This window comes from Phalangium opilio, unplaced genomic scaffold, assembly GCF_054372755.1.
Source record: "Phalangium opilio isolate 3A_F unplaced genomic scaffold, DU_Popi_V2 ptg001170l_1, whole genome shotgun sequence".
Taxonomy (NCBI): Eukaryota; Metazoa; Arthropoda; class Arachnida; order Opiliones; family Phalangiidae; genus Phalangium; species Phalangium opilio.
Genome location: NW_028324255.1, coordinates 4832296 through 4904384, shown reverse-complemented (window position 1 = coordinate 4904384; position 72089 = coordinate 4832296). Strand labels below are relative to the sequence as shown.

The 72089-nt window shown below is 40.2% G+C and overlaps 2 long non-coding RNA genes across 2 annotated transcripts; one reads left to right on the top strand and one right to left on the bottom strand.

Moving 5' to 3' along the window:
- Positions 1-21818: 21818 nt before the first annotated feature.
- Positions 21819-26568, bottom strand: LOC149584388 (uncharacterized). The gene is made up of 5 exons (XR_016380239.1): positions 26083-26568; positions 25838-26014; positions 25668-25762; positions 25423-25607; positions 21819-22814 (listed from the first exon to the last, which is right to left on the bottom strand). It is a non-coding gene; the product is annotated as an uncharacterized LOC149584388 (long non-coding RNA).
- On the top strand, positions 24549-25067 carry LOC149584389 (uncharacterized). The gene is made up of 2 exons (XR_016380240.1): positions 24549-24723; positions 24917-25067. It is a non-coding gene; the product is annotated as an uncharacterized LOC149584389 (long non-coding RNA).
- Positions 26569-72089: the final 45521 nt, after the last annotated feature.

Genomic DNA, 72089 nt, shown 5'->3' with positions numbered 1-72089 from the left:
GAGCCTGCAAAGTATAGTCTAATGCATTTCCTATGGAGGGGGTTTGTTTCGTTACGTTTTGCTTAAGTACTCTACCCCTGTTTGTCGTAGCTCAATGTTTTTAGTATGGTTAGATGGATGACAATTTGGACTATAACATTTCTTAAGGACATCCCCGTATCTCTAGTAGACACAGAGTTATGGGCCTGCAAAATATAGTCTAATGCATTTCCTATGGACGGGTTGTTTGTTTACGTTTAGCTTAATTACTCGGCCCCTGTTTGTCGTAGCTCATTATTTTTAGTATGGTTAGACGGGGGACAAATTGGACTATAACATACTCATAGGACATCCCCGTATCTCCAGTAGAAACAGAGTTACGAGCCTGCAAAGTATAGTCTAATGCATTTCCTATGGAGGGGGTTTGTTTCGTTACGTTTTGCTTAAGTACTCGGCCCCTGTTTGTCGTAGCCCAAAGTTTTTAGTATGGTTAGATGAAGGACAATCTGGACTATAACATATCCTAAGGACATCCCCGTATCTCTAGTAGACACAGAGTTATGAGCCTGCAAAATATAGTCTAATGCATTTCCTATGGACGGGTTGTTTGTTTACGTTTAGCTTAATTACTCGGCCCCTGTTTGTCGTAGCTCATTATTTTTAGTATGGTTAGATGGTGGACAAATTGGACTATAACATACTCATAGGACATCCCCGTATCTCCAGTAGAAACAGAGTTACGAGCCTGCAAAGTATAGTCTAATGCATTTCCTATGGAGGGGGTTTGTTTCGTTACGTTTTGCTTAAGTACTCGGCCCCTGTTTGTCGTAGCCCAAAGTTTTTAGTATGGTTAGATGAAGGACAATTTGGACTATAACATATCCTAAGGACATCCCCGTATCTCTAGTAGACACAGAGTTATGGGCCTGCAAAGCATAGTCTAATGCATTTCCTTTGGACGGGTTGTTTGTTTACGTTTAGCTTAATTACTCGGCCCCTGTTTGTCGTAGCTCAATGTTTTTAGTATGGTTAGATGGGGGACAAATTGGAATTTAACATACTCAAAGGACATCGCCTTATCTACAGTAGAAACAGAGTTACGAGCCTGCAAAGTATAGTCTAATGCATTTTCTATGGAGGGGTTTGTTTGTTCACGTATTGCTTAATTACTTGACCCTGTTCTTTCGATTAAAAATAATAACATATCTTTAGTGTAGCGGTTATCGCATCCGCCTCACTCCCGGAAGGCCACAGGTTCGAAACTGCGAAGTTTTTTCTTTTGCTTGGAACATGCAAAGACCTTTATAATTATCCGAACATTTGTGTCAAGGTCACATTATTTACATCCCCGTATCTCTGGTAGAACCAGAGTTACGAGCCTGCAAAGTTTATTTTCAAAAATCAAAAGTAACCTTCTAACAATAAGTGAGACAAAAAATAAGTTGACGACGATATTGAGGTAGCCTCAAGTTTAAAATATCCTTGTATGGGGAGCAAAGAGTACTATAACTTATCCAAAGGAGATCCCAGTATCTCTTGTAGAACAAGAGTTATGAGCCTCCAAAGTTTAGTGCAAAAATCATAAGTAACATAATAAAAATAAGTGAGACGATACCAAAGTTGACGAACATTTTGCTTAATATCTCGGCCCTTGTTTGTCGTAGCTCAATGTTTTTAGTATGGTTAGATGAGGGACAATTTGGACTATAACATTTCCTAAGGACATCCCCGTATCTCTAGTTGACACAGAGTTATGGGCCTGCAAAATATAGTCTAATGCATTTCCTATGGACGGGTTGTTTGTTTACGTTTAGCTTAATTACTCGGCCCCTGTTTGTCGTAGCTCATTATTTTTAGTATGGTTAGATGGGAGACAAATTGGACTATAACATACTCATAGGACATCCCCGTATCTCCAGTAGAAACAGAGTTACGAGCCTGCAAAGTATAGTCTAATGCATTTCCTATGGAGGGGGTTTGATTCGTTACGTTTTGCTTAAAAACTCGGCCCCTGTTTGTCGTAGCCCAAAGTTTTTAGTATGGTTAGATGAAGGACAATCTGGACTATAACATATCCTAAGGACATCCCCGTATCTCTAGTAGACACAGAGTTATGAGCCTGCAAAATATAGTCTAATGCATTTCCTATGGACGGGTTGTTTGTTTACGTTTAGCTTAATTACTCGGCCCCTGTTTGTCGTAGCTCATTATTTTTAGTATGGTTAGATGGTGGACAAATTGGACTATAACATACTCATAGGACATCCCCGTATCTCCAGTAGAAACAGAGTTACGAGCCTGCAAAGTATAGTCTAATGCATTTCCTATGGAGGGGGTTTGTTTCGTTACGTTTTGCTTAAGTACTCGGCCCCTGTTTGTCGTAGCCCAAAGTTTTTAGTATGGTTAGATGAAGGACAATTTGGACTATAACATATCCTAAGGACATCCCCGTATCTCTAGTAGACACAGAGTTATGGGCCTGCAAAGCATAGTCTAATGCATTTCCTTTGGACGGGTTGTTTGTTTACGTTTAGCTTAATTACTCGGCCCCTGTTTGTCGTAGCTCATTATTTTTAGTATGGTTAGATGGTGGACAAATTGGACTATAACATACTCATAGGACATCCCCGTATCTCCAGTAGAAACAGAGTTACGAGCCTGCAAAGTATAGTCTAATGCATTTCCTATGGAGGGGGTTTGTTTCGTTACGTTTTGCTTAAGTACTCGGCCCCTGTTTGTCGTAGCCCAAAGTTTTTAGTATGGTTAGATGAAGGACAATTTGGACTATAACATATCCTAAGGACATCCCCGTATCTCTAGTAGACACAGAGTTATGGGCCTGCAAAGCATAGTCTAATGCATTTCCTTTGGACGGGTTGTTTGTTTACGTTTAGCTTAATTACTCGGCCCCTGTTTGTCGTAGCTCAATGTTTTTAGTATGGTTAGATGGGGGACAAATTGGAATTTAACATACTCAAAGGACATCGCCTTATCTACAGTAGAAACAGAGTTACGAGCCTGCAAAGTATAGTCTAATGCATTTTCTATGGAGGGGTTTGTTTGTTCACGTATTGCTTAATTACTTGACCCTGTTCTTTCGATTAAAAATAATAACATATCTTTAGTGTAGCGGTTATCGCATCCGCCTCACTCCCGGAAGGCCACAGGTTCGAAACTGCGAAGTTTTTTCTTTTGCTTGGAACATGCAAAGACCTTTATAATTATCCGAACATTTGTGTCAAGGTCACATTATTTACATCCCCGTATCTCTGGTAGAACCAGAGTTACGAGCCTGCAAAGTTTATTTTCAAAAATCAAAAGTAACCTTCTAACAATAAGTGAGACAAAAAATAAGTTGACGACGATATTGAGGTAGCCTCAAGTTTAAAATATCCTTGTATGGGGAGCAAAGAGTACTATAACTTATCCAAAGGAGATCCCAGTATCTCTTGTAGAACAAGAGTTATGAGCCTCCAAAGTTTAGTGCAAAAATCATAAGTAACATAATAAAAATAAGTGAGACGATACCAAAGTTGACGAACATTTTGCTTAATATCTCGGCCCTTGTTTGTCGTAGCTCAATGTTTTTAGTATGGTTAGATGAGGGACAATTTGGACTATAACATTTCCTAAGGACATCCCCGTATCTCTAGTAGACACAGAGTTATGGGCCTGCAAAATATAGTCTAATGCATTTCCTATGGACGGGTTGTTTGTTTACGTTTAGCTTAATTACTCGGCCCCTGTTTGTCGTAGCTCATTATTTTTAGTATGGTTAGATGGGAGACAAATTGGACTATAACATACTCATAGGACATCCCCGTATCTCCAGTAGAAACAGAGTTACGAGCCTGCAAAGTATAGTCTAATGCATTTCCTATGGAGGGGGTTTGTTTCGTTACGTTTTGCTTAAGTACTCGGCCCCTGTTTGTCGTAGCCCAAAGTTTTTAGTATGGTTAGATGAAGGACAATCTGGACTATAACATATCCTAAGGACATCCCCGTATCTCTAGTAGACACAGAGTTATGAGCCTGCAAAATATAGTCTAATGCATTTCCTATGGACGGGTTGTTTGTTTACGTTTAGCTTAATTACTCGGCCCCTGTTTGTCGTAGCTCATTATTTTTAGTATGGTTAGATGGTGGACAAATTGGACTATAACATACTCATAGGACATCCCCGTATCTCCAGTAGAAACAGAGTTACGAGCCTGCAAAGTATAGTCTAATGCATTTCCTATGGAGGGGGTTTGTTTCGTTACGTTTTGCTTAAGTACTCGGCCCCTGTTTGTCGTAGCCCAAAGTTTTTGGTATGGTTAGATGAAGGACAATTTGGACTATAACATATCCTAAGGACATCCCCGTATCTCTAGTAGACACAGAGTTATGGGCCTGCAAAGCATAGTCTAATGCATTTCCTTTGGACGGGTTGTTTGTTTACGTTTAGCTTAATTACTCGGCCCCTGTTTGTCGTAGCTCAATGTTTTTAGTATGGTTAGATGGGGGACAAATTGGAATTTAACATACTCACAGGACATCGCCTTATCTACAGTAGAAACAGAGTTACGAGCCTGCAAAGTATAGTCTAATGCATTTTCTATGGAGGGGTTTGTTTGTTCACGTATTGCTTAATTACTTGACCCTGTTCTTTCGATTAAAAATAATAACATATCTTTAGTGTAGCGGTTATCGCATCCGCCTCACTCCCGGAAGGCCACAGGTTCGAAACTGCGAAGTTTTTTCTTTTGCTTGGAACATGCAAAGACCTTTATAATTATCCGAACATTTGTGTCAAGGTCACATTATTTACATCCCCGTATCTTGTAGAACCAGAGTTACGAGCCTGCAAAGTTTATTTTCAAAAATCAAAAATAACCTTCTAACAATAAGTGAGACAAAAAATAAGTTGACGACGATATTGAGGTAGCCTCAAGTTTAAAATATCCTTGTATGGGGAGCAAAGAGTACTATAACTTATCCAAAGGAGATCCCAGTATCTCTTGTAGAACAAGAGTTATGAGCCTCCAAAGTTTAGTGCAAAAATCATAAGTAACATAATAAAAATAAGTGAGACGATACCAAAGTTGACGAACATTTTGCTTAATATCTCGGCCCTTGTTTGTCGTAGCTCAATGTTTTTAGTATGGTTAGATGAGGGACAATTTGGACTATAACATTTCCTAAGGACATCCCCGTATCTCTAGTAGACACAGAGTTATGGGCCTGCAAAATATAGTCTAATGCATTTCCTATGGACGGGTTGTTTGTTTACGTTTAGCTTAATTACTCGGCCCCTGTTTGTCGTAGCTCATTATTTTTAGTATGGTTAGATGGGGGACAAATTGGACTATAACATACTCATAGGACATCCCCGTATCTCCAGTAGAAACAGAGTTACGAGCCTGCAAAGTATAGTCTAATGCATTTTCTATGGAGGGGTTTGTTTGTTCACGTATTGCTTAATTACTTGACCCTCTTCTTTCGATTAAAAATAATAACATATCTTTAGTGTAGCGGTTATCGCATCCGCCTCACTCCCGCAAGGCCACAGGTTCGAAACCGCGAAGTTTTTTCTTTTGCTTGGAACATGCAAAGACCTTTATAATTATCCGAACATTTGTGTCAAGGTCACATTATTTACATCCCCGTATCTCTGGTAGAACCAGAGTTACGAGCCTGCAAAGTTTATTTTCAAAAATCAAAAGTAACCTTCTAACAATAAGTGAGACAAAAAATAAGTTGACGACGATATTGAGGTAGCCTCAAGTTTAAAGTATCCTTGTATGGGGAGCGAGTTATGAGCCTCCAAAGTTTAGTGCAAAAATCATAAGTAACATAATAAAAATAAGTGAGACGATACCAAAGTTGACGAACATTTTGCTTAATATCTCGGCCCTTGTTTGTCGTAGCTCAATGTTTTTAGTATGGTTAGATGGGGTACAATATGGACTATAACATTTCCTAAGGACATCCCCGTATCTCTAGTAGACACAGAGTTATGGGCCTGCAAAATATAGTCTAATGCATTTCCTATGGACGGGTTGTTTGTTTACGTTTAGCTTAATTACTCGGCCCCTGTTTGTCGTAGCTCATTATTTTTAGTATGGTTAGATGGGGGACAAATTGGACTATAACATTCTCATAGGACATCCCCGTTTCTCCAGTAGAAACAGAGTTACGAGCCTGCAAAGTATAGTCTAATGCATTTCCTATGGAGGGGGTTTGTTTCGTTACGTTTTGCTTAAGTACTCGGCCCCTGTTTGTCGTAGCCCAAAGTTTTTAGTATGGTTAGATGAAGGACAATTTGGACTATAACATATCCTAAGGACATCCCCGTATCTCTAGTAGACACAGAGTTATGGGCCTGCAAAGCATAGTCTAATGCATTTCCTTTGGACGGGTTGTTTGTTTACGTTTAGCTTAATTACTCGGCCCCTGTTTGTCGTAGCTCAATGTTTTTAGTATGGTTAGATGGGGGACAAATTGGAATATAACATACTCAAAGGACATCGCCTTATCTACAGTAGAAACAGAGTTACGAGCCTGCAAAGTATAGTCTAATGCATTTTCTATGGAGGGGTTTGTTTGTTCACGTATTGCTTAATTACTTGACCCTGTTCTTTCGATTAAAAATAATAACATATCTTTAGTGTAGCGGTTATCGCATCCGCCTCACTCCCGGAAGGCCACAGGTTCGAAACTGCGAAGTTTTTTCTTTTGCTTGGAACATGCAAAGACCTTTATAATTATCCGAACATTTGTGTCAAGGTCACATTATTTACATCCCCGTATCTCTGGTAGAACCAGAGTTACGAGCCTGCAAAGTTTATTTTCAAAAATCAAAAGTAACCTTCTAACAATAAGTGAGACAAAAAATAAGTTGACGACGATATTGAGGTAGCCTCAAGTTTAAAATATCCTTGTATGGGGAGCAAAGAGTACTATAACTTATCCAAAGGAGATCCCAGTATCTCTTGTAGAACAAGAGTTATGAGCCTCCAAAGTTTAGTGCAAAAATCATAAGTAACATAATAAAAATAAGTGAGACGATACCAAAGTTGACGAACATTTTGCTTAATATCTCGGCCCTTGTTTGTCGTAGCTCAATGTTTTTAGTATGGTTAGATGGGGGACAATATGGACTATAACATTTCCTAAGGACATCCCCGTATCTCTAGTAGACACAGAGTTATGGGCCTGCAAAATATAGTCTAATGCATTTCCTATGGACGGGTTGTTTGTTTACGTTTAGCTTAATTACTCGGCCCCTGTTTGTCGTAGCTCATTATTTTTAGTATGGTTAGATGGGGGACAAATTGGACTATAACATTCTCATAGGACATCCCCGTATCTCCAGTAGAAACAGAGTTACGAGCCTGCAAAGTATAGTCTAATGCATTTCCTATGGAGGGGGTTTGTTTCGTTACGTTTTGCTTAAGAACTCGGCCCCTGTTTGTCGTAGCTTAATGTTTTTAGTATGGTTAGATGGGGGACAATTTGTACTATAACATTTCCTAAGGACATCCCCGTATCTCTAGTAGACACAGAGTTATGGGCCTGCAAAATATAGTCTAATGCATTTCCTATGGACGGGTTGTTTGTTTACGTTTAGCTTAATTACTCGGCCCCTGTTTGTCGTAGCTCATTATTTTTAGTATGGTTAGATGGGGGACAAATTGGACTATAACATACTCATAGGACATCCCCGTATCTCCAGTAGAAACAGAGTTACGAGCCTGCAAAGTATAGTCTAATGCATTTCCTATGGAGGGGGTTTGTTTCGTTACGTTTTGCTTAAGTACTCGGCCCCTGTTTGTCGTAGCCCAAAGTTTTTAGTATGGTTAGATGAAGGACAATTTGGACTATAACTTATCCTAAGGACATCCCCGTATCTCTAGTAGACACAGAGTTATGGGCCTGCAAAGCATAGTCTAATGCATTTCCTTTGGACGGGTTGTTTGTTTACGTTTAGCTTAATTACTCGGCCCCTGTTTGTCGTAGCTCAATGTTTTTAGTATGGTTAGATGGGGGACAAATTGGAATATAACATACTCAAAGGACATCGCCTTATCTACAGTAGAAACAGAGTTACGAGCCTGCAAAGTATAGTCTAATGCATTTTCTATGGAGGGGTTTGTTTGTTCACGTATTGCTTAATTACTTGACCCTGTTCTTTCGATTAAAAATAATAACATATCTTTAGTATAGCGGTTATCGCATCCGCCTCACTCCCGGAAGGCCACAGGTTCGAAACCGCGAAGTTTTTTTTTTTGCTTGGAACATGCAAAGACCTTTATAATTATCCGAACATTTGTGTCAAGGTCACATTATTTACATCCCCGTATCTCTGGTAGAACCAGAGTTACGAGAATGCAAAGTTTATTTTCAAAAATCAAAAGTAACCTTCTAACAATAAGTGAGACAAAAAATAAGTTGACGACGATATTGAGGTAGCCTCAAGTTTAAAATATCCTTGTATTGGGAGCAAAGAGTACTATAACTTATCCAAAGGAGATCCCAGTATCTCTTGTAGAACAAGAGTTATGAGCCTCCAAAGTTTAGTGCAAAAATCATAAGTAACATAATAAAAATAAGTGAGACGATACCAAAGTTGACGAACATTTTGCTTAATATCTCGGCCCTTGTTTGTCGTAGCTCAATGTTTTTAGTATGGTTAGATGAGGGACAATTTGGACTATAACATTTCCTAAGGACATCCCCGTATCTCTAGTAGACACAGAGTTATGGGCCTGCAAAATATAGTCTAATGCATTTCCTATGGACGGGTTGTTTGTTTACGTTTAGCTTAATTACTCGGCCCCTGTTTGTCGTAGCTCATTATTTTTAGTATGGTTAGATGGGGGACAAATTGGACTATAACATACTCATAGGACATCCCCGTATCTCCAGTAGAAACAGAGTTACGAGCCTGCAAAGTATAGTCTAATGCATTTCCTATGGAGGGGGTTTGTTTCGTTACGTTTTGCTTAAGTACTCGGCCCCTGTTTGTCGTAGCCCAAAGTTTTTAGTATGGTTAGATGAAGGACAATCTGGACTATAACATATCCTAAGGACATCCCCGTATCTCTAGTAGACACAGAGTTATGAGCCTGCAAAATATAGTCTAATGCATTTCCTATGGACGGGTTGTTTGTTTACGTTTAGCTTAATTACTCGGCCCCTGTTTGTCGTAGCTCATTATTTTTAGTATGGTTAGATGGGGGACAAATTGGACTATAACATTCTCATAGGACATCCCCGTATCTCCAGTAGAAACAGAGTTACGAGCCTGCAAAGTATAGTCTAATGCATTTCCTATGGAGGGGGTTTGTTTCGTTACGTTTTGCTTAAGTACTCGGCCCCTGTTTGTCGTAGCCCAAAGTTTTTAGTATGGTTAGATGAAGGACAATTTGGACTATAACATATCCTAAGGACATCCCCGTATCTCTAGTAGACACAGAGTTATGGGCCTGCAAAATATAGTCTAATGCATTTCCTATGGACGGGTTGTTTGTTTACGTTTAGCTTAATTACTCGGCCCCTGTTTGTCGTAGCTCATTATTTTTAGTATGGTTAGATGGTGGACAAATTGGACTATAACATACTCATAGGACATCCCCGTATCTCCAGTAGAAACAGAGTTACGAGCCTGCAAAGTATAGTCTAATGCATTTCCTATGGAGGGGGTTTGTTTCGTTACGTTTTGCTTAAGTACTCGGCCCCTGTTTGTCGTAGCCCAAAGTTTTTAGTATGGTTAGATGAAGGACAATTTGGACTATAACATATCTTAAGGACATCCCCGTATCTCTAGTAGACACAGAGTTATGGGCCTGCAAAGCATAGTCTAATGCATTTCCTTTGGACGGGTTGTTTGTTTACGTTTAGCTTAATTACTCGGCCCCTGTTTGTCGTAGCTCAATGTTTTTAGTATGGTTAGATGGGGGACAAATTGGAATATAACATACTCAAAGGACATCGCCTTATCTACAGTAGAAACAGAGTTACGAGCCTGCAAAGTATAGTCTAATGCATTTTCTATGGAGGGGTTTGTTTGTTCACGTATTGCTTAATTACTTGACCCTGTTCTTTCGATTAGAAATAATAACATATCTTTAGTATAGCGGTTATCGCATCCGCCTCACTCCCGGAAGGCCACAGGTTCGAAACCGCGAAGTTTTTTTTTTGCTTGGAACATGCAAAGACCTTTATAATTATCCGAACATTTGTGTCAAGGTCACATTATTTACATCCCCGTATCTCTGGTAGAACCAGAGTTACGAGCCTGCAAAGTTTATTTTCAAAAATCAAAAGTAACCTTCTAACAATAAGTGAGACAAAAAATAAGTTGACGACGATATTGAGGTAGCCTCAAGTTTAAAGTATCCTTGTATGGGGAGCGAGTTATGAGCCTCCAAAGTTTAGTGCAAAAATCATAAGTAACATAATAAAAATAAGTGAGACGATACCAAAGTTGACGAACATTTTGCTTAATATCTCGGCCCTTGTTTGTCGTAGCTCAATGTTTTTAGTATGGTTAGATGGGGTACAATATGGACTATAACATTTCCTAAGGACATCCCCGTATCTCTAGTAGACACAGAGTTATGGGCCTGCAAAATATAGTCTAATGCATTTCCTATGGACGGGTTGTTTGTTTACGTTTAGCTTAATTACTCGGCCCCTGTTTGTCGTAGCTCATTATTTTTAGTATGGTTAGATGGGGGACAAATTGGACTATAACATTCTCATAGGACATCCCCGTATCTCCAGTAGAAACAGAGTTACGAGCCTGCAAAGTATAGTCTAATGCATTTCCTATGGAGGGGGTTTGTTTCGTTACGTTTTGCTTAAGTACTCGGCCCCTGTTTGTCGTAGCCCGAAGTTTTTAGTATGGTTAGATGAAGGACAATTTGGACTATAACATATCCTAAGGACATCCCCGTATCTCTAGTAGACACAGAGTTATGGGCCTGCAAAATATAGTCTAATGCATTTCCTATGGACGGGTTGTTTGTTTACGTTTAGCTTAATTACTCGGCCCCTGTTTGTCGTAGCTCATTATTTTTAGTATGGTTAGATGGGGGACAAATTGGACTATAACATTCTCATAGGACATCCCCGTATCTCCAGTAGAAACAGAGTTACGAGCCTGCAAAGTATAGTCTAATGCATTTCCTATGGAGGGGGTTTGTTTCGTTACGTTTTGCTTAAGTACTCGGCCCCTGTTTGTCGTAGCCCGAAGTTTTTAGTATGGTTAGATGAAGGACAATTTGGACTATAACATATCCTAAGGACATCCCCGTATCTCTAGTAGACACAGAGTTATGGGCCTGCAAAATATAGTCTAATGCATTTCCTATGGACGGGTTGTTTGTTTACGTTTAGCTTAATTACTCGGCCCCTGTTTGTCGTAGCTCATTATTTTTAGTATGGTTAGATCGTGGACAAATTGGACTATAACATACTCATAGGACATCCCCGTATCTCCAGTAGAAACAGAGTTACGAGCCTGCAAAGTATAGTCTAATGCATTTCCTATGGAGGGGGTTTGTTTCGTTACGTTTTGCTTAAGTACTCGGCCCCTGTTTGTCGTAGCCCAAAGTTTTTAGTATGGTTAGATGAAGGACAATTTGGACTATAACATATCCTAAGGACATCCCCGTATCTCTAGTAGACACAGAGTTATGGGCCTGCAAAGCATAGTCTAATGCATTTCCTTTGGACGGGTTGTTTGTTTACGTTTAGCTTAATTACTCGGCCCCTGTTTGTCGTAGCTCAATGTTTTTAGTATGGTTAGATGGGGGACAAATTGGAATATAACATACTCAAAGGACATCGCCTTATCTACAGTAGAAACAGAGTTACGAGCCTGCAAAGTATAGTCTAATGCATTTTCTATGGAGGGGTTTGTTTGTTCACGTATTGCTTAATTACTTGACCCTGTTCTTTCGATTAAAAATAATAACATATCTTTAGTGTAGCGGTTATCGCATCCGCCTCACTCCCGGAAGGCCACAGGTTCGAAACTGCGAAGTTTTTTCTTTTGCTTGGAACATGCAAAGACCTTTATAATTATCCGAACATTTGTGTCAAGGTCACATTATTTACATCCCCGTATCTCTGGTAGAACCAGAGTTACGAGCCTGCAAAGTTTATTTTCAAAAATCAAAAGTAACCTTCTAACAATAAGTGAGACAAAAAATAAGTTGACGACGATATTGAGGTAGCCTCAAGTTTAAAATATCCTTGTATGGGGAGCAAAGAGTACTATAACTTATCCAAAGGAGATCCCAGTATCTCTTGTAGAACAAGAGTTATGAGCCTCCAAAGTTTAGTGCAAAAATCATAAGTAACATAATAAAAATAAGTGAGACGATACCAAAGTTGACGAACATTTTGCTTAATATCTCGGCCCTTGTTTGTCGTAGCTCAATGTTTTTAGTATGGTTAGATGAGGGACAATTTGGACTATAACATTTCCTAAGGACATCCCCGTATCTCTAGTAGACACAGAGTTATGGGCCTGCAAAATATAGTCTAATGCATTTCCTATGGACGGGTTGTTTGTTTACGTTTAGCTTAATTACTCGGCCCCTGTTTGTCGTAGCTCATTATTTTTAGTATGGTTAGATGGGGGACAAATTGGACTATAACATACTCATAGGACATCCCCGTATCTCCAGTAGAAACAGAGTTACGAGCCTGCAAAGTAAAGTCTAATGCATTTCCTATGGAGGGGGTTTGTTTCGTTACGTTTTGCTTAAGTACTCGGCCCCTGTTTGTCGTAGCCCAAAGTTTTTAGTATGGTTAGATGAAGGACAATTTGGACTATAACATATCCTAAGGACATCCCCGTATCTTTAGTAGACACAGAGTTATGGGCCTGCAAAATATAGTCTAATGCATTTCCTATGGACGGGTTGTTTGTTTACGTTTAGCTTAATTACTCGGCCCCTGTTTGTCGTAGCTCATTATTTTTAGTATGGTTAGATGGTGGACAAATTGGACTATAACATACTCATAGGACATCCCCGTATCTCCAGTAGAAACAGAGTTACGAGCCTGCAAAGTATAGTCTAATGCATTTCCTATGGAGGGGGTTTGTTTCGTTACGTTTTGCTTAAGTACTCGGCCCCTGTTTGTCGTAGCCCAAAGTTTTTAGTATGGTTAGATGAAGGACAATCTGGACTATAACATATCCTAAGGACATCCCCGTATCTCTAGTAGACACAGAGTTATGAGCCTGCAAAATATAGTCTAATGCATTTCCTATGGACGGGTTGTTTGTTTACGTTTAGCTTAATTACTCGGCCCCTGTTTGTCGTAGCTCATTATTTTTAGTATGGTTAGATGGGGGACAAATTGGACTATAACATTCTCATAGGACATCCCCGTATCTCCAGTAGAAACAGAGTTACGAGCCTGCAAAGTATAGTCTAATGCATTTCCTATGGAGGGGGTTTGTTTCGTTACGTTTTGCTTAAGTACTCGGCCCCTGTTTGTCGTAGCCCAAAGTTTTTAGTATGGTTAGATGAAGGACAATTTGGACTATAACATATCCTAAGGACATCCCCGTATCTCTAGTAGACACAGAGTTATGGGCCTGCAAAATATAGTCTAATGCATTTCCTATGGACGGGTTGTTTGTTTACGTTTAGCTTAATTACTCTACCCCTGTTTGTCGTAGCTCATTATTTTTAGTATGGTTAGATGGTGGACAAATTGGACTATAACATACTCATAGGACATCCCCGTATCTCCAGTAGAAACAGAGTTACGAGCCTGCAAAGTATAGTCTAATGCATTTCCTATGGAGGGGGTTTGTTTCGTTACGTTTTGCTTAAGTACTCGGCCCCTGTTTGTCGTAGCCCAAAGTTTTTAGTATGGTTAGATGAAGGACAATCTGGACTATAACATATCCTAAGGACATCCCCGTATCTCTAGTAGACACAGAGTTATGAGCCTGCAAAATATAGTCTAATGCATTTCCTATGGACGGGTTGTTTGTTTACGTTTAGCTTAATTACTCGGCCCCTGTTTGTCGTAGCTCATTATTTTTAGTATGGTTAGATGGGGGACAAATTGGACTATAACATTCTCATAGGACATCCCCGTATCTCCAGTAGAAACAGAGTTACGAGCCTGCAAAGTATAGTCTAATGCATTTCCTATGGAGGGGGTTTGTTTCGTTACGTTTTGCTTAAGTACTCGGCCCCTGTTTGTCGTAGCCCAAAGTTTTTAGTATGGTTAGATGAAGGACAATTTGGACTATAACATATCCTAAGGACATCCCCGTATCTCTAGTAGACACAGAGTTATGGGCCTGCAAAATATAGTCTAATGCATTTCCTATGGACAGGTTGTTTGTTTACGTTTAGCTTAATTACTCGGCCCCTGTTTGTCGTAGCTCATTATTTTTAGTATGGTTAGATGGGGGACAAATTGGACTATAACATACTCATAGGACATCCCCGTATCTCCAGTAGAAACAGAGTTACGAGCCTGCAAAGTATAGTCTAATGCATTTCCTATGGAGGGGGTTTGTTTCGTTACGTTTTGCTTAAGTACTCGGCCCCTGTTTGTCGTAGCCCAAAGTTTTTAGTATGGTTAGATGAAGGACAATCTGGACTATAACATATCCTAAGGACATCCCCGTATCTCTAGTAGACACAGAGTTATGAGCCTGCAAAATATAGTCTAATGCATTTCCTATGGACGGGTTGTTTGTTTACGTTTAGCTTAATTACTCGGCCCCTGTTTGTCGTAGCTCATTATTTTTAGTATGGTTAGATGGGGGACAAATTGGACTATAACATTCTCATAGGACATCCCCGTATCTCCAGTAGAAACAGAGTTACGAGCCTGCAAAGTATAGTCTAATGCATTTCCTATGGAGGGGGTTTGTTTCGTTACGTTTTGCTTAAGTACTCGGCCCCTGTTTGTCGTAGCCCAAAGTTTTTAGTATGGTTAGATGAAGGACAATTTGGACTATAACATATCCTAAGGACATCCCCGTATCTTTAGTAGACACAGAGTTATGGGCCTGCAAAATATAGTCTAATGCATTTCCTATGGACGGGTTGTTTGTTTACGTTTAGCTTAATTACTCGGCCCCTGTTTGTCGTAGCTCATTATTTTTAGTATGGTTAGATGGTGTACAAATTGGACTATAACATACTCATAGGACATCCCCGTATCTCCAGTAGAAACAGAGTTACGAGCCTGCAAAGTATAGTCTAATGCATTTCCTATGGAGGGGGTTTGTTTCGTTACGTTTTGCTTAAGTACTCGGCCCCTGTTTGTCGTAGCCCAAAGTTTTTAGTATGGTTAGATGAAGGACAATTTGGACTATAACATATCCTAAGGACATCCCCGTATCTCTAGTAGACACAGAGTTATGGGCCTGCAAAGCATAGTCTAATGCATTTCCTTTGGACGGGTTGTTTGTTTACGTTTAGCTTAATTACTCGGCCCCTGTTTGTCGTAGCTCAATGTTTTTAGTATGGTTAGATGGGGGACAAATTGGAATATAACATACTCAAAGGACATCGCCTTATCTACAGTAGAAACAGAGTTACGAGCCTGCAAAGTATAGTCTAATGCATTTTCTATGGAGGGGTTTGTTTGTTCACGTATTGCTTAATTACTTGACCCTGTTCTTTCGATTAGAAATAATAACATATCTTTAGTATAGCGGTTATCGCATCCGCCTCACTCCCGGAAGGCCACAGGTTCGAAACCGCGAAGTTTTTTTTTTGCTTGGAACATGCAAAGACCTTTATAATTATCCGAACATTTGTGTCAAGGTCACATTATTTACATCCCCGTATCTCTGGTAGAACCAGAGTTACGAGCCTGCAAAGTTTATTTTCAAAAATCAAAAGTAACCTTCTAACAATAAGTGAGACAAAAAATAAGTTGACGACGATATTGAGGTAGCCTCAAGTTTAAAGTATCCTTGTATGGGGAGCGAGTTATGAGCCTCCAAAGTTTAGTGCAAAAATCATAAGTAACATAATAAAAATAAGTGAGACGATACCAAAGTTGACGAACATTTTGCTTAATATCTCGGCCCTTGTTTGTCGTAGCTCAATGTTTTTAGTATGGTTAGATGGGGTACAATATGGACTATAACATTTCCTAAGGACATCCCCGTATCTCTAGTAGACACAGAGTTATGGGCCTGCAAAATATAGTCTAATGCATTTCCTATGGACGGGTTGTTTGTTTACGTTTAGCTTAATTACTCGGCCCCTGTTTGTCGTAGCTCATTATTTTTAGTATGGTTAGATGGGGGACAAATTGGACTATAACATTCTCATAGGACATCCCCGTATCTCCAGTAGAAACAGAGTTACGAGCCTGCAAAGTATAGTCTAATGCATTTCCTATGGAGGGGGTTTGTTTCGTTACGTTTTGCTTAAGTACTCGGCCCCTGTTTGTCGTAGCCCGAAGTTTTTAGTATGGTTAGATGAAGGACAATTTGGACTATAACATATCCTAAGGACATCCCCGTATCTCTAGTAGACACAGAGTTATGGGCCTGCAAAATATAGTCTAATGCATTTCCTATGGACGGGTTGTTTGTTTACGTTTAGCTTAATTACTCGGCCCCTGTTTGTCGTAGCTCATTATTTTTAGTATGGTTAGATGGGGGACAAATTGGACTATAACATTCTCATAGGACATCCCCGTATCTCCAGTAGAAACAGAGTTACGAGCCTGCAAAGTATAGTCTAATGCATTTCCTATGGAGGGGGTTTGTTTCGTTACGTTTTGCTTAAGTACTCGGCCCCTGTTTGTCGTAGCCCGAAGTTTTTAGTATGGTTAGATGAAGGACAATTTGGACTATAACATATCCTAAGGACATCCCCGTATCTCTAGTAGACACAGAGTTATGGGCCTGCAAAATATAGTCTAATGCATTTCCTATGGACGGGTTGTTTGTTTACCTTTAGCTTAATTACTCGGCCCCTGTTTGTCGTAGCTCATTATTTTTAGTATGGTTAGATGGTGGACAAATTGGACTATAACATACTCATAGGACATCCCCGTATCTCCAGTAGAAACAGAGTTACGAGCCTGCAAAGTATAGTCTAATGCATTTCCTATGGAGGGGGTTTGTTTCGTTACGTTTTGCTTAATTACTTGACCCTGTTCTTTCGATTAAAAATAATAACATATCTTTAGTGTAGCGGTTATCGCATCCGCCTTACTCCCGGAAGGCCACAGGTTCGAAACTGCGAAGTTTTTTCTTTTGCTTGGAACATGCAAAGACCTTTATAATTATCCGAACATTTGTGTCAAGGTCACATTATTTACATCCCCGTATCTCTGGTAGAACCAGAGTTACGAGCCTGCAAAGTTTATTTTCAAAAATCAAAAGTAACCTTCTAACAATAAGTGAGACAAAAAATAAGTTGACGACGATATTGAGGTAGCCTCAAGTTTAAAATATCCTTGTATGGGGAGCAAAGAGTACTATAACTTATCCAAAGGAGATCCCAGTATCTCTTGTAGAACAAGAGTTATGAGCCTCCAAAGTTTAGTGCAAAAATCATAAGTAACATAATAAAAATAAGTGAGACGATACCAAAGTTGACGAACATTTTGCTTAATATCTCGGCCCTTGTTTGTCGTAGCTCAATGTTTTTAGTATGGTTAGATGAGGGACAATTTGGACTATAACATTTCCTAAGGACATCCCCGTATCTCTAGTAGACACAGAGTTATGGGCCTGCAAAATATAGTCTAATGCATTTCCTATGGACGGGTTGTTTGTTTACGTTTAGCTTAATTACTCGGCCCCTGTTTGTCGTAGCTCATTATTTTTAGTATGGTTAGATGGGGGACAAATTGGACTATAACATACTCATAGGACATCCCCGTATCTCCAGTAGAAACAGAGTTACGAGCCTGCAAAGTATAGTCTAATGCATTTCCTATGGAGGGGGTTTGTTTCGTTACGTTTTGCTTAAGTACTCGGCCCCTGTTTGTCGTAGCCCAAAGTTTTTAGTATGGTTAGATGAAGGACAATCTGGACTATAACATATCCTAAGGACATCCCCGTATCTCTAGTAGACACAGAGTTATGAGCCTGCAAAATATAGTCTAATGCATTTCCTATGGACGGGTTGTTTGTTTACGTTTAGCTTAATTACTCGGCCCCTGTTTGTCGTAGCTCATTATTTTTAGTATGGTTAGATGGGGGACAAATTGGACTATAACATTCTCATAGGACATCCCCGTATCTCCAGTAGAAACAGAGTTACGAGCCTGCAAAGTATAGTCTAATGCATTTCCTATGGAGGGGGTTTGTTTCGTTACGTTTTGCTTAAGTACTCGGCCCCTGTTTGTCGTAGCCCAAAGTTTTTAGTATGGTTAGATGAAGGACAATTTGGACTATAACATATCCTAAGGACATCCCCGTATCTCTAGTAGACACAGAGTTATGGGCCTGCAAAGCATAGTCTAATGCATTTCCTTTGGACGGGTTGTTTGTTTACGTTTAGCTTAATTACTCGGCCCCTGTTTGTCGTAGCTCAATGTTTTTAGTATGGTTAGATGGGGGACAAATTGGAATATAACATACTCAAACGACATCGCCTTATCTACAGTAGAAACAGAGTTACGAGCCTGCAAAGTATAGTCTAATGCATTTTCTATGGAGGGGTTTGTTTGTTCACGTATTGCTTAATTACTTGACCCTGTTCTTTCGATTAGAAATAATAACATATCTTTAGTATAGCGGTTATCGCATCCGCCTCACTCCCGGAAGGCCACAGGTTCGAAACCGCGAAGTTTTTTTTTTGCTTGGAACATGCAAAGACCTTTATAATTATCCGAACATTTGTGTCAAGGTCACATTATTTACATCCCCGTATCTCTGGTGGAACCAGAGTTACGAGCCTGCAAAGTTTATTTTCAAAAATCAAAAGTAACCTTCTAACAATAAGTGAGACAAAAAATAAGTTGACGACGATATTGAGGTAGCCTCAAGTTTAAAGTATCCTTGTATGGGGAGCAAAGAGTACTATAACATATCCAAAGGAGATCCCAGTATCTCTTGTAGAACAAGAGTTATGAGCCTCCAAAGTTTAGTGCAAAAATCATAAGTAACATAATAAAAATAAGTGAGACGATACCAAAGTTGACGAACTTTTGCTTAAGTACTCGGCCCCTGTTTGTCGTAGCCCAAAGTTTTTAGTATGGTTAGATGAAGGACAATTTGGACTATAACATATCCTAAGGACATCCCCGTATCTCTAGTAGACACAGAGTTATGGGCCTGCAAAGCATAGTCTAATGCATTTCCTTTGGACGGGTTGTTTGTTTACGTTTAGCTTAATTACTCGGCCCCTGTTTGTCGTAGCTCAATGTTTTTAGTATGGTTAGATGAAGGACAAATTGGAATATAACATACTCAAAGGACATCGCCTTATCTACAGTAGAAACAGAGTTACGAGCCTGCAAAGTATAGTCTAATGCATTTTCTATGGAGGGGTTTGTTTGTTCACGTATTGCTTAATTACTTGACCCTGTTCTTTCGATTAAAAATAATAACATATCTTTAGTGTAGCGGTTATCGCATCCGCCTCACTCCCGGAAGGCCACAGGTTCGAAACCGCGAAGTTTTTTCTTTTGCTTGGAACATGCAAAGACCTTTATAATTATCCGAACATTTGTGTCAAGGTCACATTATTTACATCCCCGTATCTCTGGTAGAACCAGAGTTACGAGCCTGCAAAGTTTATTTTCAAAAATCAAAAGTAACCTTCTAACAATAAGTGAGACAAAAAATAAGTTGACGACGATATTGAGGTAGCCTCAAGTTTAAATTATCCTTGTATGGGGAGCGAGTTATGAGCCTCCAAAGTTTAGTGCAAAAATCATAAGTAACATAATAAAAATAAGTGAGACGATACCAAAGTTGACGAACATTTTGCTTAATATCTCGGCCCTTGTTTGTCGTAGCTCAATGTTTTTAGTATGGTTAGATGGGGGACAATTTGAACTATAACATTTCCTAAGCACATCCCCGTATCTCTAGGAGTTATGGGCCTGCAAAATATAGTCTAATGCATTTCCTATGGACGGGTTGTTTGTTTACGTTTAGCTTAATTACTCGGCCCCTGTTTGTCGTAGCTCAATGTTTTTAGTATGGTTAGATGGGGGACAATTTGGACTATAACATTTCCTAAGGACATCCCCGTATCTCTAGTAGACACAGAGTTATGGGCCTGCAAAATATAGTCTAATGCATTTCCTATGGACGGGTTGTTTGTTTACGTTTAGCTTAATTACTCGGCCCCTGTTTGTCGTAGCCCATTATTTTTAGTATGGTTAGATGGGGGACAAATTGGACTATAACATTCTCATAGGACATACCCGTATCTCCAGTAGAAACAGAGTTACGAGCCTGCAAAGTATAGTCTAATGCATTTCCTATGGAGGGGGTTTGTTTCGTTACGTTTTGCTTAAGTACTCGGCCCCTGTTTGTCGTAGCCCAAAGTTTTTAGTATGGTTAGATGAAGGACAATTTGGACTATAACATATCCTAAGGACATCCCCGTATCTCTAGTAGACACAGAGTTATGGGCCTGCAAAATATAGTCTAATGCATTTCCTATGGACGGGTTGTTTGTTTACGTTTAGCTTAATTACTCGGCCCCTGTTTGTCGTAGCTCATTATTTTTAGTATGGTTAGATGGTGGACAAATTGGACTATAACATACTCATAGGACATCCCCGTATCTCCAGTAGAAACAGAGTTACGAGCCTGCAAAGTATAGTCTAATGCATTTCCTATGGAGGGGGTTTGTTTCGTTACGTTTTGCTTAAGTACTCGGCCCCTGTTTGTCGTAGCCCAAAGTTTTTAGTATGGTTAGATGAAGGACAATTTGGACTATAACATATCCTAAGGACATCCCCGTATCTCTAGTAGACACAGAGTTATGGGCCTGCAAAGCATAGTCTAATGCATTTCCTTTGGACGGGTTGTTTGTTTACGTTTAGCTTAATTACTCGGCCCCTGTTTGTCGTAGCTCAATGTTTTTAGTATGGTTAGATGGGGGACAAATTGGAATATAACATACTCAAAGGACATCGCCTTATCTACAGTAGAAACAGAGTTACGAGCCTGCAAAGTATAGTCTAATGCATTTTCTATGGAGGGGTTTGTTTGTTCACGTATTGCTTAATTACTTGACCCTGTTCTTTCGATTAAAAATAATAACATATCTTTAGTATAGCGGTTATCGCATCCGCCTCACTCCCGGAAGGCCACAGGTTCGAAACCGCGAAGTTTTTTTTTTGCTTGGAACATGCAAAGACCTTTATAATTATCCGAACATTTGTGTCAAGGTCACATTATTTACATCCCCGTATCTCTGGTAGAACCAGAGTTACGAGCCTGCAAAGTTTATTTTCAAAAATCAAAAGTAACCTTCTAACAATAAGTGAGACAAAAAATAAGTTGACGACGATATTGAGGTAGCCTCAAGTTTAAAGTATCCTTGTATGGGGAGCAAAGAGTACTATAACATATCCAAAGGAGATCCCAGTATCTCTTGTAGAACAAGAGTTATGAGCCTCCAAAGTTTAGTGCAACAAGATGGCCCCGGCCAGATTACACTTTTCGCGCCCTCTAGTGACTAGAAAAAGTATTACTATATTCATTGACCCCGACAAATTTAAAATTTTCAGGTTTTTTTCCATTGTTTATAAAATAGCATTCCGATTATGAATAAAACCAATCTAGTAAGAATTTGGTTTACAGTTTAATTAAATAAGTAATTAACTGTAGTGTTCAAGTCTTGGTGGATTAATTAGGCGAGATATACTAATCAATATCCAAGATTTATTCTACCATATGATTATGGTCATTCGTTACATTGGGTGGCAAGGATGCCGCTTGAGTGCGGATAAAGAAGTGAGGAATGTTCTCTCCTATATCTCATCATGAACGCTGGATCTCTAAAGGGACTAGTAAACGGAATAGATTTTTCTCTATAGCACGTTTGCTTTGTAAAAAAATAAATAAAAAAAAACGGGTACGGCCAAGGTCGTTTAAATTTCTTTTCAATAGGTTTATTCAGAATCACAAAAGACCGAATGGCCTTAAGTGTTCCCAAATTCACAACCCCCATACCTTCCCCCGACGCTATGCTAGAGAGGACTCGGTTTGTACAGTGGAAGGCGGGCGTTTTCCGGTCCCTTTAGAGATCCAGCGTTCATGATCTCATGCTTAGAAAATGGGGGTTACAATCAATCGATATCTGAGGATGGGGCGCCATCTAGGTTGTGTTTGGAATAAGCGGGAATTACGAATATAGCAATACTCTCCCGTGAGATTAAAACCCAGTGACCGTATGAGTCTTAAGATAATGTGAGGGTTTAACAATAAAATTCGAAGATCATTGGCAACTTGTAATATTGCGCTATGCATTTGTAACAGTTAGGTTGAGCTTAATGAGGTGGATTGTAATTCAGATTTAACTTCGTTTAAGTCACTATTTTATACTGTCCTTTATGAGGTTATTGTTATTGTGGTGAAAAGTTTGTTTAAAGTCATTATTTATACTGTCCTTTATGAGGTTATTGTTATTATGGTGAAAAGTTTGTTTAAACTCATTATTTATACTGTCCTTCATGAGGTTATTGTTATTATGGTGAAAACTTGGTTTAGCTGCTGTCTCATAGGTTGAGCCTTTCAGGCGCTCGTCTGTTTCGGAGTGGGCGGCCGCGAATTGGTGTCGCGGATGTGGTGGTGGTCCTTGGGACCAGTGACCCTCGCATTAATTATTATTTTACCGGTCCCACTATAAATTAAATTTCTAAAATGGTGAGAATAAAAAGCACGTAAAGACACAAAAGTAAAGAAGCTGAAAATTCTAATTGAATTTGAATTTTTTACCGTAGGAAAAAGTAGCATATAACCATCCATAACAGGGACTTGGCAATACTACGTCATGCAACGTCAGGCTACCTTCCACTAGTGCTAAAAAACATACCAGGAGGAGGGACTTATATAGCTTTCATTCTGTTAAAAAACATACCATAATGGCGCTGGGGGCGGAGTTAAGCCCGAATTGCCAAGTCCCTACTGTTAACTTTTATTTCTTATCACAATTTTTCAACTAGTTGCCACTAAATATCATTATATCAATCAACATGTCTAATGATATTTGAGGTTCTTAATCCTTTTGTTAATTGTTAATTGTCGTTGATTCAGGCGTGTAATTAATGATTATTATTAAGACTTGCGGTTATAGAAAAAGATAAAAAGAGTTACGTTTATTAATCGTTCTTTACATGTTCACGCGAAAAACCCGAATGCCTCTCTCTCGCCGTTTACTGGCTAACCTCGTGTTTCGTTATTGATCGGCGATAGCATAGCTATCGCCATCTATGTTTCGAATGTTTTGGCGCCTCATTCAAATATGCGTTTAGATAGATAAATAGAGCTAACACTTTTCTGAACTATCCTTATTCCTTATTGCATTTCACATAAATTCGGTGGCAATATCTTCTCTCGCTATCAGTAAGCCAGATCAAATACTGTTTAATATACTCCCTTATGTTCCTATAATTTTTATATTGTTAGTCAACTTAATCTCATTCATTATACTACACTGTTTCTTAGCCCTATATTCAATAATTACTCTGTTTTTACATCTCTCTTTGTATCCGATGTTCGTACACAAGCCACTCTGCTGGCTTCACGAACAGTGTTCCATAAATAAATAAATAAATAAGTAATGTGACCATACACTACTGCCAGAAGTAAATATTTACTTCTGCTACTGCCTAATACTACTGACAACTAGTACTGGCTATGGTCTAGAATGTCGACTACAAGAGACTCATTCTAGAGTATAGACGCTAGACAAGATCAATAGTCAATAGAATACAAAACTTTTGTAGGGAAGTTGTAGCCAAGGAGTACTAACTACCTAGGAGTAGAATAGGTAGAAAATGTGTTGAGCTAGAAAAATTCTGATAAGGAACCCCGAATTTATAAACTGGTCCCACCGTCTATTTTTTCCAAAAACCATAATTAATAAAGTGCTCCCTGATACCACTGACCCCAACTTTTGGAATAAATAAACTGGTCCGAGCAATTAATAAACTGGTTTGGGACTTGTAAACCTGTCTTATTTCCTACCCTGTAGTGACGAGCTCATGTAAACAATAAAGATGGCCGCGAGCTACACGGACGCTCAGGAGGTTTAAGCCTCGGTCTAGCCGGGAGTGTGGCGCACTCCTGTAAGCCAAGCTTCTGGGCGGCAAAGTTTGAGGGAATACGACACATGTCGGCGTTCCTACCCTATAGGTGCCGACTGTCCCGTGTCCGCCGGAGGTGACTTTCCCCAATGCCACCTTCCGTCACCTCCCAAGTAAACCTCATTTCCTTCCCTGCTTACACACATACGACCTAGCGGCCCCCGTCAGTGCTGGGCCGCGTAGGGTCTCCCGCTCAATTCTTCCTGGTGCTCAAGGCCTAACGGCTAAGCACTAGTGCTAGCAGGTGGAGAAAAAAAAAAAAAAAAAAAAAAAAAAGCCTCGGTCTTTAGTGTATCGGGGGAGACGGGGAGTCGGGTATCATCGGGGACTCGGGGGTCCGAGTAACGGGGGTTTCTGAAGCGTTTGCAAATCTTATTTAAATTTATATTTTTATTATTATGTAACCGATTTATATTACTGAACGAATTGTACCTTATACTGTAGCAGACCACCCTAAAAGTTAGGCCAAGGTTTTTCAACTGTTGCTGATATTTAACTAGTTATGCCACCGCATGGATATTTTAAAATCCTTTCCAAACATTAGAATTAAACCTTCAATACCTTGATTTAACTTTTCATTTATAATCCTTATTTAATTTAAGGATGATGTCAGTTTGTAAGTCTCGTTAATTTAATTCCCCCTTTCCCACAGAGAGGGTCTGAAAATTTAAATCACTTGGCAGAGACTGGAGATCTTCAACATTCAGTGACAGACTCTGAATCTCAATGGGCATTTAAAAAACTGTATAAATTTAAATTGAAATTCCAAATTATAATTAAATACTTTTTGTTTGATACGTTGATATTAACGTAATCAATCCTTGAATACTCTATTGGTACTATCAACACCATCGTTAAATTTATTACTTAAATAATATAATTTTTTTTAAATATAATAATCAAATTAGCGACTTATAATTAGTTAACTTTAAATGAGTATGTTTCACTGATTAAAATTACATTTCTAAAAATTGTTAGGTTGATAGCACTTTCATGTTTCATGTAGAAATTTCATATTTCCGTGGATGGAGAGATGAACACGTTGATTCCGTTTGTCGTTGATTGAAATTAGATTCATTTTGATCATAAATTTCATTTTATATTTTGAGTTGTTGATTTTATGAGATTGTTGATTTTATTTTTATAATTATCACTAACGTAACTGTAACCCAGCGAGAGTGGAAACTGCCAAAATGATTAGTTGATTCCGTTTGTCGTTGATTGAAATTAGTTTCAATTTGATCATAAATTTCATTTTATATCTTTGAGTTGTTGATTTTATTTTTAAAATTATCACTTATTACGTAACTGTTATTAGTAGATGAACCCAGTGAGAGCGGAAACTGCCAAAATGATTAGTTAATTTTGCGAAGAATCTGCAATTTAATTCTGCAAAAATCTACCTATTATTTTATGTAGTTCCGTTAAGTGATCATTTAATTTTAAACGATTTAAAACTTGCCAAACAAATATTGAGCAATGGTACCTCCGTCCCAAACTAGTTATAGTTTTAAAACGCTGACTCGAGTTTCATTTTGTTAATACATTTAATTTTATTAGTAAATCAAGTTACCTCCCTAACGTTTAAGCAGACGAGTCTTCAAAAACGATATCATTGATTCATTGGTGAAATTAGAAAACTCTCTCTGCTTAGCGCGCCTTCTTTCGGGGAGAACTTTAATGTCTTTTTTGATTAATATGATAATATTAATTGTAATGTTTAAGTTCCCAAGTAGAAATCTAATCTTGCCTAGGATTAAAAAGATATAAAATAATTATAAATTGCAAAAAAATTGCAAGCAACTGTCTCTCCTCTACCTCGATACAATATATATTCGACAGCATCCAGTGGCGGGCGTCGGGGAGGTGGGGGACAGCTCTCTCTCTCTCTCGTCTCCCGCTAAACCCACGCGGGCGTCGGGGAGGTGGGGGGATCCATTTCCTTCTAACTCTCTCTTTCTTCTCTTCACTATAATTTATCTCGCTTTATATTACAAGCAAGCGTGGCTTCGTGTCAGCGCGCGGACGGGCGGCTTCACTGTCGTCTCGTATGGATCAGGACTTCGCGGGTTCGAGGCCCGGCGCCGACAGAAAAATAATTTCAATTGAAATTAAATACGTTACGCCACCTATGAGGTGTAACGTGAACTATGGGTGAATCTCGAGTCGAAAATTCGCGGGAAATTTGAAATATAAAAAGTTTATTTATGACGAATCTTATTATGCGGTTACACCAAATCCAGCCAGCCGTCCAGCCAACAGAGGTCGGAACAATACTTTTCAGCTCTAAAGAGCGCGAAAAGTAAAAATCATAAGTAACATAATAAAAATAAGTGAGACGATACCAAAGTTGACGAACATTTTGCTTAAGTACTCGGCCCCTGTTTGTCGTAGCCCAAAGTTTTTAGTATGGTTAGATGAAGGACAATTTGGACTATAACATATCCTAAGGACATCCCCGTATCTCTAGTAGACACAGAGTTATGGGCCTGCAAAGCATAGTCTAATGCATTTCCTTTGGACGGGTTGTTTGTTTACGTTTAGCTTAATTACTCGGCCCCTGTTTGTCGTAGCTCAATGTTTTTAGTATGGTTAGATGGGGGACAAATTGGAATATAACATACTCAAAGGACATCGCCTTATCTACAGTAGAAACAGAGTTACGAGCCTGCAAAGTATAGTCTAATGCATTTTCTATGGAGGGGTTTGTTTGTTCACGTATTGCTTAATTACTTGACCCTGTTCTTTCGATTAAAAATAATAACATATCTTTAGTGTAGCGGTTATCGCATCCGCCTCACTCCCGGAAGGCCACAGGTTCGAAACCGCGAAGTTTTTTCTTTTGCTTGGAACATGCAAAGACCTTTATAATTATCCGAACATTTGTGTCAAGGTCACATTATTTACATCCCCGTATCTCTGGTAGAACCAGAGTTACGAGCCTGCAAAGTTTATTTTCAAAAATCAAAAGTAACCTTCTAACAATAAGTGAGACAAAAAATAAGTTGACGACGATATTGAGGTAGCCTCAAGTTTAAAGTATCCTTGTATGGGGAGCGAGTTATGAGCCTCCAAAGTTTAGTGCAAAAATCATAAGTAACATAATAAAAATAAGTGAGACGATACCAAAGTTGACGAACATTTTGCTTAATATCTCGGCCCTTGTTTGTCGTAGCTCAATGTTTTTAGTATGGTTAGATGGGGGACAATTTGAACTATAACATTTCCTAAGCACATCCCCGTATCTCTAGGAGTTATGGGCCTGCAAAATATAGTCTAATGCATTTCCTATGGACGGGTTGTTTGTTTACGTTTAGCTTAATTACTCGGCCCCTGTTTGTCGTAGCTCGATGTTTTTAGTATGGTTAGATGGGGGACAAATTGGACTATAACATTTCCTAAGGACATCCCCGTATCTCTAGTAGACACAGAGTTATGGGCCTGCAAAATATAGTCTAATGCATTTCCTATGGACGGGTTGTTTGTTTACGTTTAGCTTAATTACTCGGCCCCTGTTTGTCGTAGCCCATTATTTTTAGTATGGTTAGATGGGGGACAAATTGGACTATAACATTCTCATAGGACATCCCCGTATCTCCAGTAGAAACAGAGTTACGAGCCTGCAAAGTATAGTCTAATGCATTTCCTATGGAGGGGGTTTGTTTCGTTACGTTTTGCTTAAGTACTCGGCCCCTGTTTGTCGTAGCCCAAAGTTTTTAGTATGGTTAGATGAAGGACAATTTGGACTATAACATATCCTAAGGACATCCCCGTATCTCTAGTAGACACAGAGTTATGGGCCTGCAAAATATAGTCTAATGCATTTCCTATGGACGGGTTGTTTGTTTACGTTTAGCTTAATTACTCGGCCCCTGTTTGTCGTAGCTCATTATTTTTAGTATGGTTAGATGGTGGACAAATTGGACTATAACATACTCATAGGACATCCCCGTATCTCCAGTAGAAACAGAGTTACGAGCCTGCAAAGTATAGTCTAATGCATTTCCTATGGAGGGGGTTTGTTTCGTTACGTTTTGCTTAAGTACTCGGCCCCTGTTTGTCGTAGCCCAAAGTTTTTAGTATGGTTAGATGAAGGACAATTTGGACTATAACATATCCTAAGGACATCCCCGTATCTCTAGTAGACACAGAGTTATGGGCCTGCAAAGCATAGTCTAATGCATTTCCTTTGGACGGGTTGTTTGTTTACGTTTAGCTTAATTACTCGGCCCCTGTTTGTCGTAGCTCAATGTTTTTAGTATGGTTAGATGGGGGACAAATTGGAATATAACATACTCAAAGGACATCGCCTTATCTACAGTAGAAACAGAGTTACGAGCCTGCAAAGTATAGTCTAATGCATTTTCTATGGAGGGGTTTGTTTGTTCACGTATTGCTTAATTACTTGACCCTGTTCTTTCGATTAAAAATAATAACATATCTTTAGTATAGCGGTTATCGCATCCGCCTCACTCCCGCAAGGCCACAGGTTCGAAACCGCGAAGTTTTTTTTTTTGCTTGGAACATGCAAAGACCTTTATAATTATCCGAACATTTGTGTCAAGGTCACATTATTTACATCCCCGTATCTCTGGTAGAACCAGAGTTACGAGCCTGCAAAGTTTATTTTCAAAAATCAAAAGTAACCTTCTAACAATAAGTGAGACAAAAAATAAGTTGACGACGATATTGAGGTAGCCTCAAGTTTAAAGTATCCTTGTATGGGGAGCAAAGAGTACTATAACATATCCAAAGGAGATCCCAGTATCTCTTGTAGAACAAGAGTTATGAGCCTCCAAAGTTTAGTGCAAAAATCATAAGTAACATAATAAAAATAAGTGAGACGATACCAAAGTTGACGAACATTTTGCTTAAGTACTCGGCCCCTGTTTGTCGTAGCCCAAAGTTTTTAGTATGGTTAGATGAAGGACAATTTGGACTATAACATATCCTAAGGACATCCCCGTATCTCTAGTAGACACAGAGTTATGGGCCTGCAAAGCATAGTCTAATGCATTTCCTTTGGACGGGTTGTTTGTTTACGTTTAGCAAAATTACTCGGCCCCTGTTTGTCGTAGCTCAATGTTTTTAGTATGGTTAGATGGGGGACAAATTGGAATATAACATACTCAAAGGACATCGCCTTATCTACAGTAGAAACAGAGTTACGAGCCTGCAAAGTATAGTCTAATGCATTTTCTATGGAGGGGTTTGTTTGTTCACGTATTGCTTAATTACTTGACCCTGTTCTTTCGATTAAAAATAATAACATATCTTTAGTGTAGCGGTTATCGCATCCGCCTCACTCCCGGAAGGCCACAGGTTCGAAACCGCGAAGTTTTTTCTTTTGCTTGGAACATGCAAAGACCTTTATAATTATCCGAACATTTGTGTCAAGGTCACATTATTTACATCCCCGTATCTCTGGTAGAACCAGAGTTACGAGCCTGCAAAGTTTATTTTCAAAAATCAAAAGTAACCTTCTAACAATAAGTGAGACAAAAAATAAGTTGACGACGATATTGAGGTAGCCTCAAGTTTAAAGTATCCTTGTATGGGGAGCGAGTTATGAGCCTCCAAAGTTTAGTGCAAAAATCATAAGTAACATAATAAAAATAAGTGAGACGATACCAAAGTTGACGAACATTTTGCTTAATATCTCGGCCCTTGTTTGTCGTAGCTCAATGTTTTTAGTATGGTTAGATGGGGGACAATTTGAACTATAACATTTCCTAAGCACATCCCCGTATCTCTAGGAGTTATGGGCCTGCAAAATATAGTCTAATGCATTTCCTATGGAGGGGGTTTGTTTCGTTACGTTTTGCTTAAGTACTCGGCCCCTGTTTGTCGTAGCCCAAAGTTTTTAGTATGGTTAGATGAAGGACAATTTGGACTATAACATATCCTAAGGACATCCCCGTATCTCTAGTAGACACAGAGTTATGGGCCTGCAAAATATAGTCTAATGCATTTCCTATGGACAAGTTGTTTGTTTACGTTTAGCTTAATTACTCGGCCCCTGTTTGTCGTAGCTCATTATTTTTAGTATGGTTAGATGGTGGACAAATTGGACTATAACATACTCATAGGACATCCCCGTATCTCCAGTAGAAACAGAGTTACGAGCCTGCAAAGTATAGTCTAATGCATTTCCTATGGAGGGGGTTTGTTTCGTTACGTTTTGCTTAAGTACTCGGCCCCTGTTTGTCGTAGCCCAAAGTTTTTAGTATGGTTAGATGAAGGACAATTTGGACTATAACATATCCTAAGGACATCCCCGTATCTCTAGTAGACACAGAGTTATGGGCCTGCAAAGCATAGTCTAATGCATTTCCTTTGGACGGGTTGTTTGTTTAAGTTTAGCTTAATTACTCGGCCCCTGTTTTTCGTAGCTCAATGTTTTTAGTATGGTTAGATGGGGGACAAATTGGAATATAACATACTCAAAGGACATCGCCTTATCTACAGTAGAAACAGAGTTACGAGCCTGCAAAGTATAGTCTAATGCATTTTCTATGGAGGGGTTTGTTTGTTCACGTATTGCTTAATTACTTGACCCTGTTCTTTCGATTAAAAATAATAACATATCTTTAGTGTAGCGGTTATCGCATCCGCCTTACTCCCGGAAGGCCACAGGTTCGAAACTGCGAAGTTTTTTCTTTTGCTTGGAACATGCAAAGACCTTTATAATTATCCGAACATTTGTGTCAAGGTCACATTATTTACATCCCCGTATCTCTGGTAGAACCAGAGTTACGAGCCTGCAAAGTTTATTTTCAAAAATCAAAAGTAACCTTCTAACAATAAGTGAGACAAAAAATAAGTTGACGACGATATTGAGGTAGCCTCAAGTTTAAAATATCCTTGTATGGGGAGCAAAGAGTACTATAACTTATCCAAAGGAGATCCCAGTATCTCTTGTAGAACAAGAGTTATGAGCCTCCAAAGTTTAGTGCAAAAATCATAAGTAACATAATAAAAATAAGTGAGACGATACCAAAGTTGACGAACATTTTGCTTAATGTCTCGGCCCTTGTTTGTCGTAGCTCAATGTTTTTAGTATGGTTAGATGGGGGACAATATGGACTATAACATTTCCTAAGGACATCCCCGTATCTCTAGTAGACACAGAGTTATGGGCCTGCAAAATATAGTCTAATGCATTTCCTATGGACGGGTTGTTTGTTTACGTTTAGCTTAATTACTCGGCCCCTGTTTGTCGTAGCTCATTATTTTTAGTATGGTTAGATGGGGGACAAATTGGACTATAACATTCTCATAGGACATCCCCGTATCTCCAGTAGAAACAGAGTTACGAGCCTGCAAAGTATAGTCTAATGCATTTCCTATGGAGGGGGTTTGTTTCGTTACGTTTTGCTTAAGTACTCGGCCCCTGTTTGTCGTAGCCCAAAGTTTTTAGTATGGTTAGATGAAGGACAATTTGGACTATAACATATCCTAAGGACATCCCCGTATCTCTAGTAGACACAGAGTTATGGGCCTGCAAAATATAGTCTAATGCATTTCCTATGGACAAGTTGTTTGTTTACTTTTAGCTTAATTACTCGGCCCCTGTTTGTCGTAGCTCATTATTTTTAGTATGGTTAGATGGTGGACAAATTGGACTATAACATACTCATAGGACATCCCCGTATCTCCAGTAGAAACAGAGTTACGAGCCTGCAAAGTATAGTCTAATGCATTTCCTATGGAGGGGGTTTGTTTCGTTACGTTTTGCTTAAGTACTCGGCCCCTGTTTGTCGTAGCCCAAAGTTTTTAGTATGGTTAGATGAAGGACAATTTGGACTATAACATATCCTAAGGACATCCCCGTATCTCTAGTAGACACAGAGTTATGGGCCTGCAAAGCAAAGTCTAATGCATTTTCTTTGGACGGGTTGTTTGTTTAAGTTTAGCTTAATTACTCGGCCCCTGTTTTTCGTAGCTCAATGTTTTTAGTATGGTTAGATGGGGGACAAATTGGAATATAACATACTCAAAGGACATCGCCTTATCTACAGTAGAAACAGAGTTACGAGCCTGCAAAGTATAGTCTAATGCATTTTCTATGGAGGGGTTTGTTTGTTCACGTATTGCTTAATTACTTGACCCTGTTCTTTCGATTAAAAATAATAACATATCTTTAGTGTAGCGGTTATCGCATCCGCCTCACTCCCGGAAGGCCACAGGTTCGAAACTGCGAAGTTTTTTCTTTTGCTTGGAACATGCAAAGACCTTTATAATTATCCGAACATTTGTGTCAAGGTCACATTATTTACATCCCCGTATCTCTGGTAGAACCAGAGTTACGAGCCTGCAAAGTTTATTTTCAAAAATCAAAAGTAACCTTCTAACAATAAGTGAGACAAAAAATAAGTTGACGACGATATTGAGGTAGCCTCAAGTTTAAAATATCCTTGTATGGGGAGCAAAGAGTACTATAACTTATCCAAAGGAGATCCCAGTATCTCTTGTAGAACAAGAGTTATGAGCCTCCAAAGTTTAGTGCAAAAATCATAAGTAACATAATAAAAATAAGTGAGACGATACCAAAGTTGACGAACATTTTGCTTAATGTCTCGGCCCTTGTTTGTCGTAGCTCAATGTTTTTAGTATGGTTAGATGAGGGACAATATGGACTATAACATTTCCTAAGGACATCCCCGTATCTCTAGTAGACACAGAGTTATGGGCCTGCAAAATATAGTCTAATGCATTTCCTATGGACGGGTTGTTTGTTTACGTTTAGCTTAATTACTCGGCCCCTGTTTGTCGTAGCTCATTATTTTTAGTATGGTTAGATGGGGGACAAATTGGACTATAACATTCTCATAGGACATCCCCGTATCTCCAGTAGAAACAGAGTTACGAGCCTGCAAAGTATAGTCTAATGCATTTCCTATGGAGGGGGTTTGTTTCGTTACGTTTTGCTTAAGTACTCGGCCCCTGTTTGTCGTAGCCCAAAGTTTTTAGTATGGTTAGATGAAGGACAATTTGGACTATAACATATCCTAAGGACATCCCCGTATCTCTAGTAGACACAGAGTTATGGGCCTGCAAAATATAGTCTAATGCATTTCCTATGGACAAGTTGTTTGTTTACGTTTAGCTTAATTACTCGGCCCCTGTTTGTCGTAGCTCATTATTTTTAGTATGGTTAGATGGTGGACAAATTGGACTATAACATACTCATAGGACATCCCCGTATCTCCAGTAGAAACAGAGTTACGAGCCTGCAAAGTATAGTCTAATGCATTTCCTATGGAGGGGGTTTGTTTCGTTACGTTTTGCTTAAGTACTCGGCCCCTGTTTGTCGTAGCCCAAAGTTTTTAGTATGGTTAGATGAAGGACAATTTGGACTATAACATATCCTAAGGACATCCCCGTATCTCTAGTAGACACAGAGTTATGGGCCTGCAAAGCATAGTCTAATGCATTTCCTTTGGACGGGTTGTTTGTTTAAGTTTAGCTTAATTACTCGGCCCCTGTTTTTCGTAGCTCAATGTTTTTAGTATGGTTAGATGGGGGACAAATTGGAATATAACATACTCAAAGGACATCGCCTTATCTACAGTAGAAACAGAGTTACGAGCCTGCAAAGTATAGTCTAATGCATTTTCTATGGAGGGGTTTGTTTGTTCACGTATTGCTTAATTACTTGACCCTGTTCTTTCGATTAAAAATAATAACATATCTTTAGTGTAGCGGTTATCGCATCCGCCTCACTCCCGGAAGAACACAGGTTCGAAACTGCGAAGTTTTTTCTTTTGCTTGGAACATGCAAAGACCTTTATAATTATCCGAACATTTGTGTCAAGGTCACATTATTTACATCCCCGTATCTCTGGTAGAACCAGAGTTACGAGCCTGCAAAGTTTATTTTCAAAAATCAAAAGTAACCTTCTAACAATAAGTGAGACAAAAAATAAGTTGACGACGATATTGAGGTAGCCTCAAGTTTAAAATATCCTTGTATGGGGAGCAAAGAGTACTATAACTTATCCAAAGGAGATCCCAGTATCTCTTGTAGAACAAGAGTTATGAGCCTCCAAAGTTTAGTGCAAAAATCATAAGTAACATAATAAAAATAAGTGAGACGATACCAAAGTTGACGAACATTTTGCTTAATGTCTCGGCCCTTGTTTGTCGTAGCTCAATGTTTTTAGTATGGTTAGATGGGGGACAATATGGACTATAACATTTCCTAAGGACATCCCCGTATCTCTAGTAGACACAGAGTTATGGGCCTGCAAAATATAGTCTAATGCATTTCCTATGGACGGGTTGTTTGTTTACGCTTAGCTTAATTACTCGGCCCCTGTTTGTCGTAGCTCATTATTTTTAGTATGGTTAGATGGGGGACAAATTGGACTATAACATTCTCATAGGACATCCCCGTATCTCCAGTAGAAACAGAGTTACGAGCCTGCAAAGTATAGTCTAATGCATTTCCTATGGAGGGGGTTTGTTTCGTTACGTTTTGCTTAAGTACTCGGCCCCTGTTTGTCGTAGCTCAATGTTTTTAGTATGGTTAGATGGGGGACAATTTGTACTATAACATTTCCTAAGGACATCCCCGTATCTCTAGTAGACACAGAGTTATGGGCCTGCAAAATATAGTCTAATGCATTTCCTATGGACGGGTTGTTTGTTTACGTTTAGCTTAATTACTCGGCCCCTGTTTGTCGTAGCTCATTATTTTTAGTATGGTTAGATGGGGGACAAATTGGACTATAACATTCTCATAGGACATCCCCGTATCTCCAGTAGAAACAGAGTTACGAGCCTGCAAAGTATAGTCTAATGCATTTCCTATGGAGGGGGTTTGTTTCGTTACGTTTTGCTTAAGTACTCGGCCCCTGTTTGTCGTAGCCCAAAGTTTTTAGTATGGTTAGATGAAGGACAATTTGGACTATAACATATCCTAAGGACATCCCCGTATCTCTAGTAGACACAGAGTTATGGGCCTGCAAAGCATAGTCTAATGCATTTCCTTTGGACGGGTTGTTTGTTTAAGTTTAGCTTAATTACTCGGCCCCTGTTTTTCGTAGCTCAATGTTTTTAGTATGGTTAGATGGGGGACAAATTGGAATATAACATACTCAAAGGACATCGCCTTATCTACAGTAGAAACAGAGTTACGAGCCTGCAAAGTATAGTCTAATGCATTTTCTATGGAGGGGTTTGTTTGTTCACGTATTGCTTAATTACTTGACCCTGTTCTTTCGATTAAAAATAATAACATATCTTTAGTGTAGCGGTTATCGCATCCGCCTCACTCCCGGAAGAACACAGGTTCGAAACTGCGAAGTTTTTTCTTTTGCTTGGAACATGCAAAGACCTTTATAATTATCCGAACATTTGTGTCAAGGTCACATTATTTACATCCCCGTATCTCTGGTAGAACCAAAGTTACGAGCCTGCAAAGTTTATTTTCAAAAATCAAAAGTAACCTTCTAACAATAAGTGAGACAAAAAATAAGTTGACGACGATATTGAGGTAGCCTCAAGTTTAAAATATCCTTGTATGGGGAGCAAAGAGTACTATAACTTATCCAAAGGAGATCCCAGTATCTCTTGTAGAACAAGAGTTATGAGCCTCCAAAGTTTAGTGCAAAAATCATAAGTAACATAATAAAAATAAGTGAGACGATACCAAAGTTGACGAACATTTTGCTTAATGTCTCGGCCCTTGTTTGTCGTAGCTCAATGTTTTTAGTATGGTTAGATGGGGGACAATATGGACTATAACATTTCCTAAGGACATCCCCGTATCTCTAGTAGACACAGAGTTATGGGCCTGCAAAATATAGTCTAATGCATTTCCTATGGACGGGTTGTTTGTTTACGTTTAGCTTAATTACTCGGCCCCTGTTTGTCGTAGCTCATTATTTTTAGTATGGTTAGATGGGGGACAAATTGGACTATAACATTCTCATAGGACATCCCCGTATCTCCAGTAGAAACAGAGTTACGAGCCTGCAAAGTATAGTCTAATGCATTTCCTATGGAGGGGGTTTGTTTCGTTACGTTTTGCTTAAGTACTCGGCCCCTGTTTGTCGTAGCTCAATGTTTTTAGTATGGTTAGATGGGGGACAATTTGTACTATAACATTTCCTAAGGACATCCCCGTATCTCTAGTAGACACAGAGTTATGGGCCTGCAAAATATAGTCTAATGCATTTCCTATGGACGGGTTGTTTGTTTACGTTTAGCTTAATTACTCGGCCCCTGTTTGTCGTAGCTCATTATTTTTAGTATGGTTAGATGGGGGACAAATTGGACTATAACATACTCATAGGACATCCCCGTATCTCCAGTAGAAACAGAGTTACGAGCCTGCAAAGTATAGTCTAATGCATTTCCTATGGAGGGGGTTTGTTTCGTTACGTTTTGCTTAAGTACTCGGCCCCTGTTTGTCGTAGCCCAAAGTTTTTAGTATGGTTAGATGAAGGACAATTTGGACTATAACATATCCTAAGGACATCCCCGTATCTCTAGTAGACACAGAGTTATGGGCCTGCAAAGCATAGTCTAATGCATTTCCTTTGGACGGGTTGTTTGTTTACGTTTAGCTTAATTACTCGGCCCCTGTTTGTCGTAGCTCAATGTTTTTAGTATGGTTAGATGGGGGACAAATTGGAATATAACATACTCAAAGGACATCGCCTTATCTACAGTAGAAACAGAGTTACGAGCCTGCAAAGTATAGTCTAATGCATTTTCTATGGAGGGGTTTGTTTGTTCACGTATTGCTTAATTACTTGACCCTGTTCTTTCGATTAAAAATAATAACATATCTTTAGTGTAGCGGTTATCGCATCCGCCTCACTCCCGGAAGGCCACAGGTTCGAAACCGCGAAGTTTTTTCTTTTGCTTGGAACATGCAAAGACCTTTATAATTATCCGAACATTTGTGTCAAGGTCACATTATTTACATCCGCGTATCTCTGGTAGAACCAGAGTTACGAGCCTGCAAAGTTTATTTTCAAAAATCAAAAGTAACCTTCTAACAATAAGTGAGACAAAAAATAAGTTGACGACGATATTGAGGTAGCCTCAAGTTTAAAGTATCCTTGTATGGGGAGCGAGTTATGAGCCTCCAAAGTTTAGTGCAAAAATCATAAGTAACATAATAAAAATAAGTGAGACGATACCAAAGTTGACGAACATTTTGCTTAATATCTCGGCCCTTGTTTGTCGTAGCTCAATGTTTTTAGTATGGTTAGATGGGAGACAATTTGGACTATAACATTTCCTAAGGACATCCCCGTATCTCTAGTAGACACAGAAATATGGGCCTGCAAAATATAGTCTAATGCATTTCCTATGGACGGGTTGTTTGTTTACGTTTAGCTTAATTACTCGGCCCCTGTTTGTCGTAGCTCATTATTTTTAGTGTGGTTAGATGGGGGACAAATTGGACTATAACATACTCAAAGGACATCCCCGTATCTCCAGTAGAAACAGATTTACGAGCCTGCAAAGTATAGTCTAATGCATTTCCTATGGAGGGGGTTTGTTTCGTTACGTTTTGCTTAAGTACTCGGCCCCTATTTGTCGTAGCCCAAAGTTTTTAGTATGGTTAGATGGGGGACAATTTGGACTATAACATATCCTAAGGACATCCCCGTATCTCTAGTAGACACAGAGTTATGGGCCTGCAAAATATAGTCTAATGCATTTCCTATGGACGGGTTGTTTGTTTACGTTTAGCTTAATTACTCGGCCCTTGTTTGTCGTAGCTCATTATTTGTAGTATGGTTAGATGGGGGACAAATTGGACTATAACATACTCAAAGGACATCCCCGTATCTCCAGTAGAAACAGATTTACGAGCCTGCAAAGTATAGTCTAATGCATTTCCTATGGAGGGGGTTTGTTTCGTTACGTTTTGCTTAAGTACTCGGCCCCTGTTTCTCGTAGCCCAAAGTTTTTAGTATGGTTAGATGGGGGACAATTTGGACTATAACATATCCTAAGGACATCCCCGTATCTCTAGTAGACACAGAGTTATGGGCCTGCAAAATATAGTCTACTGCATTTCCTATGGACGGGTTGTTTGTTTACGTTTAGCTTAATTACTCGGCCCTTGTTTGTCGTAGCTCATTATTTGTAGTATGGTTAGATGGGGGACAAATTGGACTATAACATACTCAAAGGACATCCCCGTATCTCCAATAGAAACAGAGTTACGAGCCTGCAAACTATAGTCTAATGCATTTCCTATGGAGGGGGTTTGTTTCGTTACGTTTTGCTTAAGTACTCGGCCCCTGTTTGTCGTAGCCCAAAGTTTTTAGTATGGTTAGATGGGGGACAATTTGGACTATAACATATCCTAAGGACATCCCCGTATCTCTAGTAGACACAGAGTTATGGGCCTGCAAAATATAGTCTACTGCATTTCCTATGGACGGGTTGTTTGTTTACGTTTAGCTTAATTACTCGGCCCTTGTTTGTCGTAGCTCATTATTTGTAGTATGGTTAGATGGGGGACAAATTGGACTATAACATACTCAAAGGACATCCCCGTATCTCCAGTAGAAACAGATTTACGAGCCTGCAAAGTATAGTCTAATGCATTTCCTATGGAGGGGGTTTGTTTCGTTACGTTTTGCTTAAGTACTCGGCCCCTGTTTGTCGTAGCCCAAAGTTTTTAGTATGGTTAGATGGGGGACAATTTGGACTATAACATATCCTAAGGACATCCCCGTATCTCTAGTAGACACAGAGTTATGGGCCTGCAAAATATAGTCTAATGCATTTCCTATGGACGGGTTGTTTGTTTACGTTTAGCTTAATTACTCGGCCCTTGTTTGTCGTAGCTCATTATTTGTAGTATGGTTAGATGGGGGACAAATTGGACTATAACATACTCAAAGGACATCCCCGTATCTCCAGTAGAAACAGATTTACGAGCCTGCAAAGTATAGTCTAATGCATTTCCTATGGAGGGGGTTTGTTTCGTTACGTTTTGCTTAAGTACTCGGCCCCTACTTGTCGTAGCCCAAAGTTTTTAGTATGGTTAGATGGGGGACAATTTGGACTATAACATATCCTAAGGACATCCCCGTATCTCTAGTAGACACAGAGTTATGGGCCTGCAAAATATAGTCTAATGCATTTCCTATGGACGGGTTGTTTGTTTACGTTTAGCTTAATTACTCGGCCCTTGTTTGTCGTAGCTCATTATTTGTAGTATGGTTAGATGGGGGACAAATTGGACTATAACATACTCAAAGGACATCCCCGTATCTCCAGTAGAAACAGATTTACGAGCCTGCAAAGTATAGTCTAATGCATTTCCTATGGAGGGGGTTTGTTTCGTTACGTTTTGCTTAAGTACTCGGCCCCTGTTTGTCGTAGCCCAAAGTTTTTAGTATGGTTAGATGGGGGACAATTTGGACTATAACATATCCTAAGGACATCCCCGTATCTCTAGTAGACACAGAGTTATGGGCCTGCAAAATATAGTCTACTGCATTTCCTATGGACGGGTTGTTTGTTTACGTTTAGCTTAATTACTCGGCCCTTGTTTGTCGTAGCTCATTATTTGTAGTATGGTTAGATGGGGGACAAATTGGACTATAACATACTCAAAGGACATCCCCGTATCTCCAATAGAAACAGAGTTACGAGCCTGCAAACTATAGTCTAATGCATTTCCTATGGAGGGGGTTTGTTTCGTTACGTTTTGCTTAAGTACTCGGCCCCTGTTTGTCGTAGCCCAAAGTTTTTAGTATGGTTAGATGGGGGACAATTTGGACTATAACATATCCTAAGGACATCCCCGTATCTCTAGTAGACACAGAGTTATGGGCCTGCAAAATATAGTCTACTGCATTTCCTATGGACGGGTTGTTTGTTTACGTTTAGCTTAATTACTCGGCCCTTGTTTGTCGTAGCTCATTATTTGTAGTATGGTTAGATGGGGGACAAATTGGACTATAACATACTCAAAGGACATCCCCGTATCTCCAGTAGAAACAGATTTACGAGCCTGCAAAGTATAGTCTAATGCATTTCCTATGGAGGGGGTTTGTTTCGTTACGTTTTGCTTAAGTACTCGGCCCCTGTTTGTCGTAGCCCAAAGTTTTTAGTATGGTTAGATGGGGGACAATTTGGACTATAACATATCCTAAGGACATCCCCGTATCTCTAGTAGACACAGAGTTATGGGCCTGCAAAATATAGTCTAATGCATTTCCTATGGACGGGTTGTTTGTTTACGTTTAGCTTAATTACTCGGCCCTTGTTTGTCGTAGCTCATTATTTGTAGTATGGTTAGATGGGGGACAAATTGGACTATAACATACTCAAAGGACATCCCCGTATCTCCAGTAGAAACAGATTTACGAGCCTGCAAAGTATAGTCTAATGCATTTCCTATGGAGGGGGTTTGTTTCGTTACGTTTTGCTTAAGTACTCGGCCCCTGTTTCTCGTAGCCCAAAGTTTTTAGTATGGTTAGATGGGGGACAATTTGGACTATAACATATCCTAAGGACATCCCCGTATCTCTAGTAGACACAGAGTTATGGGCCTGCAAAATATAGTCTACTGCATTTCCTATGGACGGGTTGTTTGTTTACGTTTAGCTTAATTACTCGGCCCTTGTTTGTCGTAGCTCATTATTTGTAGTATGGTTAGATGGGGGACAAATTGGACTATAACATACTCAAAGGACATCCCCGTATCTCCAATAGAAACAGAGTTACGAGCCTGCAAACTATAGTCTAATGCATTTCCTATGGAGGGGGTTTGTTTCGTTACGTTTTGCTTAAGTACTCGGCCCCTGTTTGTCGTAGCCCAAAGTTTTTAGTATGGTTAGATGGGGGACAATTTGGACTATAACATATCCTAAGGACATCCCCGTATCTCTAGTAGACACAGAGTTATGGGCCTGCAAAATATAGTCTACTGCATTTCCTATGGACGGGTTGTTTGTTTACGTTTAGCTTAATTACTCGGCCCTTGTTTGTCGTAGCTCATTATTTGTAGTATGGTTAGATGGGGGACAAATTGGACTATAACATACTCAAAGGACATCCCCGTATCTCCAGTAGAAACAGATTTACGAGCCTGCAAAGTATAGTCTAATGCATTTCCTATGGAGGGGGTTTGTTTCGTTACGTTTTGCTTAAGTACTCGGCCCCTGTTTGTCGTAGCCCAAAGTTTTTAGTATGGTTAGATGGGGGACAATTTGGACTATAACATATCCTAAGGACATCCCCGTATCTCTAGTAGACACAGAGTTATGGGCCTGCAAAATATAGTCTAATGCATTTCCTATGGACGGGTTGTTTGTTTACGTTTAGCTTAATTACTCGGCCCTTGTTTGTCGTAGCTCATTATTTGTAGTATGGTTAGATGGGGGACAAATTGGACTATAACATACTCAAAGGACATCCCCGTATCTAAAGTAGAAACAGATTTACGAGCCTGCAAAGTATAGTCTAATGCATTTCCTATGGAGGGGGTTTGTTTCGTTACGTTTTGCTTAAGTACTCGGCCCCTGTTTCTCGTAGCCCAAAGTTTTTAGTATGGTTAGATGGGGGACAATTTGGACTATAACATATCCTAAGGACATCCCCGTATCTCTAGTAGACACAGAGTTATGGGCCTGCAAAATATAGTCTACTGCATTTCCTATGGACGGGTTGTTTGTTTACGTTTAGCTTAATTACTCGGCCCTTGTTTGTCGTAGCTCATTATTTGTAGTATGGTTAGATGGGGGACAAATTGGACTATAACATACTCAAAGGACATCCCCGTATCTCCAATAGAAACAGAGTTACGAGCCTGCAAACTATAGTCTAATGCATTTCCTATGGAGGGGGTTTGTTTCGTTACGTTTTGCTTAAGTACTCGGCCCCTGTTTGTCGTAGCCCAAAGTTTTTAGTATGGTTAGATGGGGGACAATTTGGACTATAACATATCCTAAGGACATCCCCGTATCTCTAGTAGACACAGAGTTATGGGCCTGCAAATTATAGTCTACTGCATTTCCTATGGACGGGTTGTTTGTTTACGTTTAGCTTAATTACTCGGCCCTTGTTTGTCGTAGCTCATTATTTGTAGTATGGTTAGATGGGGGACAAATTGGACTATAACATACTCAAAGGACATCCCCGTATCTCCAGTAGAAACAGATTTACGAGCCTGCAAAGTATAGTCTAATGCATTTCCTATGGAGGGGGTTTGTTTCGTTACGTTTTGCTTAAGTACTCGGCCCCTGTTTGTCGTAGCCCAAAGTTTTTAGTATGGTTAGATGGGGGACAATTTGGACTATAACATATCCTAAGGACATCCCCGTATCTCTAGTAGACACAGAGTTATGGGCCTGCAAAATATAGTCTAATGCATTTCCTATGGACGGGTTGTTTGTTTACGTTTAGCTTAATTACTCGGCCCTTGTTTGTCGTAGCTCATTATTTGTAGTATGGTTAGATGGGGGACAAATTGGACTATAACATACTCAAAGGACATCCCCGTATCACCAGTAGAAACAGATTTACGAGCCTGCAAAGTATAGTCTAATGCATTTCCTATGGAGGGGGTTTGTTTCGTTACGTTTTGCTTAAGTACTCGGCCCCTGTTTGTCGTAGCCCAAAGTTTTTAGTATGGTTAGATGGGGGACAATTTGGACTATAACTTATCCTAAGGACATCCCCGTATCTCTAGTAGACACAGAGTTATGGGCCTGCAAAATATAGTCTAATGCATTTCCTATGGACGGGTTGTTTGTTTACGTTTAGCTTAATTACTCGGCCCTTGTTTGTCGTAGCTCATTATTTGTAGTATGGTTAGATGGGGGACAAATTGGACTATAACATACTCAAAGGACATCCCCGTATCTCCAGTAGAAACAGATTTACGAGCCTGCAAAGTATAGTCTAATGCATTTCCTATGGAGGGGGTTTGTTTCGTTACGTTTTGCTTAAGTACTCGGCCCCTGTTTGTCGTAGCCCAAAGTTTTTAGTATGGTTAGATGGGGGACAATTTGGACTATAACATATCCTAAGGACATCCCCGTATCTCTAGTAGACACAGAGTTATGGGCCTGCAAAATATAGTCTAATGCATTTCCTATGGACGGGTTGTTTGTTTACGTTTAGCTTAATTACTCGGCCCTTGTTTGTCGTAGCTCATTATTTGTAGTATGGTTAGATGGGGGACAAATTGGACTATAACATACTCAAAGGACATCCCCGTATCACCAGTAGAAACAGATTTACGAGCCTGCAAAGTATAGTCTAATGCATTTCCTATGGAGGGGGTTTGTTTCGTTACGTTTTGCTTAAGTACTCGGCCCCTGTTTGTCGTAGCCCAAAGTTTTTAGTATGGTTAGATGGGGGACAATTTGGACTATAACTTATCCTAAGGACATCCCCGTATCTCTAGTAGACACAGAGTTATGGGCCTGCAAAATATAGTCTAATGCATTTCCTATGGACGGGTTGTTTGTTTACGTTTAGCTTAATTACTCGGCCCTTGTTTGTCGTAGCTCATTATTTGTAGTATGGTTAGATGGGGGACAAATTGGACTATAACATACTCAAAGGACATCCCCGTATCTCCAGTAGAAACAGATTTACGAGCCTGCAAAGTATAGTCTAATGCATTTCCTATGGAGGGGGTTTGTTTCGTTACGTTTTGCTTAAGTACTCGGCCCCTGTTTGTCGTAGCCCAAAGTTTTTAAAATGGTTAGATGGGGGACAATTTGGACTATAACATATCCTAAGGACATCCCCGTATCTCTAGTAGACACAGAGTTATGGGCCTGCAAAATATAGTCTACTGCATTTCCTATGGACGGGTTGTTTGTTTACGTTTAGCTTAATTACTCGGCCCTTGTTTGTCGTAGCTCATTATTTGTAGTATGGTTAGATGGGGGACAAATTGGACTATAACATACTCAAAGGACATCCCCGTATCTCCAATAGAAACAGAGTTACGAGCCTGCAAACTATAGTCTAATGCATTTCCTATTGAGGGGGTTTGTTTCGTTACGTTTTGCTTAAGTACTCGGCCCCTGTTTGTCGTAGCCCAAAGTTTTTAGTATGGTTAGATGGAGGACAATTTGGACTATAACATATCCTAAGGACATCCCCGTATCTCTAGTAGACACAGAGTTATGGGTCTGCAAAATATAGTCTACTGCATTTCCTATGGACGGGTTTTTTGTTTACGTTTAGCTTAATTACTCGGCCCTTGTTTGTCGTCGCTCATTATTTGTAGTATGGTTAGATGGGGGACAAATTGGACTATAACATACTCAAAGGACATCCCCGTATCTCCAGTAGAAACAGATTTACGAGCCTGCAAAGTATAGTCTAATGCATTTCCTATGGAGGGGGTTTGTTTCGTTACGTTTTGCTTAAGTACTCGGCCCCTGTTTGTCGTAGCCCAAAGTTTTTAGTATGGTTAGATGGGGGACAATTTGGACTATAACATATCCTAAGGACATCCCCGTATCTCTAGTAGACACAGAGTTATGGGCCTGCAAAATATAGTCTACTGCATTTCCTATGGACGGGTTTTTTGTTTACGTTTAGCTTAATTACTCGGCCCTTGTTTGTCGTAGCTCATTATTTGTAGTATGGTTAGATGGGGGACAAATTGGACTATAACATACTCAAAGGACATCCCCGTATCTCCAGTAGAAACAGATTTACGAGCCTGCAAAGTATAGTCTAATGCATTTCCTATGGAGGGGGTTTGTTTCGTTACGTTTTGCTTAAGTACTCGGCCCCTATTTGTCGTAGCCCAAAGTTTTTAGTATGGTTAGATGGGGGACAATTTGGACTATAACATATCCTAAGGACATCCCCGTATCTCTAGTAGACACAGAGTTATGGGCCTGCAAAATATAGTCTAATGCATTTCCTATGGACGGGTTGTTTGTTTACGTTTAGCTTAATTACTCGGCCCTTGTTTGTCGTAGCTCATTATTTGTAGTATGGTTAGATGGGGGACAAATTGGACTATAACATACTCAAAGGACATCCCCGTATCTCCAGTAGAAACAGATTTACGAGCCTGCAAAGTATAGTCTAATGCATTTCCTATGGAGGGGGTTTGTTTCGTTACGTTTTGCTTAAGTACTCGGCCCCTGTTTCTCGTAGCCCAAAGTTTTTAGTATGGTTAGATGGGGGACAATTTGGACTATAACATATCCTAAGGACATCCCCGTATCTCTAGTAGACACAGAGTTATGGGCCTGCAAAATATAGTCTACTGCATTTCCTATGGACGGGTTGTTTGTTTACGTTTAGCTTAATTACTCGGCCCTTGTTTGTCGTAGCTCATTATTTGTAGTATGGTTAGATGGGGGACAAATTGGACTATAACATACTCAAAGGACATCCCCGTATCTCCAATAGAAACAGAGTTACGAGCCTGCAAACTATAGTCTAATGCATTTCCTATGGAGGGGGTTTGTTTCGTTACGTTTTGCTTAAGTACTCGGCCCCTGTTTGTCGTAGCCCAAAGTTTTTAGTATGGTTAGATGGAGGACAATTTGGACTATAACATATCCTAAGGACATCCCCGTATCTCTAGTAGACACAGAGTTATGGGCCTGCAAAATATAGTCTACTGCATTTCCTATGGACGGGTTGTTTGTTTACGTTTAGCTTAATTACTCGGCCCTTGTTTGTCGTAGCTCATTATTTGTAGTATGGTTAGATGGGGGACAAATTGGACTATAACATACTCAAAGGACATCCCCGTATCTCCAGTAGAAACAGATTTACGAGCCTGCAAAGTATAGTCTAATGCATTTCCTATGGAGGGGGTTTGTTTCGTTACGTTTTGCTTAAGTACTCGGCCCCTGTTTGTCGTAGCCCAAAGTTTTTAGTATTTTTAGATGGGGGACAATTTGGACTATAACATATCCTAAGGACATCCCCGTATCTCTAGTAGACACAGAGTTATGGGCCTGCAAAATATAGTCTACTGCATTTCCTATGGACGGGTTTTTTGTTTACGTTTAGCTTAATTACTCGGCCCTTGTTTGTCGTAGCTCATTATTTGTAGTATGGTTAGATGGGGGACAAATTGGACTATAACATACTCAAAGGACATCCCCGTATCTCCAGTAGAAACAGATTTACGAGCCTGCAAAGTATAGTCTAATGCATTTCCTATGGAGGGGGTTTGTTTCGTTACGTTTTGCTTAAGTACTCGGCCCCTGTTTCTCGTAGCCCAAAGTTTTTAGTATGGTTAGATGGGGGACAATTTGGACTATAACATATCCTAAGGACATCCCCGTATCTCTAGTAGACACAGAGTTATGGGCCTGCAAAATATAGTCTACTGCATTTCCTATGGACGGGTTGTTTGTTTACGTTTAGCTTAATTACTCGGCCCTTGTTTGTCGTAGCTCATTATTTGTAGTATGGTTAGATGGGGGACAAATTGGACTATAACATACTCAAAGGACATCCCCGTATCTCCAATAGAAACAGAGTTACGAGCCTGCAAACTATAGTCTAATGCATTTCCTATGGAGGGGGTTTGTTTCGTTACGTTTTGCTTAAGTACTCGGCCCCTGTTTGTCGTAGCCCAAAGTTTTTAGTATGGTTAGATGGAGGACAATTTGGACTATAACATATCCTAAGGACATCCCCGTATCTCTAGTAGACACAGAGTTATGGGCCTGCAAAATATAGTCTACTGCATTTCCTATGGACGGGTTGTTTGTTTACGTTTAGCTTAATTACTCGGCCCTTGTTTGTCGTAGCTCATTATTTGTAGTATGGTTAGATGGGGGACAAATTGGACTATAACATACTCAAAGGACATCCCCGTATCTCCAGTAGAAACAGATTTACGAGCCTGCAAAGTATAGTCTAATGCATTTCCTATGGAGGGGGTTTGTTTCGTTACGTTTTGCTTAAGTACTCGGCCCCTGTTTGTCGTAGCCCAAAGTTTTTAGTATGGTTAGATGGGGGACAATTTGGACTATAACATATCCTAAGGACATCCCCGTATCTCTAGTAGACACAGAGTTATGGGCCTGCAAAATATAGTCTACTGCATTTCCTATGGACGGGTTGTTTGTTTACGTTTAGCTTAATTACTCGGCCCTTGTTTGTCGTAGCTCATTATTTGTAGTATGGTTAGATGGGGGACAAATTGGACTATAACATACTCAAAGGACATCCCCGTATCTCCAATAGAAACAGAGTTACGAGCCTGCAAACTATAGTCTAATGCATTTCCTATGGAGGGGGTTTGTTTCGTTACGTTTTGCTTAAGTACTCGGCCCCTGTTTGTCGTAGCCCAAAGTTTTTAGTATGGTTAGATGGGGGACAATTTGGACTATAACATATCCTAAGGACATCCCCGTATCTCTAGTAGACACAGAGTTATGGGCCTGCAAAATATAGTCTACTGCATTTCCTATGGACGGGTTGTTTGTTTACGTTTAGCTTAATTACTCGGCCCTTGTTTGTCGTAGCTCATTATTTGTAGTATGGTTAGATGGGGGACAAATTGGACTATAACATACTCAAAGGACATCCCCGTATCTCCAGTAGAAACAGATTTACGAGCCTGCAAAGTATAGTCTAATGCATTTCCTATGGAGGGGGTTTGTTTCGTTACGTTTTGCTTAAGTGCTCGGCCCCTGTTTGTCGTAGCCCAAAGTTTTTAGTATGGTTAGATGGGGGACAATTTGGACTATAACATATCCTAAGGACATCCCCGTATCTCTAGTAGACACAGAGTTATGGGCCTGCAAAATATAGTCTAATGCATTTCCTATGGACGGGTTGTTTGTTTACGTTTAGCTTAATTACTCGGCCCTTGTTTGTCGTAGCTCATTATTTGTAGTATGGTTAGATGGGGGACAAATTGGACTATAACATACTCAAAGGACATCCCCGTATCACCAGTAGAAACAGATTTACGAGCCTGCAAAGTATAGTCTAATGCATTTCCTATGGAGGGGGTTTGTTTCGTTACGTTTTGCTTAAGTACTCGGCCCCTGTTTGTCGTAGCCCAAAGTTTTTAGTATGGTTAGATGGGGGACAATTTGGACTATAACTTATCCTAAGGACATCCCCGTATCTCTAGTAGACACAGAGTTATGGGCCTGCAAAATATAGTCTAATGCATTTCCTATGGACGGGTTGTTTGTTTACGTTTAGCTTAATTACTCGGCCCTTGTTTGTCGTAGCTCATTATTTGTAGTATGGTTAGATGGGGGACAAATTGGACTATAACATACTCAAAGGACATCCCCGTATCTCCAGTAGAAACAGATTTACGAGCCTGCAAAGTATAGTCTAATGCATTTCCTATGGAGGGGGTTTGTTTCGTTACGTTTTGCTTAAGTACTCGGCCCCTGTTTGTCGTAGCCCAAAGTTTTTAATATGGTTAGATGGGGGACAATTTGGACTATAACATATCCTAAGGACATCCCCGTATCTCTAGTAGACACAGAGTTATGGGCCTGCAAAATATAGTCTACTGCATTTCCTATGGACGGGTTGTTTGTTTACGTTTAGCTTAATTACTCGGCCCTTGTTTGTCGTCGCTCATTATTTGTAGTATGGTTAGATGGGGGACAAATTGGACTATAACATACTCAAAGGACATCCCCGTATCTCCAATAGAAACAGACTTACGAGCCTGCAAAGTATAGTCTAATGCATTTCCTATGGAGGGGGTTTGTTTCGTTACGTTTTGCTTAAGTACTCGGCCCCTGTTTGTCGTAGCCCAAAGTTTTTAGTATGGTTAGATGGGGGACAATTTGGACTATAACATATCCTAAGGACATCCCCGTATCTCTAGTAGACACAGAGTTATGGGCCTGCAAAATATAGTCTACTGCATTTCCTATGGACGGGTTTTTTGTTTACGTTTAGCTTAATTACTCGGCCCTTGTTTGTCGTAGCTCATTATTTGTAGTATGGTTAGATGGGGGACAAATTGGACTATAACATACTCAAAGGACATCCCCGTATCTCCAGTAGAAACAGATTTACGAGCCTGCAAAGTATAGTCTAATGCATTTCCTATGGAGGGGGTTTGTTTCGTTACGTTTTGCTTAAGTACTCGGCCCCTATTTGTCGTAGCCCAAAGTTTTTAGTATGGTTAGATGGGGGACAATTTGGACTATAACATATCCTAAGGACATCCCCGTATCTCTAGTAGACACAGAGTTATGGGCCTGCAAAATATAGTCTAATGCATTTCCTATGGACGGGTTGTTTGTTTACGTTTAGCTTAATTACTCGGCCCTTGTTTGTCGTAGCTCATTATTTGTAGTATGGTTAGATGGGGGACAAATTGGACTATAACATACTCAAAGGACATCCCCGTATCACCAGTAGAAACAGATTTACGAGCCTGCAAAGTATAGTCTAATGCATTTCCTATGGAGGGGGTTTGTTTCGTTACGTTTTGCTTAAGTACTCGGCCCCTGTTTGTCGTAGCCCAAAGTTTTTAGTATGGTTAGATGGGGGACAATTTGGACTATAACTTATCCTAAGGACATCCCCGTATCTCTAGTAGACACAGAGTTATGGGCCTGCAAAATATAGTCTAATGCATTTCCTATGGACGGGTTGTTTGTTTACGTTTAGCTTAATTACTCGGCCCTTGTTTGTCGTAGCTCATTATTTGTAGTATGGTTAGATGGGGGACAAATTGGACTATAACATACTCAAAGGACATCCCCGTATCTCCAGTAGAAACAGATTTACGAGCCTGCAAAGTATAGTCTAATGCATTTCCTATGGAGGGGGTTTGTTTCGTTACGTTTTGCTTAAGTACTCGGCCCCTGTTTGTCGTAGCCCAAAGTTTTTAATATGGTTAGATGGGGGACAATTTGGACTATAACATATCCTAAGGACATCCCCGTATCTCTAGTAGACACAGAGTTATGGGCCTGCAAAATATAGTCTACTGCATTTCCTATGGACGGGTTGTTTGTTTACGTTTAGCTTAATTACTCGGCCCTTGTTTGTCGTCGCTCATTATTTGTAGTATGGTTAGATGGGGGACAAATTGGACTATAACATACTCAAAGGACATCCCCGTATCTCCAATAGAAACAGACTTACGAGCCTGCAAAGTATAGTCTAATGCATTTCCTATGGAGGGGGTTTGTTTCGTTACGTTTTGCTTAAGTACTCGGCCCCTGTTTGTCGTAGCCCAAAGTTTTTAGTATGGTTAGATGGGGGACAATTTGGACTATAACATATCCTAAGGACATCCCCGTATCTCTAGTAGACACAGAGTTATGGGCCTGCAAAATATAGTCTACTGCATTTCCTATGGACGGGTTTTTTGTTTACGTTTAGCTTAATTACTCGGCCCTTGTTTGTCGTAGCTCATTATTTGTAGTATGGTTAGATGGGGGACAAATTGGACTATAACATACTCAAAGGACATCCCCGTATCTCCAGTAGAAACAGATTTACGAGCCTGCAAAGTATAGTCTAATGCATTTCCTATGGAGGGGGTTTGTTTCGTTACGTTTTGCTTAAGTACTCGGCCCCTATTTGTCGTAGCCCAAAGTTTTTAGTATGGTTAGATGGGGGACAATTTGGACTATAACATATCCTAAGGACATCCCCGTATCTCTAGTAGACACAGAGTTATGGGCCTGCAAAATATAGTCTAATGCATTTCCTATGGACGGGTTGTTTGTTTACGTTTAGCTTAATTACTCGGCCCTTGTTTGTCGTAGCTCATTATTTGTAGTATGGTTAGATGGGGGACAAATTGGACTATAACACACTCAAAGGACATCCCCGTATCTCCAGTAGAAACAGATTTACGAGCCTGCAAAGTATAGTCTAATGCATTTCCTATGGAGGGGGTTTGTTTCGTTACGTTTTGCTTAAGTACTCGGCCCCTGTTTCTCGTAGCCCAAAGTTTTTAGTATGGTTAGATGGGGGACAATTTGGACTATAACATATCCTAAGGACATCCCCGTATCTCTAGTAGACACAGAGTTATGGGCCTGCAAAATATAGTCTACTGCATTTCCTATGGACGGGTTGTTTGTTTACGTTTAGCTTAATTACTCGGCCCTTGTTTGTCGTAGCTCATTATTTGTAGTATGGTTAGATGGGGGACAAATTGGACTATAACATACTCAAAGGACATCCCCGTATCTCCAATAGAAACAGAGTTACGAGCCTGCAAACTATAGTCTAATGCATTTCCTATGGAGGGGGTTTGTTTCGTTACGTTTTGCTTAAGTACTCGGCCCCTGTTTGTCGTAGCCCAAAGTTTTTAGTATGGTTAGATGGAGGACAATTTGGACTATAACATATCCTAAGGACATCCCCGTATCTCTAGTAGACACAGAGTTATGGGCCTGCAAAATATAGTCTACTGCATTTCCTATGGACGGGTTGTTTGTTTACGTTTAGCTTAATTACTCGGCCCTTGTTTGTCGTAGCTCATTATTTGTAGTATGGTTAGATGGGGGACAAATTGGACTATAACATACTCAAAGGACATCCCCGTATCTCCAGTAGAAACAGATTTACGAGCCTGCAAAGTATAGTCTAATGCATTTCCTATGGAGGGGGTTTGTTTCGTTACGTTTTGCTTAAGTACTCGGCCCCTGTTTGTCGTAGCCCAAAGTTTTTAGTATGGTTAGATGGGGGACAATTTGGACTATAACATATCCTAAGGACATCCCCGTATCTCTAGTAGACACAGAGTTATGGGCCTGCAAAATATAGTCTACTGCATTTCCTATGGACGGGTTTTTTGTTTACGTTTAGCTTAATTACTCGGCCCTTGTTTGTCGTAGCTCATTATTTGTAGTATGGTTAGATGGGGGACAAATTGGACTATAACATACTCAAAGGACATCCCCGTATCTCCAGTAGAAACAGATTTACGAGCCTGCAAAGTATAGTCTAATGCATTTCCTATGGAGGGGGTTTGTTTCGTTACGTTTTGCTTAAGTACTCGGCCCCTGTTTCTCGTAGCCCAAAGTTTTTAGTATGGTTAGATGGAGGACAATTTGGACTATAACATATCCTAAGGACATCCCCGTATCTCTAGTAGACACAGAGTTATGGGCATGCAAAATATAGTCTACTGCATTTCCTATGGACGGGTTGTTTGTTTACGTTTAGCTTAATTACTCGGCCCTTGTTTGTCGTAGCTCATTATTTGTAGTATGGTTAGATGGGGGACAAATTGGACTATAACATACTCAAAGGACATCCCCGTATCTCCAGTAGAAACAGATTTACGAGCCTGCAAAGTATAGTCTAATGCATTTCCTATGGAGGGGGTTTGTTTCGTTACGTTTTGCTTAAGTACTCGGCCCCTGTTTGTCGTAGCCCAAAGTTTTTAGTATGGTTAGATGGGGGACAATTTGGACTATAACTTATCCTAAGGACATCCCCGTATCTCTAGTAGACACAGAGTTATGGGCCTGCAAAATATAGTCTAATGCATTTCCTATGGACGGGTTGTTTGTTTACGTTTAGCTTAATTACTCGGCCCTTGTTTGTCGTAGCTCATTATTTGTAGTATGGTTAGATGGGATACAAATTGGACTATAACATACTCAAAGGACATCCCCGTATCTCCAGTAGAAACAGATTTACGAGCCTGCAAAGTATAGTCTAATGCATTTCCTATGGAGGGGGTTTGTTTCGTTACGTTTTGCTTAAGTACTCGGCCCCTGTTTGTCGTAGCCCAAAGTTTTTAATATGGTTAGATGGGGGACAATTTGGACTATAACATATCCTAAGGACATCCCCGTATCTCTAGTAGACACAGAGTTATGGGCCTGCAAAATATAGTCTACTGCATTTCCTATGGACGGGTTGTTTGTTTACGTTTAGCTTAATTACTCGGCCCTTGTTTGTCGTCGCTCATTATTTGTAGTATGGTTAGATGGGGGACAAATTGGACTATAACATACTCAAAGGACATCCCCGTATCTCCAATAGAAACAGAGTTACGAGCCTGCAAAGTATAGTCTAATGCATTTCCTATGGAGGGGGTTTGTTTCGTTACGTTTTGCTTAAGTACTCGGCCCCTGTTTGTCGTAGCCCAAAGTTTTTAGTATGGTTAGATGGGGGACAATTTGGACTATAACATATCCTAAGGACATCCCCGTATCTCTAGTAGACACAGAGTTATGGGCCTGCAAAATATAGTCTACTGCATTTCCTATGGACGGGTTTTTTGTTTACGTTTAGCTTAATTACTCGGCCCTTGTTTGTCGTAGCTCATTATTTGTAGTATGGTTAGATGGGGGACAAATTGGACTATAACATACTCAAAGGACATCCCCGTATCTCCAGTAGAAACAGATTTACGAGCCTGCAAAGTATAGTCTAATGCATTTCCTATGGAGGGGGTTTGTTTCGTTACGTTTTGCTTAAGTACTCGGCCCCTATTTGTCGTAGCCCAAAGTTTTTAGTATGGTTAGATGGGGGACAATTTGGACTATAACATATCCTAAGGACATCCCCGTATCTCTAGTAGACACAGAGTTATGGGCCTGCAAAATATAGTCTAATGCATTTCCTATGGACGGGTTGTTTGTTTACGTTTAGCTTAATTACTCGGCCCTTGTTTGTCGTAGCTCATTATTTGTAGTATGGTTAGATGGGGGACAAATTGGACTATAACATACTCAAAGGACATCCCCGTATCTCCAGTAGAAACAGATTTACGAGCCTGCAAAGTATAGTCTAATGCATTTCCTATGGAGGGGGTTTGTTTCGTTACGTTTTGCTTAAGTACTCGGCCCCTGTTTCTCGTAGCCCAAAGTTTTTAGTATGGTTAGATGGGGGACAATTTGGACTATAACATATCCTAAGGACATCCCCGTATCTCTAGTAGACACAGAGTTATGGGCCTGCAAAATATAGTCTACTGCATTTCCTATGGACGGGTTGTTTGTTTACGTTTAGCTTAATTACTCGGCCCTTGTTTGTCGTAGCTCATTATTTGTAGTATGGTTAGATGGGGGACAAATTGGACTATAACATACTCAAAGGACATCCCCGTATCTCCAATAGAAACAGAGTTACGAGCCTGCAAACTATAGTCTAATGCATTTCCTATGGAGGGGGTTTGTTTCGTTACGTTTTGCTTAAGTACTCGGCCCCTGTTTGTCGTAGCCCAAAGTTTTTAGTATGGTTAGATGGAGGACAATTTGGACTATAACATATCCTAAGGACATCCCCGTATCTCTAGTAGACACAGAGTTATGGGCCTGCAAAATATAGTCTACTGCATTTCCTATGGACGGGTTGTTTGTTTACGTTTAGCTTAATTACTCGGCCCTTGTTTGTCGTAGCTCATTATTTGTAGTATGGTTAGATGGGGGACAAATTGGACTATAACATACTCAAAGGACATCCCCGTATCTCCAGTAGAAACAGATTTACGAGCCTGCAAAGTATAGTCTAATGCATTTCCTATGGAGGGGGTTTGTTTCGTTACGTTTTGCTTAAGTACTCGGCCCCTGTTTGTCGTAGCCCAAAGTTTTTAGTATGGTTAGATGGGGGACAATTTGGACTATAACATATCCTAAGGACATCCCCGTATCTCTAGTAGACACAGAGTTATGGGCCTGCAAAATATAGTCTACTGCATTTCCTATGGACGGGTTTTTTGTTTACGTTTAGCTTAATTACTCGGCCCTTGTTTGTCGTAGCTCATTATTTGTAGTATGGTTAGATGGGGGACAAATTGGACTATAACATACTCAAAGGACATCCCCGTATCTCCAGTAGAAACAGATTTACGAGCCTGCAAAGTATAGTCTAATGCATTTCCTATGGAGGGGGTTTGTTTCGTTACGTTTTGCTTAAGTACTCGGCCCCTGTTTCTCGTAGCCCAAAGTTTTTAGTATGGTTAGATGGAGGACAATTTGGACTATAACATATCCTAAGGACATCCCCGTATCTCTAGTAGACACAGAGTTATGGGCATGCAAAATATAGTCTACTGCATTTCCTATGGACGGGTTGTTTGTTTACGTTTAGCTTAATTACTCGGCCCTTGTTTGTCGTAGCTCATTATTTGTAGTATGGTTAGATGGGGGACAAATTGGACTATAACATACTCAAAGGACATCCCCGTATCTCCAATAGAAACAGAGTTACGAGCCTGCAAACTATAGTCTAATGCATTTCCTATGGAGGGGGTTTGTTTCGTTACGTTTTGCTTAAGTACTCGGCCCCTGTTTGTCGTAGCCCAAAGTTTTTAGTATGGTTAGATGGAGGACAATTTGGACTATAACATATCCTAAGGACATCCCCGTATCTCTAGTAGACACAGAGTTATGGGCCTGCAAAATATAGTCTACTGCATTTCCTATGGACGGGTTGTTTGTTTACGTTTAGCTTAATTACTCGGCCCTTGTTTGTCGTAGCTCATTATTTGTAGTATGGTTAGATGGGGGACAAATTGGACTATAACATACTCAAAGGACATCCCCGTATCTCCAGTAGAAACAGATTTACGAGCCTGCAAAGTATAGTCTAATGCATTTCCTATGGAGGGGGTTTGTTTCGTTACGTTTTGCTTAAGTACTCGGCCCCTGTTTGTCGTAGCCCAAAGTTTTTAGTATGGTTAGATGGGGGACAATTTGGACTATAACATATCCTAAGGACATCCCCGTATCTCTAGTAGACACAGAGTTATGGGCCTGCAAAATATAGTCTACTGCATTTCCTATGGACGGGTTTTTTGTTTACGTTTAGCTTAATTACTCGGCCCTTGTTTGTCGTAGCTCATTATTTGTAGTATGGTTAGATGGGGGACAAATTGGACTATAACATACTCAAAGGACATCCCCGTATCTCCAGTAGAAACAGATTTACGAGCCTGCAAAGTATAGTCTAATGCATTTCCTATGGAGGGGGTTTGTTTCGTTACGTTTTGCTTAAGTACTCGGCCCCTGTTTCTCGTAGCCCAAAGTTTTTAGTATGGTTAGATGGAGGACAATTTGGACTATAACATATCCTAAGGACATCCCCGTATCTCTAGTAGACACAGAGTTATGGGCATGCAAAATATAGTCTACTGCATTTCCTATGGACGGGTTGTTTGTTTACGTTTAGCTTAATTACTCGGCCCTTGTTTGTCGTAGCTCATTATTTGTAGTATGGTTAGATGGGGGACAAATTGGACTATAACATACTCAAAGGACATCCCCGTATCTCCAGTAGAAACAGATTTACGAGCCTGCAAAGTATAGTCTAATGCATTTCCTATGGAGGGGGTTTGTTTCGTTACGTTTTGCTTAAGTACTCGGCCCCTGTTTGTCGTAGCCCAAAGTTTTTAGTATGGTTAGATGGGGGACAATTTGGACTATAACATATCCTAAGGACATCCCCGTATCTCTAGTAGACACAGAGTTATGGGCCTGCAAAATATAGTCTACTGCATTTCCTATGGACGGGTTTTTTGTTTACGTTTAGCTTAATTACTCGGCCCTTGTTTGTCGTAGCTCATTATTTGTAGTATGGTTAGATGGGGGACAAATTGGACTATAACATACTCAAAGGACATCCCCGTATCTCCAGTAGAAACAGATTTACGAGCCTGCAAAGTATAGTCTAATGCATTTCCTATGGAGGGGGTTTGTTTCGTTACGTTTTGCTTAAGTACTCGGCCCCTGTTTGTCGTAGCCCAAAGTTTTTAGTATGGTTAGATGGGGGACAATTTGGACTATAACATATCCTAAGGACATCCCCGTATCTCTAGTAGACACAGAGTTATGGGCCTGCAAAATATAGTCTACTGCATTTCCTATGGACGGGTTTTTTGTTTACGTTTAGCTTAATTACTCGGCCCTTGTTTGTCGTAGCTCATTATTTGTAGTATGGTTAGATGGGGGACAAATTGGACTATAACATACTCAAAGGACATCCCCGTATCTCCAGTAGAAACAGATTTACGAGCCTGCAAAGTATAGTCTAATGCATTTCCTATGGAGGGGGTTTGTTTCGTTACGTTTTGCTTAAGTACTCGGCCCCTGTTTCTCGTAGCCCAAAGTTTTTAGTATGGTTAGATGGAGGACAATTTGGACTATAACATATCCTAAGGACATCCCCGTATCTCTAGTAGACACAGAGTTATGGGCATGCAAAATATAGTCTACTGCATTTCCTATGGACGGGTTGTTTGTTTACGTTTAGCTTAATTACTCGGCCCTTGTTTGTCGTAGCTCATTATTTGTAGTATGGTTAGATGGGGGACAAATTGGACTATAACATACTCAAAGGACATCCCCGTATCTCCAATAGAAACAGAGTTACGAGCCTGCAAACTATAGTCTAATGCATTTCCTATGGAGGGGGTTTGTTTCGTTACGTTTTGCTTAAGTACTCGGCCCCTGTTTGTCGTAGCCCAAAGTTTTTAGTATGGTTAGATGGAGGACAATTTGGACTATAACATATCCTAAGGACATCCCCGTATCTCTAGTAGACACAGAGTTATGGGCCTGCAAAATATAGTCTACTGCATTTCCTATGGACGGGTTGTTTGTTTACGTTTAGCTTAATTACTCGGCCCTTGTTTGTCGTAGCTCATTATTTGTAGTATGGTTAGATGGGGGACAAATTGGACTATAACATACTCAAAGGACATCCCCGTATCTCCAGTAGAAACAGATTTACGAGCCTGCAAAGTATAGTCTAATGCATTTCCTATGGAGGGGGTTTGTTTCGTTACGTTTTGCTTAAGTACTCGGCCCCTGTTTGTCGTAGCCCAAAGTTTTTAGTATGGTTAGATGGGGGACAATTTGGACTATAACATATCCTAAGGACATCCCCGTATCTCTAGTAGACACAGAGTTATGGGCCTGCAAAATATAGTCTACTGCATTTCCTATGGACGGGTTTTTTGTTTACGTTTAGCTTAATTACTCGGCCCTTGTTTGTCGTAGCTCATTATTTGTAGTATGGTTAGATGGGGGACAAATTGGACTATAACATACTCAAAGGACATCCCCGTATCTCCAGTAGAAACAGATTTACGAGCCTGCAAAGTATAGTCTAATGCATTTCCTATGGAGGGGGTTTGTTTCGTTACGTTTTGCTTAAGTACTCGGCCCCTGTTTCTCGTAGCCCAAAGTTTTTAGTATGGTTAGATGGAGGACAATTTGGACTATAACATATCCTAAGGACATCCCCGTATCTCTAGTAGACACAGAGTTATGGGCATGCAAAATATAGTCTACTGCATTTCCTATGGACGGGTTGTTTGTTTACGTTTAGCTTAATTACTCGGCCCTTGTTTGTCGTAGCTCATTATTTGTAGTATGGTTAGATGGGGGACAAATTGGACTATAACATACTCAAAGGACATCCCCGTATCTCCAGTAGAAACAGATTTACGAGCCTGCAAAGTATAGTCTAATGCATTTCCTATGGAGGGGGTTTGTTTCGTTACGTTTTGCTTAAGTACTCGGCCCCTGTTTGTCGTAGCCCAAAGTTTTTAGTATGGTTAGATGGGGGACAATTTGGACTATAACATATCCTAAGGACATCCCCGTATCTCTAGTAGACACAGAGTTATGGGCCTGCAAAATATAGTCTACTGCATTTCCTATGGACGGGTTTTTTGTTTACGTTTAGCTTAATTACTCGGCCCTTGTTTGTCGTAGCTCATTATTTGTAGTATGGTTAGATGGGGGACAAATTGGACTATAACATACTCAAAGGACATCCCCGTATCTCCAGTAGAAACAGATTTACGAGCCTGCAAAGTATAGTCTAATGCATTTCCTATGGAGGGGGTTTGTTTCGTTACGTTTTGCTTAAGTACTCGGCCCCTGTTTCTCGTAGCCCAAAGTTTTTAGTATGGTTAGATGGGGGACAATTTGGACTATAACATATCCTAAGGACATCCCCGTATCTCTAGTAGACACAGAGTTATGGGCCTGCAAAATATAGTCTACTGCATTTCCTATGGACGGGTTTTTTGTTTACGTTTAGCTTAATTACTTGGCCCTTGTTTGTCGTAGCTCATTATTTGTAGTATGGTTAGATGGGGGACAAATTGGACTATAACATACTCAAAGGACATCCCCGTATCTCCAGTAGAAACAGATTTACGAGCCTGCAAAGTATAGTCTAATGCATTTCCTATGGAGGGGGTTTGTTTCGTTACGTTTTGCTTAAGTACTCGGCCCCTATTTGTCGTAGCCCAAAGTTTTTAGTATGGTTAGATGGGGGACAATTTGGACTATAACATATCCTAAGGACATCCCCGTATCTCTAGTAGACACAGAGTTATGGGCCTGCAAAATATAGTCTAATGCATTTCCTATGGACGGGTTGTTTGTTTACGTTTAGCTTAATTACTCGGCCCTTGTTTGTCGTAGCTCATTATTTGTAGTATGGTTAGATGGGGGACAAATTGGACTATAACATACTCAAAGGACATCCCCGTATCTCCAGTAGAAACAGATTTACGAGCCTGCAAAGTATAGTCTAATGCATTTCCTATGGAGGGGGTTTGTTTCGTTACGTTTTGCTTAAGTACTCGGCCCCTGTTTCTCGTAGCCCAAAGTTTTTAGTATGGTTAGATGGGGGACAATTTGGACTATAACATATCCTAAGGACATCCCCGTATCTCTAGTAGACACAGAGTTATGGGCCTGCAAAATATAGTCTACTGCATTTCCTATGGACGGGTTGTTTGTTTACGTTTAGCTTAATTACTCGGCCCTTGTTTGTCGTAGCTCATTATTTGTAGTATGGTTAGATGGGGGACAAATTGGACTATAACATACTCAAAGGACATCCCCGTATCTCCAATAGAAACAGAGTTACGAGCCTGCAAACTATAGTCTAATGCATTTCCTATGGAGGGGGTTTGTTTCGTTACGTTTTGCTTAAGTACTCGGCCCCTGTTTGTCGTAGCCCAAAGTTTTTAGTATGGTTAGATGGAGGACAATTTGGACTATAACATATCCTAAGGACATCCCCGTATCTCTAGTAGACACAGAGTTATGGGCCTGCAAAATATAGTCTACTGCATTTCCTATGGACGGGTTGTTTGTTTACGTTTAGCTTAATTACTCGGCCCTTGTTTGTCGTAGCTCATTATTTGTAGTATGGTTAGATGGGGGACAAATTGGACTATAACATACTCAAAGGACATCCCCGTATCTCCAGTAGAAACAGATTTACGAGCCTGCAAAGTATAGTCTAATGCATTTCCTATGGAGGGGGTTTGTTTCGTTACGTTTTGCTTAAGTACTCGGCCCCTGTTTGTCGTAGCCCAAAGTTTTTAGTATGGTTAGATGGGGGACAATTTGGACTATAACATATCCTAAGGACATCCCCGTATCTCTAGTAGACACAGAGTTATGGGCCTGCAAAATATAGTCTACTGCATTTCCTATGGACGGGTTTTTTGTTTACGTTTAGCTTAATTACTCGGCCCTTGTTTGTCGTAGCTCATTATTTGTAGTATGGTTAGATGGGGGACAAATTGGACTATAACATACTCAAAGGACATCCCCGTATCTCCAGTAGAAACAGATTTACGAGCCTGCAAAGTATAGTCTAATGCATTTCCTATGGAGGGGGTTTGTTTCGTTACGTTTTGCTTAAGTACTCGGCCCCTGTTTCTCGTAGCCCAAAGTTTTTAGTATGGTTAGATGGAGGACAATTTGGACTATAACATATCCTAAGGACATCCCCGTATCTCTAGTAGACACAGAGTTATGGGCATGCAAAATATAGTCTACTGCATTTCCTATGGACGGGTTGTTTGTTTACGTTTAGCTTAATTACTCGGCCCTTGTTTGTCGTAGCTCATTATTTGTAGTATGGTTAGATGGGGGACAAATTGGACTATAACATACTCAAAGGACATCCCCGTATCTCCAGTAGAAACAGATTTACGAGCCTGCAAAGTATAGTCTAATGCATTTCCTATGGAGGGGGTTTGTTTCGTTACGTTTTGCTTAAGTACTCGGCCCCTGTTTGTCGTAGCCCAAAGTTTTTAGTATGGTTAGATGGGGGACAATTTGGACTATAACATATCCTAAGGACATCCCCGTATCTCTAGTAGACACAGAGTTATGGGCCTGCAAAATATAGTCTACTGCATTTCCTATGGACGGGTTTTTTGTTTACGTTTAGCTTAATTACTCGGCCCTTGTTTGTCGTAGCTCATTATTTGTAGTATGGTTAGATGGGGGACAAATTGGACTATAACATACTCAAAGGACATCCCCGTATCTCCAGTAGAAACAGATTTACGAGCCTGCAAAATATAGTCTAATGCATTTCCTATGGAGGGGGTTTGTTTCGTTACGTTTTGCTTAAGTACTCGGCCCCTGTTTCTCGTAGCCCAAAGTTTTTAGTATGGTTAGATGGGGGACAATTTGGACTATAACATATCCTAAGGACATCCCCGTATCTCTAGTAGACACAGAGTTATGGGCCTGCAAAATATAGTCTACTGCATTTCCTATGGACGGGTTTTTTGTTTACGTTTAGCTTAATTACTCGGCCCTTGTTTGTCGTAGCTCATTATTTGTAGTATGGTTAGATGGGGGACAAATTGGACTATAACATACTCAAAGGACATCCCCGTATCTCCAGTAGAAACAGATTTACGAGCCTGCAAATTATAGTCTAATGCATTTCCTATGGAGGGGGTTTGTTTCGTTACGTTTTGCTTAAGTACTCGGCCCCTATTTGTCGTAGCTCATTATTTGTAGTATGGTTAGATGGGGGAGAAATTGGACTATAACATACTCAAAGGACATCCCCGTATCTCCAGTAGAAACAGATTTACGAGCCTGCAAAGTATAGTCTAATGCATTTCCTATGGAGGGGGTTTGTTTCGTTACGTTTTGCTTAAGTACTCGGCCCCTGTTTCTCGTAGCCCAAAGTTTTTAGTATGGTTAGATGGGGGACAATTTGGACTATAACATATCCTAAGGACATCCCCGTATCTCTAGTAGACACAGAGTTATGGGCCTGCAAAATATAGTCTACTGCATTTCCTATGGACGGGTTTTTTGTTTACGTTTAGCTTAATTACTCGGCCCTTGTTTGTCGTAGCTCATTATTTGTAGTATGGTTAGATGGGGGACAAATTGGACTATAACATACTCAAAGGACATCCCCGTATCTCCAGTAGAAACAGATTTACGAGCCTGCAAATTATAGTCTAATGCATTTCCTATGGAGGGGGTTTGTTTCGTTACGTTTTGCTTAAGTACTCGGCCCCTGTTTCTCGTAGCCCAAAGTTTTTAGTATGGTTAGATGGGGGACAATTTGGACTATAACATATCCTAAGGACATCCCCGTATCTCTAGTAGACACAGAGTTATGGGCCTGCAAAATATAGTCTACTGCATTTCCTATGGACGGGTTTTTTGTTTACGTTTAGCTTAATTACTCGGCCCTTGTTTGTCGTAGCTCATTATTTGTAGTATGGTTAGATGGGGGACAAATTGGACTATAACATACTCAAAGGACATCCCCGTATCTCCAGTAGAAACAGATTTACGAGCCTGCAAAGTATAGTCTAATGCATTTCCTATGGAGGGGGTTTGTTTCGTTACGTTTTGCTTAAGTACTCGGCCCCTGTTTCTCGTAGCCCAAAGTTTTTAGTATGGTTAGATGGGGGACAATTTGGACTATAACATATCCTAAGGACATCCCCGTATCTCTAGTAGACACAGAGTTATGGGCTTGCAAAATATAGTCTACTGCATTTCCTATGGACGGGTTTTTTGTTTACGTTTAGCTTAATTACTCGGCCCTTGTTTGTCGTAGCTCATTATTTGTAGTATGGTTAGATGGGGGACAAATTGGACTATAACATACTCAAAGGACATCCCCGTATCTCCAGTAGAAACAGATTTACGAGCCTGCAAATTATAGTCTAATGCATTTCCTATGGAGGGGGTTTGTTTCGTTACGTTTTGCTTAAGTACTCGGCCCCTATTTGTCGTAGCTCATTATTTGTAGTATGGTTAGATGGGGGACAAATTGGACTATAACATACTCAAAGGACATCCCCGTATCTCCAGTAGAAACAGATTTACGAGCCTGCAAAGTATAGTCTAATGCATTTCCTATGGAGGGGGTTTGTTTCGTTACGTTTTGCTTAAGTACTCGGCCCCTGTTTCTCGTAGCCCAAAGTTTTTAGTATGGTTAGATGGGGGACAATTTGGACTATAACATATCCTAAGGACATCCCCGTATCTCTAGTAGACACAGAGTTATGGGCCTGCAAAATATAGTCTACTGCATTTCCTATGGACGGGTTTTTTGTTTACGTTTAGCTTAATTACTCGGCCCTTGTTTGTCGTAGCTCATTATTTGTAGTATGGTTAGATGGGGGACAAATTGGACTATAACATACTCAAAGGACATCCCCGTATCTCCAGTAGAAACAGATTTACGAGCCTGCAAAATATAGTCTAATGCATTTCCTATGGAGGGGGTTTGTTTCGTTACGTTTTGCTTAAGTACTCGGCCCCTGTTTCTCGTAGCCCAAAGTTTTTAGTATGGTTAGATGGGGGACAATTTGGACTATAACATATCCTAAGGACATCCCCGTATCTCTAGTAGACACAGAGTTATGGGCCTGCAAAATATAGTCTACTGCATTTCCTATGGACGGGTTTTTTGTTTACGTTTAGCTTAATTACTCGGCCCTTGTTTGTCGTAGCTCATTATTTGTAGTATGGTTAGATGGGGGACAAATTGGACTATAACATACTCAAAGGACATCCCCGTATCTCCAGTAGAAACAGATTTACGAGCCTGCAAATTATAGTCTAATGCATTTCCTATGGAGGGGGTTTGTTTCGTTACGTTTTGCTTAAGTACTCGGCCCCTATTTGTCGTAGCTCATTATTTGTAGTATGGTTAGATGGGGGAGAAATTGGACTATAACATACTCAAAGGACATCCCCGTATCTCCAGTAGAAACAGATTTACGAGCCTGCAAAGTATAGTCTAATGCATTTCCTATGGAGGGGGTTTGTTTCGTTACGTTTTGCTTAAGTACTCGGCCCCTGTTTCTCGTAGCCCAAAGTTTTTAGTATGGTTAGATGGGGGACAATTTGGACTATAACATATCCTAAGGACATCCCCGTATCTCTAGTAGACACAGAGTTATGGGCCTGCAAAATATAGTCTACTGCATTTCCTATGGACGGGTTTTTTGTTTACGTTTAGCTTAATTACTCGGCCCTTGTTTGTCGTAGCTCATTATTTGTAGTATGGTTAGATGGGGGACAAATTGGACTATAACATACTCAAAGGACATCCCCGTATCTCCAGTAGAAACAGATTTACGAGCCTGCAAATTATAGTCTAATGCATTTCCTATGGAGGGGGTTTGTTTCGTTACGTTTTGCTTAAGTACTCGGCCCCTGTTTCTCGTAGCCCAAAGTTTTTAGTATGGTTAGATGGGGGACAATTTGGACTATAACATATCCTAAGGACATCCCCGTATCTCTAGTAGACACAGAGTTATGGGCCTGCAAAATATAGTCTACTGCATTTCCTATGGACGGGTTTTTTGTTTACGTTTAGCTTAATTACTCGGCCCTTGTTTGTCGTAGCTCATTATTTGTAGTATGGTTAGATGGGGGACAAATTGGACTATAACATACTCAAAGGACATCCCCGTATCTCCAGTAGAAACAGATTTACGAGCCTGCAAAGTATAGTCTAATGCATTTCCTATGGAGGGGGTTTGTTTCGTTACGTTTTGCTTAAGTACTCGGCCCCTGTTTCTCGTAGCCCAAAGTTTTTAGTATGGTTAGATGGGGGACAATTTGGACTATAACATATCCTAAGGACATCCCCGTATCTCTAGTAGACACAGAGTTATGGGCTTGCAAAATATAGTCTACTGCATTTCCTATGGACGGGTTTTTTGTTTACGTTTAGCTTAATTACTCGGCCCTTGTTTGTCGTAGCTCATTATTTGTAGTATGGTTAGATGGGGGACAAATTGGACTATAACATACTCAAAGGACATCCCCGTATCTCCAGTAGAAACAGATTTACGAGCCTGCAAATTATAGTCTAATGCATTTCCTATGGAGGGGGTTTGTTTCGTTACGTTTTGCTTAAGTACTCGGCCCCTATTTGTCGTAGCTCATTATTTGTAGTATGGTTAGATGGGGGACAAATTGGACTATAACATACTCAAAGGACATCCCCGTATCTCCAGTAGAAACAGATTTACGAGCCTGCAAAGTATAGTCTAATGCATTTCCTATGGAGGGGGTTTGTTTCGTTACGTTTTGCTTAAGTACTCGGCCCCTATTTGTCGTAGCCCAAAGTTTTTAGTATGGTTAGATGGGGGACAATTTGGACTATAACGTATCCTAAGGACATCCCCGTATCTCTAGTAGACACAGAGTTATGGGCCTGCAAAATATAGTCTAATGCATTTCCTATGGACGGGTTGTTTGTTTACGTTTAGCTTAATTACTCGGCCCTTGTTTGTCGTAGCTCATTATTTGTAGTATGGTTAGATGGGGGACAAATTGGACTATAACATACTCAAAGGACATCCCCGTATCTCCAGTAGAAACAGATTTACGAGCCTGCAAAGTATAGTCTAATGCATTTCCTATGGAGGGGGTTTGTTTCGTTACGTTTTGCTTAAGTACTCGGCCCCTGTTTCTCGTAGCCCAAAGTTTTTAGTATGGTTAGATGGGGGACAATTTGGACTATAACATATCCTAAGGACATCCCCGTATCTCTAGTAGACACAGAGTTATGGGCCTGCAAAATATAGTCTACTGCATTTCCTATGGACGGGTTGTTTGTTTACGTTTAGCTTAATTACTCGGCCCTTGTTTGTCGTAGCTCATTATTTGTAGTATGGTTAGATGGGGGACAAATTGGACTATAACATACTCAAAGGACATCCCCGTATCTCCAGTAGAAACAGATTTACGAGCCTGCAAAGTATAGTCTAATGCATTTCCTATGGAGGGGGTTTGTTTCGTTACGTTTTGCTTAAGTACTCGGCCCCTATTTGTCGTAGCCCAAAGTTTTTAGTATGGTTAGATGGGGGACAATTTGGACTATAACGTATCCTAAGGACATCCCCGTATCTCTAGTAGACACAGAGTTATGGGCCTGCAAAATATAGTCTAATGCATTTCCTATGGACGGGTTGTTTGTTTACGTTTAGCTTAATTACTCGGCCCTTGTTTGTCGTAGCTCATTATTTGTAGTATGGTTAGATGGGGGACAAATTGGACTATAACATACTCAAAGGACATCCCCGTATCTCCAGTAGAAACAGATTTACGAGCCTGCAAATTATAGTCTAATGCATTTCCTATGGAGGGGGTTTGTTTCGTTACGTTTTGCTTAAGTACTCGGCCCCTGTTTCTCGTAGCCCAAAGTTTTTAGTATGGTTAGATGGGGGACAATTTGGACTATAACATATCCTAAGGACATCCCCGTATCTCTAGTAGACACAGAGTTATGGGCCTGCAAAATATAGTCTACTGCATTTCCTATGGACGGGTTTTTTGTTTACGTTTAGCTTAATTACTCGGCCCTTGTTTGTCGTAGCTCATTATTTGTAGTATGGTTAGATGGGGGACAAATTGGACTATAACATACTCAAAGGACATCCCCGTATCTCCAGTAGAAACAGATTTACGAGCCTGCAAAGTATAGTCTAATGCATTTCCTATGGAGGGGGTTTGTTTCGTTACGTTTTGCTTAAGTACTCGGCCCCTGTTTCTCGTAGCCCAAAGTTTTTAGTATGGTTAGATGGGGGACAATTTGGACTATAACATATCCTAAGGACATCCCCGTATCTCTAGTAGACACAGAGTTATGGGCTTGCAAAATATAGTCTACTGCATTTCCTATGGACGGGTTTTTTGTTTACGTTTAGCTTAATTACTCGGCCCTTGTTTGTCGTAGCTCATTATTTGTAGTATGGTTAGATGGGGGACAAATTGGACTATAACATACTCAAAGGACATCCCCGTATCTCCAGTAGAAACAGATTTACGAGCCTGCAAATTATAGTCTAATGCATTTCCTATGGAGGGGGTTTGTTTCGTTACGTTTTGCTTAAGTACTCGGCCCCTATTTGTCGTAGCTCATTATTTGTAGTATGGTTAGATGGGGGACAAATTGGACTATAACATACTCAAAGGACATCCCCGTATCTCCAGTAGAAACAGATTTACGAGCCTGCAAAGTATAGTCTAATGCATTTCCTATGGAGGGGGTTTGTTTCGTTACGTTTTGCTTAAGTACTCGGCCCCTGTTTCTCGTAGCCCAAAGTTTTTAGTATGGTTAGATGGGGGACAATTTGGACTATAACATATCCTAAGGACATCCCCGTATCTCTAGTAGACACAGAGTTATGGGCCTGCAAAATATAGTCTACTGCATTTCCTATGGACGGGTTTTTTGTTTACGTTTAGCTTAATTACTCGGCCCTTGTTTGTCGTAGCTCATTATTTGTAGTATGGTTAGATGGGGGACAAATTGGACTATAACATACTCAAAGGACATCCCCGTATCTCCAGTAGAAACAGATTTACGAGCCTGCAAAATATAGTCTAATGCATTTCCTATGGAGGGGGTTTGTTTCGTTACGTTTTGCTTAAGTACTCGGCCCCTGTTTCTCGTAGCCCAAAGTTTTTAGTATGGTTAGATGGGGGACAATTTGGACTATAACATATCCTAAGGACATCCCCGTATCTCTAGTAGACACAGAGTTATGGGCCTGCAAAATATAGTCTACTGCATTTCCTATGGACGGGTTTTTTGTTTACGTTTAGCTTAATTACTCGGCCCTTGTTTGTCGTAGCTCATTATTTGTAGTATGGTTAGATGGGGGACAAATTGGACTATAACATACTCAAAGGACATCCCCGTATCTCCAGTAGAAACAGATTTACGAGCCTGCAAATTATAGTCTAATGCATTTCCTATGGAGGGGGTTTGTTTCGTTACGTTTTGCTTAAGTACTCGGCCCCTATTTGTCGTAGCTCATTATTTGTAGTATGGTTAGATGGGGGAGAAATTGGACTATAACATACTCAAAGGACATCCCCGTATCTCCAGTAGAAACAGATTTACGAGCCTGCAAAGTATAGTCTAATGCATTTCCTATGGAGGGGGTTTGTTTCGTTACGTTTTGCTTAAGTACTCGGCCCCTGTTTCTCGTAGCCCAAAGTTTTTAGTATGGTTAGATGGGGGACAATTTGGACTATAACATATCCTAAGGACATCCCCGTATCTCTAGTAGACACAGAGTTATGGGCCTGCAAAATATAGTCTACTGCATTTCCTATGGACGGGTTTTTTGTTTACGTTTAGCTTAATTACTCGGCCCTTGTTTGTCGTAGCTCATTATTTGTAGTATGGTTAGATGGGGGACAAATTGGACTATAACATACTCAAAGGACATCCCCGTATCTCCAGTAGAAACAGATTTACGAGCCTGCAAATTATAGTCTAATGCATTTCCTATGGAGGGGGTTTGTTTCGTTACGTTTTGCTTAAGTACTCGGCCCCTGTTTCTCGTAGCCCAAAGTTTTTAGTATGGTTAGATGGGGGACAATTTGGACTATAACATATCCTAAGGACATCCCCGTATCTCTAGTAGACACAGAGTTATGGGCCTGCAAAATATAGTCTACTGCATTTCCTATGGACGGGTTTTTTGTTTACGTTTAGCTTAATTACTCGGCCCTTGTTTGTCGTAGCTCATTATTTGTAGTATGGTTAGATGGGGGACAAATTGGACTATAACATACTCAAAGGACATCCCCGTATCTCCAGTAGAAACAGATTTACGAGCCTGCAAAGTATAGTCTAATGCATTTCCTATGGAGGGGGTTTGTTTCGTTACGTTTTGCTTAAGTACTCGGCCCCTGTTTCTCGTAGCCCAAAGTTTTTAGTATGGTTAGATGGGGGACAATTTGGACTATAACATATCCTAAGGACATCCCCGTATCTCTAGTAGACACAGAGTTATGGGCTTGCAAAATATAGTCTACTGCATTTCCTATGGACGGGTTTTTTGTTTACGTTTAGCTTAATTACTCGGCCCTTGTTTGTCGTAGCTCATTATTTGTAGTATGGTTAGATGGGGGACAAATTGGACTATAACATACTCAAAGGACATCCCCGTATCTCCAGTAGAAACAGATTTACGAGCCTGCAAATTATAGTCTAATGCATTTCCTATGGAGGGGGTTTGTTTCGTTACGTTTTGCTTAAGTACTCGGCCCCTATTTGTCGTAGCTCATTATTTGTAGTATGGTTAGATGGGGGACAAATTGGACTATAACATACTCAAAGGACATCCCCGTATCTCCAGTAGAAACAGATTTACGAGCCTGCAAAGTATAGTCTAATGCATTTCCTATGGAGGGGGTTTGTTTCGTTACGTTTTGCTTAAGTACTCGGCCCCTATTTGTCGTAGCCCAAAGTTTTTAGTATGGTTAGATGGGGGACAATTTGGACTATAACGTATCCTAAGGACATCCCCGTATCTCTAGTAGACACAGAGTTATGGGCCTGCAAAATATAGTCTAATGCATTTCCTATGGACGGGTTGTTTGTTTACGTTTAGCTTAATTACTCGGCCCTTGTTTGTCGTAGCTCATTATTTGTAGTATGGTTAGATGGGGGACAAATTGGACTATAACATACTCAAAGGACATCCCCGTATCTCCAGTAGAAACAGATTTACGAGCCTGCAAAGTATAGTCTAATGCATTTCCTATGGAGGGGGTTTGTTTCGTTACGTTTTGCTTAAGTACTCGGCCCCTGTTTCTCGTAGCCCAAAGTTTTTAGTATGGTTAGATGGGGGACAATTTGGACTATAACATATCCTAAGGACATCCCCGTATCTCTAGTAGACACAGAGTTATGGGCCTGCAAAATATAGTCTACTGCATTTCCTATGGACGGGTTGTTTGTTTACGTTTAGCTTAATTACTCGGCCCTTGTTTGTCGTAGCTCATTATTTGTAGTATGGTTAGATGGGGGACAAATTGGACTATAACATACTCAAAGGACATCCCCGTATCTCCAGTAGAAACAGATTTACGAGCCTGCAAAGTATAGTCTAATGCATTTCCTATGGAGGGGGTTTGTTTCGTTACGTTTTGCTTAAGTACTCGGCCCCTATTTGTCGTAGCCCAAAGTTTTTAGTATGGTTAGATGGGGGACAATTTGGACTATAACGTATCCTAAGGACATCCCCGTATCTCTAGTAGACACAGAGTTATGGGCCTGCAAAATATAGTCTAATGCATTTCCTATGGACGGGTTGTTTGTTTACGTTTAGCTTAATTACTCGGCCCTTGTTTGTCGTAGCTCATTATTTGTAGTATGGTTAGATGGGGGACAAATTGGACTATAACATACTCAAAGGACATCCCCGTATCTCCAGTAGAAACAGATTTACGAGCCTGCAAAGTATAGTCTAATGCATTTCCTATGGAGGGGGTTTGTTTCGTTACGTTTTGCTTAAGTACTCGGCCCCTGTTTCTCGTAGCCCAAAGTTTTTAGTATGGTTAGATATGGGACAATTTGGACTATAACATATCCTAAGGACATCCCCGTATCTCTAGTAGACACAGAGTTATGGGCCTGCAAAATATAGTCTACTGCATTTCCTATGGACGGGTTGTTTGTTTACGTTTAGCTTAATTACTCGGCCCTTGTTTGTCGTAGCTCATTATTTGTAGTATGGTTAGATGGGGGACAAATTGGACTATAACATACTCAAAGGACATCCCCGTATCTCCAGTAGAAACAGATTTACGAGCCTGCAAAGTATAGTCTAATGCATTTCCTATGGAGGGGGTTTGTTTCGTTACGTTTTGCTTAAGTACTCGGCCCCTGTTTCTCGTAGCCCAAAGTTTTTAGTATGGTTAGATGGGGGACAATTTGGACTATAACATATCCTAAGGACATCCCCGTATCTCTAGTAGACACAGAGTTATGGGCCTGCAAAATATAGTCTACTGCATTTCCTATGGACGGGTTTTTTGTTTACGTTTAGCTTAATTACTCGGCCCTTGTTTGTCGTAGCTCATTATTTGTAGTATGGTTAGATGGGGGACAAATTGGACTATAACATACTCAAAGGACATCCCCGTATCTCCAGTAGAAACAGATTTACGAGCCTGCAAATTATAGTCTAATGCATTTCCTATGGAGGGGGTTTGTTTCGTTACGTTTTGCTTAAGTACTCGGCCCCTATTTGTCGTAGCTCATTATTTGTAGTATGGTTAGATGGGGGACAAATTGGACTATAACATACTCAAAGGACATCCCCGTATCTCCAGTAGAAACAGATTTACGAGCCTGCAAAGTATAGTCTAATGCATTTCCTATGGAGGGGGTTTGTTTCGTTACGTTTTGCTTAAGTACTCGGCCCCTGTTTCTCGTAGCCCAAAGTTTTTAGAATGGTTAGATGGGGGACAATTTGGACTATAACATATCCTAAGGACATCCCCGTATCTCTAGTAGACACAGAGTTATGGGCCTGCAAAATATAGTCTACTGCATTTCCTATGGACGGGTTTTTTGTTTACGTTTAGCTTAATTACTCGGCCCTTGTTTGTCGTAGCTCATTATTTGTAGTATGGTTAGATGGGGGACAAATTGGACTATAACATACTCAAAGGACATCCCCGTATCTCCAGTAGAAACAGATTTACGAGCCTGCAAAGTATAGTCTAATGCATTTCCTATGGAGGGGGTTTGTTTCGTTACGTTTTGCTTAAGTACTCGGCCCCTATTTGTCGTAGCCCAAAGTTTTTAGTATGGTTAGATGGGGGACAATTTGGACTATAACGTAT